Below are 60,948 nucleotides of genomic sequence, written 5' to 3'. Positions count from 1 at the left end.
GACTTATCGTATGGAGTTCCTTAATTTCATGGAATTCTTTCAATGATAGCTTCGGTTTCCAACAATAAAAATCAGTTGGTGCCATCCAAAGCTGTTTATCTAGCTCCTAGTGGGATCAAGTAGAGTTTCTTTCATTGTACGTGGCAGCTTAAGGCCTGTAGCTTACACACCATGGACCAGTAGAAACATTGCTTTTGAAATTAAAATTGTGTTATCTTGTTGAGATAACCAATGTTAGCCTGTTAAGGCTTGGAACTTTTGAGTTGGGTTATTGATACTTTGTATCCCTTCTCCTAACACCAAGACATATGAGTGGGGTATGAGGTTGCTGGTTGGATACTTTGGCTTGCAATTGGCAGGTGGTAAATGGTTTTTTTTTGGGCAGGAAAACCCATCCTGGCTCATAACCATGGGGCTACACATGCAACTGCACTTGGTGTAAGTGGCTACAGGTTCTGCTTGATAACCATGCTACTTTCATTTTTTTTTTGAAATATTTTCTTGAGCACAAAATCCAAAGGTATGTTTTATTGTGATGTCTACACTGGTTGATCTAGACTTCTCAGTGGACGCTTTGATTATGATAAAGCCCTTTTTACAGCTCATTCCTCTTGGGACTGGATCTGATTTTGCCAGAACATTTGGATGGTGGATTGTTGCAATTCTCATATAGCTCTGCTTGGTATGGGCTCTGAAAAATTGGCTGTTTTGCCTTGATTTATTGAATGATGGCATCCTGTTTGGTTTTGTTTTATCAGGAAAAATGATCACCACAAAGCCATTGAACGCGTTGCTAGATGTTCCTTCGCCTCACTGGTTTCTTTTATGGCTGTACAATTTCCTGGAACTCATGTTTCTGTTAACGGTACAACATTGGGTTGAATTTGGCTGTACTGCCAAATTGAGTTTATCAGTATTTCGAAGCAAACAAGTTAGGCTTGGTGTTTTGGGTAATGCAGTGATGTAGAGCAGGTTGCGGACAGTTACATGGCCAAGATGGATCAGAAAAGGCCCGGTCGACGACAGAAGTGATCCAGACCATCGAACCTTAAATCGGGCGTATCTTGCAATCCGGAATGAGTTATCTGACGTAAAATATATGATTTTGGGGTAGAACGAGCTACTGAAGCCAACCAACCCTGCTATGCCGGGTTATGTAGCCCGGAATTGCGAAAAACCCCTGGATCGATGGTCGTTTCCCCGTTTTAATTTCGTTTTTACTATAAATAGTAAGTTTTAGTTTGATTATAACTCTTCATCCGTCGGGCTTTAGGAGTTGCGCCCAACGTGAAAAGAGCTTAGAATAATTAGGAGAACGGTTTGGTGAAGCCAAATAGGACACTTTCTATTTTTGGCCAAAGACCTTGCGCGCTAGTAGACATCACGACCGTCTATAAATAGTAAGTTTACTATTTAGAGTAAGTCGTGGATTCTAAGAGTTTGAGTTGTAGTTTGATTCTGATTTCTTTCCTATTGCTTGGTACCCCTATTTAAAGGGTTGTGAACTCGTTTTTATGCATCAATTAATCAATTTCGAATTTATTAGAATTAATTTCTATTTTCTGTTTTCTTTTCTCGTGGATTCGAGAAGTCTCTGTGAGGAGTCCAGAGAAGCTCCGTGGATTCGGAGTAGTTATCCTCATCACGTTCATCCCTGCGTCAATTGGTATTAGAGCGAGGATTCCCCTCGCGCCGATGGCAAACAACGAAGGTATGAATCAAAATCCTGTGGACGGTAATCCAAAGATTCGTTATCTTTCGGAAAGAATGAAAGCTTTCCACTGGGAGAGTCAGTTGATCATGCAAGGGTTGCAGGCAACTCTTGACCGTCTTGCGGATGCGCTACTTCCGCCCTGAGCCCTAGGCGGTGCTCTACCACCCGTGGTGGCTCCACCACCCATGGTTGCTGTACGACACAACCCCAATTTTCATAGAGCACTACCAGTGGCAAACCGTACGGCTACACCAGATGATTCAAGTTCTAGCGACGAGGACCTTAATGAGGGTTTTGCCCGATGACCAATTCATGGAGGTGATCATCTAGATCGTGCTGAAAGAGACTATTGAGGTAAGGCTGAACTTCCTAGTTTTAACGGTTTATTACGTATAGAAGATTTTCTCGATTGGCTAGCCAAAGTAGAGAGATATTTTGATTACATGGACGTGCTAGATCATAAAAGGGTAAAATTGGTAGCGTTTAAATTAAAATCTGGTGCTTCTGCATGGTGGGAACAATTACAACTCTCACGAGCTCGCCAGAACAAGGTGCCCATCTCATCATGTCCACGGATGAGACGTCTTCTTCGATCTCGATTTCTCCCCAGTGATTATGAGCAGATATTATTCCAGCAATATTAAAATTGCAGGCAAGGAAATCGAACAGTCACAGATTACACTGAAGAATTTCAACGGCTGGCTACACGAAACGATCTGTCAAAATCTGAGTCACAGAAGGTGGCGCGATTTATAGGTGGGTTGCGACCTACAATTCAGGACCGAGTTCAGATGTACCCAGTCGGGACTGTAGATGAAGCAGTTCAATTGGCGGGTAGGGCAGAAACACAACTTGTAAGAGCTCCTGCTCGTCCATATCTTTCAACTCGACCCCCCACGACGGGTCCCACACAGGATCCAGTGTTGCCACGAGGAAAAGACCCAGTGCCTCAACTTCCTACAACCGCAAACCGTGATATGGGGAGCGGCTCATCCAGGCCTCAACTTGCAGCACCTACAATATCGAGTCCGAGTAGGATTCCAAATCCTTATGCTCGGCCAAGGTCGAACAATTGTTACCGCTGTGGCCAACCAGGCCACTTATCAAACACTTGTCCTCAACGTCCCGCAGCACTCTTGACTATAAACGAAGGGGGCACTGAAGATGAGGCCGTAGAGGAAGACCATCGCCTTGATGAACATGAACAAATCACTGAAGAAATAGCAGGTGGCGATGAAATGACGGGCGAGGATTGTGGTAAATTTCTAGTTGTGAGGCGATTGCTGTATGCCCCACGAAAGGAATTACATCCACAACGACACAATATATTTCGTACTCGGTGCACCGTCGATGGAAAGGTCTGTGATGTGATCATAGACAGTGGTAATAGCGAGAACATCGTCTCAAGAGTGATGGTGGACAAGTTACGACTACCAACGATGAAACATCCTTCCCCGTACTCAATTGGCTGGATAAAAAAGGTGAATGAGACCAAGGTAACTGAACAATGCACTATCTCGTTTTCAATTGGCAAAAATTATAAAGATCAAATACTTTGTGACGTGGTCGATATGGAAGCTTGTCATATGTTACTCGGTCGACCCTGGCAGTCGGACCGTGATGCGACCCATCGGGGACGAGATAATGTTTACGTATTCGTCAAGAATAGTCGAAAAATAATCCTTGCCTCTATAGTACCAGAGAACCACCCTGAAGCCTCTAAAGTGGAGGGGAGTTTCCTCTTGACCATTCGGGATTTTATAGAAGAATCCAAGGAAACCGGTGAGGTATACGCTGTAGTAGTGAAGGGCGAGGAAGAGGAACCCTCAAACATCCCTCCAAGTTTAAAACTGTTGCTAAACGAATTCAAAGAAGTCTGGCCTGAGGATTTACCTGATGGATTGCCCCCGATGAGGGACATCCAACATCACATAGACCTTGTCCCTGGGGCTAGCATGCCCAATCGCCCTCATTATCGGATGAGTCCGAAGGAGTGTGAGATACTTCAGGGGTAAGTGAAGGAATTGATCCGTAAGGGCTCTTGAGAGAGAGCATGAGCCATGTGCCGTACCAGCATTATTAACGCCAAAAAAAGATGGAAGCTAGCGCATGTGTGTCGACAGCCGAGCAATCAACAAAATTACCATCAAATATCGGTTCCTAATACCACGGTTGGACGACATGCTCGATATGTTAGAAGGGGCTAAGGTGTTCTCTAAACTAGATCTAAGGAGTGGGTACCATCAGATTCGTATCCGACCCGATAATGAGTGGAAAACGGCATTTAAGACCAAGGAAGGGTTGTATGAGTGGCTGGTCATGCCCTTTGGCCTATCGAATGCACCAAGTACTTTTATACGTTTGATGAATCAAGTTCTAAAACCGTTCATTGGCCAATTTATGGTAGTATATTTCGATGACATATTGATATATAGCCAGGATGAGGCGGAGCACAAGAAACATCTCAGGCAGGTGCTACATGCAGGTCCTACAACTTAACAAGTTGTACCTCAACTTGAAGAAGTGTAGTTTTTTAACTGACAGCCTATTGTTTCTAGGATTTGTTGTAACGTCCACAGGCATTCGTGTGGACGATGAAAAGGTGCGAGCTATTAGGGAATGGCCGATCCCGACAAACATTCATGAGGTGAGGAGTTTTCACGGGTTGGCGACTTTCTATATTCGATTTGTGCGAGATTTTAGCACCATAGTCGCGCCTATAACAGATTGCATGAAAAAAGGACCGTTCCAGTGGACCGATAAAGCTGATAAGAGCTTTCATGAGATCAAGCATCGTTTGTCTACAACACCAGTCTTGGTGCTTCCTAATTTCGACAAATTGTTTGAGGTTGAGTGTGACGCTTCATACGTCGAAATTGGAGGAGTATTATCACAGGAAGGCAGGCCGGTAGCCTTCTACAGTGAGAAGCTCAGCGAAGCCCGAAAGAAGTGGTCAACTTATGAGCTTGAGTTGTACGCAGTTGTTCAGGTGCTGCGACATTGGCGGCATTATCTGATTCAAAGAGAGTTTGTTTTGTACACTGACCATCAAGTATTAAAGTTTATTAATAGTCAGACTAACGTGAATCGTGTGCATGCTAGATGGGTTGTGTTTTTACAGGAATTCACGTTCGTTCTAAAGCACAAGTCAGGGCAGCAGAACAAGGTGGCTGATGCACTTAGCTGTCGTGCATCACTACTAGTAACAATGAGCAACGAGGTAGTCGGCTTCGACTGTCTCAAGGAGCTATATGCCGAGGATGAGGACTTCAAATATTCTTGGATGAAGTGTCAAGAAGGTCACCCCAGTGACCTTCATATACAGGACGATTTTCTCTTCAAAGGGAATCGATTGTGCATCCCCCAAAGTTCTCTAAGGGAGCAGATTATTCAGGAGCTACATGGAGGTGGCCTTGGTGGACACCTGAGGCGAGACAAGACGCGAGCTCTTGTGGAAGAGCGAAATTACTGGCCGCAGTCAGTACGCGATGTGAAAAAAGCCGTACAACATTGTCATGTTTGTCAGACCTCCAAGGGGCAATCTCAGAATACGGGCCTCTACACCCCGTTACCTGTGCCTAACGGTCCTTGGAAGGATTTATCAATGGACTTCGTGCTTGGTCTCCCACGAACACAACGCGGCATGGATTCGGTGTTCGTGGTGGTAGATCGTTTCTCAAAGATGGCGCACTTTATCCCATGCAAGAAGACCTTTGATGCAACATACATGGCGAATTTATTTTTCAAGGAGGTCGTTCGGCTACACGGGGTCCCCAAGACCATTACTTCCGATCGTGACACGAAGTTCATTAGCCACTTTTGGTGGACTTTATGGAATCGATTCGATACACGACTTCAATTCAGTAGTGCTTACCACCCACAGACTGATGGGCAGACCGAAGTTGTGAATCGCACGTTGGGAAACCTCCTTCGCTGTATTTCAGGAGAAAAACCGAAGCAGTGGGATTTGGCCTTGTCTCAAGCAGAGTTTGCATTCAACAATATGGTGAACCGCTTGACAAGGAGATCATCGCTCCAGATTATTTACGGATGAGTGCCTTGCCACACACACTTAACTTGGTCTCTCTGCCCAAGCACCCAGGCACGAGCATTGCAGCAGAACATATGGCAGACAAGATCATGGGCATCCATGCAGAAGTGCAGACCAAGCTACATGCCTCAAACGAGAAGTACAAGGAATAAGCGGACAAGCATCGGCGACAAAAAGTGTTCGAGGTAGGCGACCGTGTTATGGTCCATTTGCGCAAAGAGAGATTTCCGACTGGGACGTACAACAAGTTGAAAAATAAGAAGATTGGACTGGTACCAATTATCTGAAAGATCAATGACAACGCTTATGTTGTTGATCTCCCAGATGAAATGGCCATCTCACGGACTTTCAATGTCACGGACCTAACCGAGTATCATGAACCAGAGCATGACGAGAACTCGAGGACAAGTTCTTTTGAAGTGGAGGAGACTGATGTAGAGCAGGTCGCGGACAGTTACATGGCCAAGATGGATCAGAAAAGGCCCGGTCGACGACAGAAGTGATCAAGACCATCGAACCTTAAATCGGGCGTATCTTGCAATCCGGAATGAGTTATCTGACGTAAAATATATGATTTTGGGGTAGAACGTGCTATTGAAGCCAACCAACCTGCTATGTCAGGTTGCGCAGCCTGGAATTGCAAAAAACCCCTGGATCGATGGTTGTTTCCCCGTTTTAATTTCGTTTTTACTATAAATAGTAAGTTTTAGTTTGATTATAACTCTTCATCCGTCGGGCTTTAGGAGTTGCGCCCAACGTGAAAAGAGCTTAGAATAATTAGGAGAACGGTTTGGTGAAGCCAAATAGGATACTTACTATTTTTGGCCGAAGACCTTGCGCACTAGTAGACATCACGACCGTCTATAAATAGTAAGTTTACTATTTATAGTAAGTCGCGGATTCTAAGAGTTTGAGTTGTAGTTTGATTCTGATTTCTTTCCCATTGCTTGGTACCCCTATTTAAAGGGTTGTGAACTCGTTTTTATGCATCAATTAATCAATTTCGAATTTATTATAATTAATTTCTAATTTCTGCTTTCTTTCCTCGTGGATTCGAGAAGTCTCTGTGAGGAGTCCAGAGAAGCTCCGTGGATTCGGAGTAGTTATCCTCATCACGTTCATCCCTGCGTCATGCAGAAACCGGCTGGACTTTCATGGGGCATCTATTTTCCTGCCTTTTCGCTCTCAATCAAAAGCGAGATACGCAAGAGAAAGTCCCAAACATATCTTGCCTGGAAGTTGGCATTTTACCTCTTGTGTCTCCCTTGTGAAATGGGGACTTACAAATGTAGCCTAACGGTTACTTTGTCTGCATTATAATAACCCATATAACATGGTGCTGTTAAGCAGGGATGAAAACCCGGATAGATATTGGCGCTATTAGTGGAGAGAGTGGAGAACCTCATTACTTCATAAATGTTGCTGATATTCACTTGTAAGGTCCTCTTCAGTAAGAGATTTTTCAAGTTGACATCACCAAATACCAAATGCTGATTTGGAGCGTCTCACTATTATGATCTGCGGAAATTTGCAGGAGTGCGAAGGCAGGTTTTTATGCTTCTAGGTACAAAAGATTTGGAAACTTATGTTATGTCATTGGTGCTTTGAGAGCCTTTATGTCACACAGAAACCGGGACCTTAGGATCAAGGTCGGTAATGTTTTTGTTTCCTGAAAATAACAGTTTGATCTCCACATGTCGACCTTTTTTTTTTTCCTAGGAAGAAGGAGAAGAAGAGACTTGTCCTATACTAATAAGTATTATGTTAGTTTGTTAGTATTTATAATGGTCCCATTAATGTGCTATACTCTAGGTTAACGAGGGAGATTGGGAAATATTTCCTCAAGTAACAGCCCTTTGCATAGGAAATGCCAAATTCTTCGGGGGTGGCATGAAGATTACTCCAAGTGCTGACCCTTGCAATGGAAACTTTGAGGTAGATAAATTTTCCACTATTAAGCCTGTTCTATGCTCTCTCTTTCCCCCCTCTTCTTTCCTTTCCTTTTTCTTTTTGCATGCAGGCCAAACTGCCTGTCTGCGTGCAGCCCAACCTGGCATGTGTGTAGGATGTCTGAGCATGAACTCAAGTGGGCCTCATTGTATATATGAGCTGGTTCATAATCACACTGATCAGTGGACTGTACATGTATGAGAATGATGGATGGTTTAAAAGATTACCTGACTGTCCACAATCAAAGTACATGCATGCCCTACCTGACGAATTGACGATTTACTTTTCAGCAAGATCAAGTGATCAAGTGATGTATGGCTTGGATGTCCCACATGTTTGCCAGGCTGGCAATTGTGACAGCGGTAGCAGGTATATGTGAGCTTAACAGATCTCCTTTTTTGTGACAATGATACTGATTATGTAATGGCATAATGAAATGCTTTTGCTTTAGATTTCAATCTTGCATTATACTGCATGTTTCAGGTCGTGATTCTTCAGGACTTTTAAGTGGTATGACTTTGTTCTTAAGCTGCACAAGCTGTACAAAGGTACACACCTTTCAGAAAAGAATGTACGTTCGAGGAGGTATTTTCTCTTGCTTTAGACGTTGTTCTATAGCATATTCTGTTTGTAATTATCATTTTCCTTGCTACATAGTGGATGGTGGAACAAGATTCATGTAGCCAACCCCAATTAATTGGGATAAGGCTTAGATGATGATGATGATGATGATTTTCCTTGTTACATATGCAGTTCTAATCACATTCTTCTTTTTCTTTTGAGTAATAGCTAAGTTTCAGAAAAATAGTTAAAAGATATAGAGAAAAGGCACAATTTGACATCCCTTGATATAGAGGGATGGCATAAGGTTAGTCCAAAGTAATGAACATCGTCAATCCTTACCTCCAATAATTCCTACTATGGCAGGTATTAAAAAACAGTAATGTAACTGCTGTTGTGGAAAAATGGCCTGTAACGGCCCGTTACGCGGCCAAAAAGGTTTTTGTTTTTTTTTTTTAAAAAAAGAAAGATAGAAAGAAAAAAAAAAAAAAGTCTTTAACAGCCGTTACGGCCCACATTCAAATAGTAATGGCGGTAGCCATTATGGCCGCCATTACCATTATTGAATACCTTTATGAGCCCTTAAAAGTGGCAACTACTATTTTACTATGATGTGTATTATCCCCAGTTTTTATCCTCTCCTCCAGAACCTGCTATTGCCAAGTATCCAATGCCTAGTAATGAGACCATTTCTCATACATATAGTACTGATATTTGGTATAAAATAGATATGAAATAAATGGTAAACGTAAATGGATAAATAAATAAATAGTGGCTTCCATCGTTTTCATTGCTACTTCTCTAATGGTCCTCTCTATACATTGGAGCCCCTTCCCTCATTGCTACTTCTCTAATGGTCCTCTCTATACATTGGAGCCCCTTCCCTCATTTAATCAACATTATTGATAACTTGTACAGTTCACACTCTTTGGCTCTACCCACAAATTATTTATTTTGATTCTACATCTACACGATTGCAAGGTGTCTAGGTTGGAGAGAGGATGTTATGTGATAATTTTCTGAGGATTGCAAGGTTATACACGGAGATGAATATCCCCTTTGTTCAGGCCAATCCCTCCCCTCGAAGAAATGACTTTTGCATGGCTGGTGGGTTGGAGCTCACAGTTGAGAACCTTCAGAAGAGCTCACAGTTAGGCCCGTACAAAATGGATGTTGGCCTTGCTGGCTCTGCTGTGGGCTATCTGGTTGGAAAGAAACAATCATTGCTTCCAAAACCGGAGTTCTACAACACTTAAACGGTTCTCAATCAGGTCTTGATGTATATTTTAGAGTGGGTGACCGGAGCTCCTTTTTTTGGGTTTCCTTTCTAGGGGGTTTGGCTTGTATATTTGTCCTTTTGTTTCGGTTGTTTCTTCTTTATCTTGTTTGTTGTTATGTTTTTTTTTTTTTGTGTCTATTTGGCCCTAATAAAATTTGCTTCATCTTTCAAAAATAAAAAATAAAAATTTCCCAATAAACATATAATATCCAGAGGTAGCTCTCCTGTTTGTTACTAAAGGTTACAATCTCAAGCTCTCTCTCTTTTACTTCTTCCCTCTCACTCTAATCTCTGTATAAGACTACGCTTTCAAGTTTCAAGGCTTAAAAGTTTCTCTGTTGCATTTACTTTTCATTTTCCATCCAAGATCAAGATTCAAGAATACCACCAAGTTCGAACTTCGAATTTGAAGTTGAAAGTTTAAGTGTTCAACCATCCAAGTTCAAGATTCAAGAATACCATCAAGATCATTTCATTTCTTCTTCCTTTTTCTTTGTAGTTTTATTTCTCATTCATTCATTCAATTCTTTAGTTGTCATTCATTCTTTCAAAGTTGAAAGTTCAAGTGTTCAACCATAGAAGTTCAAGATTCAAGAATACCATCAAGATCATTTCATTTCTTCTTCCTATTTCTTTTATAGTTTTATTTCTCATTCATTCATTCAATTCATTTAGTAATATTCATTTATTCTTGTTCTTTTTCTTTTAGTTGTCATTCATTCATTCATTGGTTCACTCTCTCTCTCTCTCTCTCTCTCTCTCATTCTTAGACTTAGATTCTTTTTCTTGGACTTATTGTATTAGTAGTCTATGTTTGTATGTTTATTTTTATATTTTGTAAGTTGTGCTTCTTCTTCTTCTTCTTCTTTTTTTTTTCTTTTTCTCTCTCTCTCTCTCTCTCTCTCTCTCTCTCTCTCTCTGTTTTTTTTTTTTTTTTTGTAAATTGTATTTGTACATTAAGTTGTAAGTTGTAACTTATAATTTGGAAGTTGTTTCTAGTTATCCATTTATCAATACAAATTTTATGTTTGAAATTTTTAATAATTAATTCTCTTTTAATGTAGCTTGTTGATTGTTTTATTAAAATTTATGTAAATATAATATGTAATTAAATATATTACTTAATGAAACAGTCAAACTATAATGAAATAAGTAAAATAAGTTATCCAATCACTTGTACTAACTAGTCAAGTTTTCTCCATTTTTTTAGAAAAATTTTCAAAAATTTCCTCTTTTTTTTTTTTCCCTTCATTTTTTCATTTTTCAAAAAGGAAAAAGAAAAAGTGCGATCGCATATGCGATTTGTCAACATTACTTAGAATTGAATCATGCCTTTGAATTCATATATCTGATTTCACACTTATACTCTATGGGATGCCGTTGCTGTTACAGTGTACGATCGATCGAGGTGGAAGAAGTTGTGAGCAGCGGTAGCATTTATGTTCAGTCAGACGGCGAGCATTTAGGGTTTCTTCCTAGAAGGTTTTGTATTTTACCAGGTGTAATTGAGATGCTGAACTAATTTCAGTGATGATGCTGTTTGCCTATACATGCTCTTCCATTGTTTTAAATGTGTAAAGACTAATAGCAGGTACAGGATTTGTTCACCCTTCAAAGTAGTCCAATAATATCTCTTTAGATGAGATTGCAGTTTTGTTTTTCTTTTTTTTCAGGGAAAAAAAAGATGAAAAATATTAGAGGTTGAGATTAAAAGAAAAGGGGTGACCAAGCATCCTGTGATTGGGCACATAGTAGATGCCTGGCCCTTCAGCCCACCAAGTGCTATTCATTCTGTTCATCTATGTTGTCCCATTGAGTATGTGATACATGGAAAATAATCTACCTCATCACAGATCCCAGTCTACTAAGTGGAGTTAGAAAAACATTTACTGATTCGCATAGGTACAGATGGTGAAGATGTCTGACCAGTGGGACTAGCTACCGCATCGCGGAACCTTAGATAAATGGCCTGGATCATCATGTATGGCATAACAAAGGCAACCCTCTCCATATTCACCATCTTGAAATATCTATTTGTTTCACCATGTTGTTGAAGAAGGCTTAACCTTGACTCTCCACTCGGTGAATTTTCTGATTTGATCTGGCCTCTTAGTAGAATGACCCAACCACTTGGACGAGCAGATCTTGTCTCTTCACTAGAATGACCCACTTCTTGGATGGGCCACCACAGAAAACCTGAAGATAGGTGATTGGCGTGCAGTATATATGTTCATTGTAAGTTCTGTGGAAAAGAAGCAGAAGAGAGTAGGCTTAGTTCAGACCATCCAATCAATATAGGTTTTGAGCGGTGGCCCATCCAAGAGGTCGCTGTTCTAATACAACCGTTGGATCAATGAGCACATTCACTGAGGAGGTTCAGCGAAGGCTAACATCCTCCACCAGCATGGATAAGATTAACAGAACCCTCTGAAATATTCACAACGGTTTAGTCTAACCAGCGTGTGCAAATGTGTGTAGCCATTTTGTACTTCGAAGGTTGTATTTATACTGAGTTCCTTAATGGCTTATGAATCCTAAGTAGCAGAACACTCAAAACATCTTTATAGATCCTACAAGTTATCTTGACTAATTGGGGTTTGTGGCCTGCACTTGAAGCTGGTCTTGTATGATACTATTCCTGAAGATAGACCCGCCAACAACCCATTTGATAGGTGAAGAAACACCATCTTAAAGATAGTGACATGTAACACACCTTATTGTATTTGTAACTTACCTTCTTCTACGGGGTCCTTATCCTTGCCTAGGTGGTTGACTCCCAAGAGTTTTACATGAGGTCTGTGGTTCGAGTACCCATACGTGGTGAAATCCCACTACAGCGTGTGTGAGTGGGTGTGTAAAAAAAAAAATAAAATAAAAATAAAAATAATAATAATAATCTATAAGATAGAGTAGATTATAAGATAATCTATAAGATAAGCTATAAGATTAAACTATAAGATTGAGTAGATAATCTATAAGATAGAGTAGATTATAAGAGAGAGTAGATAAACTATAAGATTATAATCTACAAGTACGCATTCTTTGGTATTGTGTACCCCTCCAATAATTCCTCCTCCGACACTGCATGCGGCAGCACGAAGTGGGCCGGTGGGTGCCGCCGCAGTCCTTCCATGATCACTGCCTTCAGATATGACATCCGCTGCAAATCCTCCTCTTTGATGTCTTCTCGTCCATCCTTGACAACCCAATCGATCTCTTCCACTAGATTGGCCTGCACATCCTAATGCTTCAACAGGTTCGCCATGATCCACTGAAGTGATGTGGACGTTATGTCCGTCCCTGCATTAAGGAACTTCGAGCAAAGGGTCACCATCTCGCCTTCAGTAAGCTTTCTCCCTCCCTCTTCTGTGAGTTCGAGTTCAATGAGGGAATCAACGTAAGAAAAGGGAAGGCTTCCCTCTTCATATGGCTTGTTTCGATCTTTCCGCTCTCTTATGAGAGGGACGAAAAGCTCTTCTTGTCTTCTGCGTATCCCCAAGACATTGTTCCACTGCTTTCGAAAGATAATCTTTCCCAGCATTGGCAAGAAAGTGAAGACAGAATGTGTAGAAGTGCTCAAGAGTAAGCGCTGCACAGCTTTGATCTCTTTCACATCCCTTTCATGGAGCTTTTGGCCAAAACGCATAAGCAAGAGCAAGCTAAACATGTTGTACTGAAAGCTCTCCAAGACATGGACGGGCTTGCTCGACTCGGCCTGGCATCTAAGCCGTTCGATCAACAAGTTGAGGACCCACTTGCGGCCTGGAGCATAGGATTTAATGCGCGAGGGGTTGAGGATTTCAGACATGAGGTTCCGTCGTAAGAGACGCCAGAGCGGGCCGTAGGCGGATGAGGTTATGTTGTGTTGATTGCAGGTCATGATGCGAGGGACTTCGACCGCCGGAGGTCGATCGGAGAAAGTGGATCCTTTCTGGATGAGAGCTTGATGGGCTAAGGAGTGCGATCTTATGAATATAAGTGTCTGCTGACCCACTTGTAGGGGGCGTGGACATGAGGGAGGATGGGCTCCAGATCAAGAGGAGAGTTTCTCAGCCATAGGATGTTGCCCAATATGGGGATTTTGGGTGGGCCAGGTGGGAGTTTTTTTCTGTTCTTGATGATGGTATTTGGGAGGTTGAACAGGAATCCAACAGCTAGGAGGAGGGAGATGGAGAGGAAGACGAGGGACCAAAGCTCCATGGAGAAGGTGAGGAAGCACTCTACTGTTATTGCTATCTTGGTGTTTTAGATTGCTTTGGGTCTGTAAAATGAAGAACCTTGAAGGAGTTTGGAGCCCATGGATTGACAATCGAGGAAGTGGGTTTGGTGGGGTTGATGCTAGTTTCCAATCAGTGGGATCTTTGGGGGCATGGTATATCCATCTTGGGCCACGTCGGATCAACAGTATAGATCATCGATAAGTGGAGCCCACATATCGGTATGAGCAGAAGGTCTGATTGGGGAGGATGATTGGATCCTGCGGAATTATGCATGAATCCTCAGGAGTGGCTTAGGATCCTTATCCTCCGAAGAGGAAGAAAATTTGATTGGATATTCGGCCTCAGGATATGCTCAACATCCACAAGTTTCGAGTTCGTACGAGTAGGCCAAATGATTTAGTGATCTAGATCATTGGTCGCAGGTATTACTGTAGATGGACCGTTCCCCCAACAAGCTACAGATAGGACAAGAAAATTTTCCACTTTCAATTTGTGGCCAGCATATGGTAAGCTAAAAAATGAAATTTGACAGTTGTTGATGGCTAGGATCTTCAGATCTCGGAGATGTTTTTAGGAATGCTCTATCCGCTCTGATTCCCAAAGGATAAACGGTCTAGATCACTGAAACGTGAGACCTACTTATCCGTAATGAGAACCCGAGTATATATATGGTTCATACCACCACTGGTCGAGAATAGTCGCACTTACAGATGAAACACTTTTGAGCTTTTGATCGGGGGTACACGTGAGAGGGGTTTTTGTCTCTCATTAAAATTGAGAGGAGATGTAACGGTTAGGACCACCTTACAGAAAAATCAATGCCATAGGGCCCTAATTCCTGAAAGTTCCCTTGCCAGATAGAACATGGCCCAGCTGGTGGACTACTTGCCATATGTGAAACAACAGTTACATCTTTTAATTATTAAAATATCCAAACTTCATTAAAGTATCTTAATCTATCATTAGACAAAGTAAAAGAATAACTTTGATACTCTAGTAAAACGTGACAGATGATACACATGCGCTTGGCTAATAACAAAGAATTGCTTACATAAATGAAACTGTAAAATATATGAGTCCAAGGTTATATGTAGCATGAACAACAAATTACACTTGATCATTTAACGGCTAGATGATACACATTTATTAGAAGGTTAAAATAAAGAAGCTTCCCATGGTCTTATTTCATTAAACGAGTGTACCATTATACATAGAGCTGTACACGAATTGCGTTAGCTCGGTTAGCTCACTCCACTCAGCTCGAAAAAGCTCGATTCAACTCGGTTTGAAACTGAGTTCGAGCCGAGTTCGATCTTGCCTGAGCTCGACTCGACTCGGATCAAACCCCAACTCAAATCGAACTCAAATCAAACCAGTTGGGTGACTCGATTATTTTGATATTTATGTTGCTCACCAAGTGTTTAATGAAATGACTCAACGAAGTGTTGGCTGGTGGCGAGAAAGGTATGGATAAGAAACAAATACCCTTGTATCTATTTTGATGTTGTATACTGAGTGTTTGATGAAATACTTGTAAATTGTTGTTGTTGTTTTACATACAATGAGAAATTGAAGGTGCATTATATGTGTTCGAGAAAATGCCGCACATGCTCAATTTTGGCTCGAACTTAGCTCGAATTGGTTTGAGCTGCTTACTGAACTGAGCTGAGCTGGCCAATCAAGTTCAAGGACAGAGTCGGGCCAAGTTCAAGCTGGGGTCAGCTAGTAGCCAAGCGGAGTCGGGCTATGCCAAGCTCGAATCGGTTTGACTTTGTACAACTCTACCCACTAATCAAAGGTTAGTATCCTTTCAAACAATCTAATGTTTGGACAGTGACTTAGACAATCGTAGGTTCCTTAATTTAGTAAGTTTAATTTAAATTAATGTATCCCATGCATTCAATTTTTAAGTATATGCCTATCAAGCATCACGTTAGAGTATCAAATTACTTCTGATGAAGCCACCCTGATTTTATTCTAGGTGATTTTTACAAGTGTGGCCCACCTTTTGAACCAGTCAAATATCACTAGAGCTGGGCAAAAGAGACCCGATCCGGTGGATCCGACCTGATCAGACCCGATCCGACCCGATCAGAACCAAATCGACGGTCTGGATCGGTGCACATCGGGTAGCTCCATCCAGATCCGAAATCTTTCGGGTCGACTTCGGATTGCCCCTGATCCGATCCGACCCGACCCGAAAACCCGATCCAAACCTACCCGATCCGGAGTAACTCTTATTGATACTTTTACTTTTTCCTTTGGTATGCTCCGCTTGAGCTTTGAATATGCATCGATTTTGAGTTCAACGACTAAAATGATTTCCAAAAACGAATGGACGGCGTGGATAAACCACATGCATTCAAGGTGGGCCCCAACAGTACTTACTATGTACAATAAGAAAGTGTTTGCTAGTGTACCGCACACAGCTATGTACAACTAGCTGTAGGTACGTGTCCTGCCAAGACGACTCGTTGGAAAGTGGAAACGAATTCGTTACTCCCCTGCCACTAGCCAATGGCTGGCGGTCGATGCTCTGTGGGCCCCACCATGATGTATTTGTTTCATCAATGCCGTCCATTTATTTTTCTAGATCATTATATGGTATTACACAAAAAATGAGGTATATCCCAATCTCAAGTGGACCACATTATAGGAAACAGTGTTGAATGTACGTCAACCATTAAAAACTTTTTGGGGCCCATAAAAGTATTGGATCAAGCTGATCTTTGGTTTTTCCCTTCATCTGGGTCTTTATGACCTAATCAACAGATTGGATGTCAAATAAACAGTACAGTGGGCCTTAGTATGATTTAAATGATGGATATCCAATCACTATTTATTTCCTGTGGTGTGGTCCACCTGAGATTTATCTCCCTATGATAATTCATATAAAGCCCTAAAATCATCTTTAAAAATGGATGAACAGAAGGGATGAGATAATACATCATGGTGGGGCCCACAGATCACCGACCACTGGCCACGGGGCTGGTGTCAGGGGGAGTAGCCAATCCGTCCCGTCTTCAGTGCACTGGCGCTCCTCGAGCTGCGAGTTGTACGAACAGTTCAAAGGTGATTAAAATTATATGGCCCTACAGTGATGTATTTATTATATCTACACCGTTGATATATATTTAGAGATCATTTTAGAGCATTATCCAAAAAAATGGATCATATCCAAAGATCATCTGGACCACACCACAAATAGCAACAAATAATGATTTTCAGTGTGGTCGCACTACTTTTTTGTCACGCCCCGAAATTCGAGTACAGAGTGTGCACCCTCAGACCCGAGTTTCGGCCCATGACACGTACACTGAGTGTACTAATTTCATTCAATTATACAATTATTCATTTACCTACTAGCTCTACCGTAGATTTACATTCCATTCATACTCAATAACATCTTAAAAATAAGAAACGATCATTTATTCTAATAATTAACAATAAACATAACTAAGGACCCTCTCAATTGGGATCTTATGAAATGAAATAAGCATGTCCAACAACTTGAAAGAATTAATTTACAATCTAAGAAAATTAAATATAATTAAAGTAAAAATATCATGACTAGTCTGAGGCTGCAACTTCTTCTTTTGTCAAGTAGAGTCACGTGTCCCTTAAATTCTTTCTGGCTTGACTACATATTCCTATTTTTGAGTCACCGGCCCACCCTCATTCATATCTATATGGTTTTTCCATCAATAAAAAATATAAGCTGGCCAGGCTTAATGATATAACCCAGCATGGTTCATAATCATATCAATTAAAATAATACAAAAATATATGTACAATGATGTAAAATGGAGTATGAATGTATCAGATGGGGTGATCGTCCATCTGCTTGGGTTGGAAGTTGTCAACCCGCATCCACCCATTGGGTAGGCTTCCACCTTTCGGTAGGCTTGGGCATAGCCCGCATCTGGTAACGCTCTACCAGGATAGACATTTCTTCCAGGGAGGGCTCCTAGGATCGACCATGCATTATGCAATGTAATGAATGAGGGATGATATGTAAATGCATATTTTTCATATTTGGCATAGTTGTCTCGATTAAAATATTCACATATAAATTTATCGTACAATTATCATATCAAAATATTCAAACCAGTAAATCAATCAAACAATCACAATGATTGATTTTAATTTTAATGAATTATGAGACAAGTTGGGTTACTCACCTGAGTCTGATAGTGTAGAATCCATAGGGTAATTATGTTGGTTTGAATTCAGAAATTCTATCAGTTATATCAACAACATTATTATTCATATGTTTTTATTACATGGTGGGGCCCACCTCTGATTAACATCCTAGGTGGTCAGATCCAAAATAATCAAATAATTAAAATTTCTATTCTATTTTTTTTCCTTTTTAAGATTATAAAATTGAATGATAATTACTTGATCGGAGTGGTCCATCGGATAGTCAGATCATTCAGATTCTTGAGGTATTATCATGTTTTGCCTTTACACATTAGATGGATGGTGTGGATCTAACCACACATACACCGATGGCCCATCTCGACCTTTTACTCCAAGTGATACCAACACTTGCGCAAAAATCTAAGATTACTCTATTAAACACTTTTAGATTTGACTAATGTGGCCTATCTGATTGTTAGATTGATCTAAAAATTATGGCCCTTGTATATTTTGGCCTTAGGGATCATATGATCCGTACAGATCTATCTTAGCACAATCAGATTTCATCCATTTAATTTATTCCTAAAATATTACTAATTAGACCAAAATCATAAAAATATCACTTTATTAAAATTGACTCTACACACCTATACAATGATGGTGTGGATGATCCACGCCATCCATTGCATAGATTAAGAAGAAATTAACAATATAATAAAAAGTTAAAAAGATCTAACGATTAGAACTTATTTTTTTTAATGCAAAAACTTTTTTTTTTAATGCAAAAACCTTCCATGAGCACATCCTCTCTTATCCTGAATTTGAATTTTTTTATGATATTTAATAAAAAATTTATTATTACCATTTCAAGAATCGATCCCTAAACCTCTCTCTCAACTAAGAATTTCGCTACCAACTCAACTATTGACTTGTTTTTATTTTTTATTTAAAAATAAAATCTTTAAATATTTAATTTAGTTTTTTAATAATGTACTAAAATTTAGGGTTGTTACATTCTACCCCCCTTAAAATAAAATCTCGTCCTCGAGATTTAGAAACTAACATTTCAATTTTTATTTTTATTTTTTTTTCTTTTTGTTTTTAGTGGCATTGGTCACACTTATATTATGGATGGTTTTATACACTGGATTGGTCTTTTAGTTTTTGTAATAGTGAATTTATAAATATGTAAAATTTTGTCAAAAACTATGGTTTATAGAAGATTTAAAAATTCAGACAGTGAGGGTTGTCTAGAAATAAACATTTTTTTTCCAGTTAAAAATAAAATTTAGTTTTTTAAAAAATTTTAAAATTTTATTTTCTTAATTATTTTCTTTTGAACTCGATTTATTAATCTACGATGTAGCCTTTGAATCACCTTAATTGGACTCGTACTTAATTAGTTATGAGTTTCTCAAATTAGGTGATTTTCATTATTTAACAAAATATAAAGAGCAAATTTTTTTCCTTTTTAATATTATGGGCTCTTAGGTTGGGTTTCTAAGTTTCAAATGCCATAACAATCAATGATCTTATGTATTGCATCACTCAAATAACCAACGAAATATTTTAAATTTGGACTCATAGACACAATGTTATTTACAGAATTTTAACATTCGAATCAAAAGTCAAAATAACTTGAAATTTGAAAAAAAATGTCATTAACTATATGATAAAAAAGAAAAAAAAATCATATTAAAAGTATTACTTTTACTAGGGTTTTTATCGCTGCTAAAGGTGAAAAATCCTGCTGTCCAACAGTCGTTTCTATTGTTTACAGCCTAGTGCTTAAATGTTTATAATTTCTTTACAATTCGAATCATCATAAAATTTTATGGAGTTGTCTAGGGGTATTTATATGACTAAAAAAAATAATATTCAGGAATTATTTTGAACGATAATTTTATCTGGTTTGATCAGGGATACTAAACTGGTCTAAATTTTTACTCTATAATGTTAAAATTTGTTAGAAAATTAGAAATAATTTAACCATACCTTGAAATTTAGGGAAGACATTGTCCTATACTTAAAAAAAAATTCTAGTGAGTTTGATATTTATTTATTTATTTATTTTTTTTAAAAAAATATTTTTTTTTCCACCAAATATGGACTTATGATCCTATAAGAAGGAATTTTTAAAATTTAGTAGAGATTATGATTTTTTTTTTTAATACTTAATATATATTTTTTCCTTTAAATGAAGTACTTCAAATAAAAAAATATTGATTAAACCAAAGGTAATTATCAAAATGAAAAATTCTATTAATTCAAATCTATAGAAAGTCAGTATGGACAAATTGATTTTCGGTTTGATGACTGTTGTTTATATTACATTTTATTATACTATAAAATTTCAGATTAGGTTAAAAATTTATATGGAGATCTTATTATAAGTTTATTGTCTTTGTAAAATCTTATCTAAAAATTCTAACTGTAAAATTTTTTAGAATTCCTGCAGTCAGTCCTGTCCAGAATTTGATAATTTATGACCAGCCCGTACTAATTCACTGGATCAGTATATTTACTATAAGATTCAAATTTTATTATTATTTTTATCTTAATATAGACTTGTCTATCTTCGATCAGGCTTTTGAATCGCCTCAATCGGAGTAGTGCTTTTATAGTTATGAATTTTATAAGTTCGGTAATTCTTGCTACCCATTGCTGTCCAGCAGAATTTTGTGAATTAAAATATCTTTAAAATTCATTTTCATTATATTAATCCATCTTAATCTAAATTATATTCAAATAAAAGTATAGAGAATCTAAATTCTTATTTCTACGTTTAGCAAAAATTAATAGGAACTTAGTTTTTTTTTTTTTTTTAGCAGATTTAATTTCTTCTTAATGGATGTTGTCATAATCACTATTTAAATACTTAGGAACATCAAATTATATTCAAATTATATTTTATTTTTATTTTAATTAATTAATTATTTATTTATTTTGGGATTCCATGACAAGTATACAGTCCTTTTATAAAATTTTAGCTTAGTCAGCAATTCACATGAATTTCTAAAATTCCCGCAGTATGACCTATCCAAAATTTCACGAATTTTTGACAGGTCTACACTAAGTCCCTAAATGAATATAATGACCATTTGATTTCAATTTTCTAATTATTTTTATTTTAATTTAGACTTGTCTATCATCGATTAGGATTTTAAATCACATCGATCGGAGTTATACTTTTATAGTTATGAATTTTACAAGTTGTGGATGATTCATACTGTCCAACGCAACTTGTCGACTAAATATCTTTAAAATTTATATTTGATTCAGAATAACTCATTTCAATGTAAAACACATTCAATTTGAGTGCATGGAACCTGGATTTTTTTTTTTTTATAATAAAATTTAATCCAAACTTTACAACCTACAATTAAGTTTTTTTTTTTTTTTTTTTAATCACCACCATTAGAATTATATTTTTTTTTTATAGTTACGATTTTTACAATCAGAGTGACTACTGTTGTCCATTTCTGTATAGCAGGATTTTGAAAATTTTAATGTTTTTAATAAAATTTTATGGTTCAAATAATATTAAATTAGAGTATAGGGAAACATCCTAACGTTGTTTTATACATTCATTTTTTTTTAAAAAATAATACATCAATGAATATGTAACATTTATTTATTTATTATTATTTTTTTCTACGTTTTTTTTTTCCTAATACACAATAGTCAAATAGGGAATCCTAAGTGTACACTTTCTAATTAAAGAGAATCTACCAATTATGTATGTATGTGGGATCATAACTTACAGGTCACACTAAATTTAGAATGATCGAGCATCGCTCTGATACCATTCTGTCACGCTCCGAAATTCGAGTACAGAGTGTGCACCCTCAGACCCAAGTTTCGGCCCATGACACGTACACTGAGTGTACTAATTTCATTCAATTATACAATTATTCATTTACCTACTAGCTCTACCATAGATTTACATTCCATTTATACTCAATAACATCTCAAAAATAAGAAACGATCATTTATTCCAATAATTAATAATAAATATAACTAAGGACCCTCTCAATTGAGATATTATGAAATGAAATAAACATGTCCAACAACTTGAAAGAATTAATTTATAATCTAAGAAAATTAAATATAATTAAAGTAAAAATATCATGACTAGTCTAAAGCTGCAACTTCTTCTTTTGTCAAGTAGGGTCACGTGTCCCTTAAATTCTTTCTGGCTTGACTACATATTCCTATTTTTGAGTCACCGGCCTACCCTCATTCATATCTGTACGGTTTTTCCATCAATAAAAAATATAAGCTGGCCAGGCTTAATGATATAACCCAACATGGTTCATAATCATATCAATTAAAATAATATAAAAATATATGTACAATGATGTAAAATGGAGTATGAATGTATCAGATGGGGTGATTGTCCATTTGCTTGGGTTGGAAGTTGTCAACCCGCATCCACCCATTGGGTAGGCTTCCACCTTTCGATAGGCTTGGACATAGCCCGCATCTGGTAATGCTCTACCAGGATAGACATTTCTTCCAGGGAGGGCCCCTAGGATCGACCATGCATTATGCAATGTAATGAATAAGGGATGATATGTAAATGCATATTTTTCATATTTGGCATAGTTGTCTCGATTAAAATATTCACATATAAATTTATCGTACAATTATCATATCAAAATATTCAAACCAGTAAATCAATCAAACAATCACAATGATTTATTTTAATTTTAATGAATTATGAGACAAGTTGGGTTACTCACCTGAGTCTGGTAGTGTAGAATCCACAGGGTAATTATGTTGGTTTGAATTCAGAAATCCTATCAGTTATATCAACAACATTATTATTCATATGTTTTTATTACATGGTGGGGCCCACCTCTGATTAACATCCTAGGTGGCCAGATCCAAAATAATCAAATAATTAAAATTTCTATTCTATTTTTTTCTCCTTTTTAAGATTATAAAATTGAATGATAATTACTTGATCGGAGTGGTCCATCGGATGGTCAGATCATTTAGATTCTTGAGGTATTATCATGTTTTGCCTCTACACATTAGATGGATGGTGTAGATCTAACCACACATACACCGATGGCCCATCTCGACCTTCTACGCCAAGTGATACCAACACTTGTATAAAAATCTAAGATTCCTTTATTAAACACTTTTAGATTTGACTAATGTGGCCTATCTGATTGTTAGATTGATCTAAAAATTATGGCCCTTGTATATTTTGGCCTTAGGGATCATATGATCCGTACAGATCTATCTTAGTACAATCAGATTCCATCCATTTAATTTATTCCTAAAATATTACTAATTAGACCAAAATCATAAAAATATCACTTTATTAAAATTGACTCTACACACCTATACAATGATAGTGTAGATGATCCACGCCATCCATTGTATAGATCAAGAAGAAATTAACAACATAATAAAAAGTTAAAAAGATCTAACGATTAGAACTTACCTGATCGAGCCTTCTTAGAATTTCCTCTTCTTTTTTACTTTGGGCTTCATATCTTTTTTTTTTTTTAGCACATCCTCTCTTATCCTGAATTTGAATTTTTTTATGATATTTAATAAAAAATTTATTATTACCACTTCAAGAATCGATCCCTAAACCTCTTTCTCAACTAAGAATTTCACTATCAACTCAACTATTGACTTGTTTTTATTTTTTATTTAAAAATAAAATCTTTAAATATTTAATTTAGTTTTTTAATAATGTACTAAAATTTAGGGTTGTTACATTTTTCCAGTGTGGTCCACTTGATAGTCGGATCTATCTTATTTTTTGTCTCAAGCCTTAACACTAGCTCACCAAATGGATGAACGGTTTGGATATAACACATATTCCATGATCAGATCTACATAACTCCGTAACATAAAGTCATCTTTTTGTGGGCAACAAGTTGCCGCAGCTGCCGTGCAAAGCACGTTTGTCGCTGCAAAACCTCGAGCTCCGAGATGTACGAATGGCTCAAATGATATCAATCTCATATGGGCCCATAATGATGTATTTATTTTATTCATACCGTTTATCTATTTTTCATGATCATTTTAAATTATTTGAAAAAAAAAAAAACATATCTAAACCTAAAATGGACCGTACCGAAAATAGCAATGGGATAATGATTTTCACCATTTTTAACCATTCGAATCGCACCCAACCTGATCCGACTCGGTTTCTCTGAACGAGTCGGACTCGGTTCGGGTCAGACCAACCGTGTGTCGGGTCGGATTGAGTCCTATGTTCTGGACTCGGTCCCGGATCGAATCGGATTCGGGTCAGCCTAGTTAAATTTCGAACAGGATCAGGTTAGCCCTAATCCGATCCGACTCGGTCCGATGCCCACCTCTAAATATCACTGAGTAGGGTGATGGGTTGTATGTTAAGCTAACCTGCAGCTGGATGTATCGTAAGTGTCGTGATTTTGGTGTCCTATAAGTCCCTTGAACGAGAAATGTTTACGTCCAACCTAAAATAAGCCTCTACTACAAGTGCTGCTTGTGGACCCCACCTGGTTATGTTTATGACATCCAATAAAGTATCCCCACCCTGAAATTTGGATTTTCTAAAAATCAGGCTGATCCAACCAACAGGTGAGCAGCAGTTGAATTTGGAGATTTCTCTTAATCTATTGTATACGTCTGGTTTTTTTTATAATCTCATCATCAAGGCTGAGATCACATGATTCACGTGTTGGATGGTATATTCAAAATGCAGTAGGCCCACCAAAGAAAACAATAGACGGCCATAAAAAATCCTCTAAATTTAGTATGATGGTTGGGTTAGCCTGATTGTTTTTGGGCATCCAAAATTTTATGGTGGGTGATCTACTGACAATCAGGTGGGCCCCACGTGCAGCACTAAGGAAAATAAGCTTTCTCTATGGAAATCGGATTGGGTACTGAGTAACTCAGTACCCTCTTATCCATCGAGTAAACTCAGTTGGGCCCACCTTGAATGTATGTGGTCTATCAACACCATTGATCCATTTTTCCATCTAATTTAAGGGGTTGAGCCCAAAATTGAAGCATATAGAAAGATCAAGTGGATCATACCACTGGAAACAGTGGGGATAATGATTTCCAAAGTTAAAACTTTTCTAGGCCCTAAAGTGATGTTTATTTGTCATCCAACCTGTTCATAAGATCATATAGAAATGGATGAAGGGAAAAAAACAAATATATAAGCTTGATCGGAAACTTCTGTGGCCTCAAGAAATTTTCGACGGCAGACATTTAATTCAACTGTTTGATGTGGTGTGTCTATTTGAACATTAGATATGCTTCATTTTTGGGCACAAGCCCTAAAATTATCTGTTAAAATGGATGGATGGAGCAGATAAAATACATAAATCATGGTGGAACTCACATAGTTTATTCAGTACACAATCCCCTTCCTATTATAAGACCAACATGACATAAGATCCGACGGCTACACTATCACGTTAATAAAAAATAAAATAAAATCCTTGGGTTGTATTTTAGCAAACTTTTGTGTGGAAATGGACAAGAACTCAGCTTATGTCCGTCGTTTATTCCAGGAGGATGGGAAAACTTTTATACTCTGTATATAGTTGATACGCATACACTAATAAATTCTATGCATACTGTACAATTAATTCAAATTAGATGGTTCAAATCATGACCCTAATTTAGATGGCCCATGAACAGAAAATTACACTTCTTCGATTTACAAAGTAGTTGATTAGTGGACATTTAATGGCCATTGGAGAGGAAAAATAATCAATGGTCCATGTTAAACCAACAAATTCCTCTTGATCGGCTGTTAGGATCGTTAAAATTTCAAACAGTGACTTTTCTATGCTGATCTATATAAGAACAGAACAATTTGAACGGTTTGATAGCGCTCTTTGAGAGTATTAAATAACTGTTGCTATTTTGCTTTAAAAAAGTAGTGGTTTTTATGAAAACCCGCCTGCTTAATGCTATTTTTGAATACATGCCTGTTTTTAAAATACTTACAGGTAGTCCCCTATCTTTTTAAAAAAGACAGTGAAAAAACTATTTTTCTACCTTTGACAGACTTGGGAAATGTAAAAGCTGCATTAAGGCCTTCAAAATCCATTTTGCTCCTTTCATTTTTATGATTGTAACCCCCCTTGTTGGGGGCAAGAGTGCAAAGGAGTTTACGGACCGACGTATGTACAGATACAAGTGATTGGGCACACGGTAGATGCCTGGCCCTTCAGCCCACCAAGTGCTATTCATTCTGTTCATCCATGTTGTCTCATTGAGTATGTGATACATGGAAAATAATCTCCCTCATCAGATATCTCAGTCTACTAAGTCAAGTTAGAAAAACATTTACTGATTCGAATTTGTACAGACGGTGAAGATGTCTGATCAGTGGTACTAGCTACCACATGGCAGAATCTTTTGATGTAGGACGGTCGCGGACAATTACATGGCCAGGATGGATTAGAAAAGGTCCGGTTGACGACAGAAGTGATCCGGACCATTGGACCTTAAATCAGGCGTATCTCGCAATCTGGAATAAGTTATCGGACGTAAAATATATGATTTTGGGGTAGAACGCGCTACTTTAGCCAACCAACCCCGCTAAGCCGCGTTCCTCTATTTTAATTCCATTTTTATTATAAATAGTAAGTTTTGGTTTGATTATAATTCTTCATCCGTTGGGCTTAAGGAGTTGCGCCCAATGCAAAAAGAGCTTAGAAAAATTAGGAGAACAGCTTGGTAAAGCCAAATAGGACACTTACTATTTTTGGCCAAAAACCTTGTGCTAGTAAGTTAGTTTTTTTCTTTTTCTTTCTGTTTGCTTGTTAAGTACACCCACTGTCTGTTCACACTTCACCGTTAGCCACCCCCACTAGGGAATCGAATTCTAGGAGTTTTAGTAGTTTGATTCTGATTTCTCTCCCATTGCTTGGTATCCCCATTTAAAGGGTTGTGAACTCATTTTTTATTCATTCATTAATCAATTTCGAATTTATTAAAATTTATTTTTATTTTCTTTGCTTTTTTTTCCTCGTGAATTCGAGAAGTCCATATGAGCGGAATAGTTATCCTCTTGAGGAAGACGGTGCTCGACCTCACGTCCTTCCCTGGATCACCTTTTAGATAAATGGCATGGATCATCATGTATGGCATAACAAGGGCAAGCCTCTCCACATTCACCATCTTGAAATATCTATTTGTTTCACCATGTTGTTGAAGAATGCTTGCTGACCTTGACTCTCCGCTCGGTGAATTTGCTGATTTGATCGGGTCTCTTAGTAGAATGACCCAACCACTTGGACGAGCAGATCTTGTCGCTTCACTAGAATGACCCACTTCTTGGATGGGACACCACAGAAAACCTGAAGATAGGTGACTGGCATGCAGTGTCCACTAAGTATATATGTTAATTGTAAGTTGTATGGAAAAGAAGCAGAAGAGAGTAGGCTTAGTTCAGACCATCCAATCAATCTAGGTTTTGAGCGGTGGCCCATCCAAGAGGTCGATATTCTAATACAACGGTTGGATCAATGAGCACATTCACTGAGGAGGTTCAACGAAGGCTAACGTCCTCCACCAGCATGGAGAAGATTAACAGAACCCTCTGAAATAATCACAACAGTTTAATGTAACCAGTGTGTACAAATGTGTGTAGCCATTTTGTACTTCAAAGGTTGCATTTATACTGAGTTCTTTGATGGCTTATGAATCCTAAGTAGCAGAACACTCAAAACATCTTTGTAGAAGTTCTTTCATCCTACAAGTTATCTTGACTAATTCGGGTTTGTGGCCTCCACATGAATCTGGTCTTGTATGATACTATTCCTGAAAATAGACCTGCCAACAAGCCATTTGATAGGTGAAGAAACAGCATCTTAAAGATAGTGACATTGTAACATACCTACTTATGTTTCTTCTTAAAGATAGTGACATTGTAACATACCTACTTATTGTATTTGTAACTTACCTTCTTCTATGGGGTCCTTATCCTTGCCTAGGTGGTATACTCCTGACGCAAGGATGAACGTAATGAGGATAACTACTCTGAATCCATGGAGCTTCTCTAGACTCCTCACAGAGACTTCTCGAATCCACGAGGAAAGAAAGCAGAAAATATAAATAAATTCTAAGAAATTCGAAATTGATTAATTGATTAATAAAAATGAGTTCACAACCCTTTAAATAGGGGTACCAAGCAATGGGAAAGAAATTAGAATCAAACTACAACTCAAACTCCTATAATCCGCGACTTACTATAAATAGTAAACTTACTATTTATAGATGGTCGTGATGTCTACTAGTGCGCAAGGTTTTCGGCCAAAAATAGTAAGTGTCCTATTTGGCTTCACCAAACCGTTCTCCTAATTATTCTAAGCTCTTTTCACGTTGGGCGCAACTCCTAAAGCCTGACGGATGAAGAGTTATAATCAAACTAAAACTTACTATTTATAGTAAAAACGAAATTAAAACAGGGAAACGACCATCGATCCAAGGGTTTTTCGCAATTTCGGGCTGCGTAACGTAACATAGCTGGGTTGGTTGGCTTCAGTAGCTCGTTCTACCCCAAAATCATATATTTTACGTCAGATAACTCATTCCGGATTGTAAGATACGCCCGATTTAAGGTTCGATGGTCTGGATCACTTCTGTCGTCGACCGGGCCTTTTCTGATCCATCTTGGCCATGTTACTGTCCGCGACCCACTCTACATCAGTCTCCTCCACTTCAAAAGAACTCGTCCTCGAGTTCTCGTCATGCTCTAGTTCATAATACTCGGTTAGGTTCGCGACATTGAAAGTCCATGAGATTGTCATGTCATCTGGGAGATCAACAACATAAGCGTTGTCCTTGATCTTTCGGATGATTGGTACCGGTCCAATCTTCTTATTTTTCAACTTGTTGTATGTCCCGGTCAGAAATCTCTCTTTACGCATATGGACCATAATGCAGTCGCCCACCTCGAACACTTTTTGTCGCCGATGCTTGTCGGCTTGTTCCTTGTACTTCTCGTTCGAGGCATGTAGCTTGGTCTGCACTTCTGCATGGATTCCCATGATCTTGTCTGCCATATGTTCTGCTGCAATGCTTTTGCCTGGGTACTTGGGCAGAGGGACCAAGTCAAGTGTGTGGCAAGGCACTCATCCATAGATAATCTAGAATGGTGATCTCCCTGTCGAGCGGTTCACCATATTGTTGAATGCAAACTCTGCTTGAGATAAGGCCAAATCCCACTGCTTCGGTTTTTCTCCTGAAATACAGCGATGGAGATTTCCTAACGTGCGATTCACAACTTCGGTCTGTTCATCAGTCTGTGGGTGGTAAGCACTGCTGAATTGAAGTCGTGTATCGAATCGATTCCATAAAGTCCGCCAAAAGTGGCTAATGAACTTCGTGTCACGATCGAAAGTAATGGTCTTGGGGACCCCGTGTAGCTGTACGACCTCCCTGAAAAATAGATTCGCCACATGTGTTACATCGAGGGTCTTCTTGCATGGGATAAAGTGCGTCATCTTGGAGAAACGATCTACCACCACGAACACCGAATCCATGCTGCGTTGTGTTCGTGGGAGACCAAATACGAAGTCCATTGATAAATCCTCCCAAGGACCGTTGGGCACAGGTAACGGGGTGTAGAGGCCCGTATTCTGAGATTGCCCCTTGGAGGTCTGACAAACATGGCAACGTTATACGGCTTTTCCCACATTGCGTACTAATTGCGGCCAGTAATACCGCTCTTGTATAAGAGCTCGCGTCTTGTCTCGCCCCAGGTGTCCACCGAGGCCACCTCCATGTAGCTCTTGAATAATCTGCTCCCTCAGAGAACTTTGGGAGATGCACAATCGATTCCCTTTGAAGAGAAAATCGTCCTGTATATGAAGGTCATTGGGGTAACCTTCTTGGCACTTCATCCAAGAATCTTTGAAGTCCTCATCCTCAGCATACAGCTCCTTAAGACAGTCGAAGCCGATTACCTCGTTGCTCATCGTAACAAGTAGTGATCCACGACGGCTAAGTGCATCAGCCACCTTGTTCTATTGCCCTGACTTGTGCTTCAGAACGAAAGTGAATTCCTGTAAAAATGTAACCCATCTAGCATACACACGATTCACGTTAGTCTGACTATTAATAAACTTTAATGCTTGATGGTCAGTGTACAAAACAAACTCTCTTTGAATCAAATAATGCCGCCAATGTTGCAGCGCCTGAACAACTGCGTACAACTCAAGCTCATAAGTCGACCACTTCTTTCGGGCTTCGCTGAGCTTCTCGCTGTAGAAGGCTACCGGCCTGCCTTCCTGTGATAACACTCCTCCAATTCCGACGTATGAAGCGTCACACTTAACCTCAAACAATTTGTTGAAATTAGGAAGCACTAAAACCGGTGTTGTAGACAAACGATGTTTGATCTCATGAAAGCTCTTGTTAGCTTTATCAGTCCACTGAAATGGTCCTTTTTTCATGCAATCTGTTATAGGCACGACTATGGTACTAAAATCTCTCACAAATCGATGATAGAAAGTCGTCAACCCGTGAAAACTCCTCACCTCATGAATGTTTGTCGGGATTGGTTATTCCCTAATAGCTCGCACCTTTTCATTGTCCACACGAATGCCTGTGGACGTTACAACAAATCCTATAAATAACAGGCTATCAGTTAAAAAACTGCACTTCTTCAAGTTGAGGTATAACTTGTTAATTTGTAGGACCTGCAGCACCTGCTTGAGATGTTTCCTGTGCTCCGCCTCATCCTTGCTATATATCAATTTGTCATCAAAATATATTACCATAAATCGGCCAGTGAACGGTTTTAGAACTTGATTCATCAAACGCATAAAAGTACTTGGTGCTTTTGATAGGCCGAAGGGCATGACTAGCTACTCATACAACCCTTCCTTGGTCTTGAATGTCATTTTTCATTCATCACCGGGTCAAATACGAATCTGATGGTACCCGCTCCTTAGATCTAGTTTAGAGAACACCTTGGCCCCTTCTAACATATCGAGCATGTTGTCCAACCGTGGTATTGGGAATCGATATTTGATGGTAATTTTGTTGATTGCCCGGCTGTTGACACACATACGCCAACTTCCATCTTTTTTTGGTGTTAATAATGCTGGTACAGCACATGGGTTCATACTCTCTCTCAAGAGACCCTTGCGGATCAATTCCTCCACTTGCCCCTGAAGTATCTCACACTCATTCAAACTCATCCGATAATGAGGGCGGTTGAGCAGGTTAGCCCTAGGGATGAGGTCTATGTGATGTTGGATGTCCCATATGGGGGGCAATCCATCAGGTAAATCCTCAGGCCAGACTTCTTTGAATTCGTTTAACAACAGTCTTAAACTTGGAGGGATGTTTGAGGGTTCCTCTTCCTCACCCTTCACCATTACAGCGTATACCTCGCCGGTTTCCTTGGATTCCTCTATAAAATCCCGAATGGTCAAGAGGGAACTCCCCTCCACTTTAGAGGCTTCAGGGTGGTTCTCTAGTGCCATAGGGGTAAGGATTATTTTTCGACTATCCTTGACGAATATGTAAACATTATCTCGTCTCCGATGGGTCGCATCACGGTCCGACTGCCAGGGTCGACCAAGTAACATATGACAAGCTTCCATATCGACCACGTCACAAAGTATTTGATCTTTATAATTTTTGCCAATTGAAAACGAGATACTGCATTGTTCAGTTACCTTAGTCTCATTCACCTTTTTTATCCAGCCAATTGAGTACGGGGAAGGATATTTCATCGTTGGTAGCCGCAACTTGTCCACCATCACTCTTGAGACGATGTTCTCGCTACTACCACTATTTATGATCACATCACAGACTTTTCCATTGATGGTGCACCGAGTACGAAATATATTGTGTCGTTGTGGATGTAATTCCTTTCTTGGGGCATACAACAATTGCCTCACAACTAGAAATTCGCCACGATCCTCGCCCGTCATTTCATCGCCACCTGCTATTTCTTCAGTGATTTGTTCATGTTCATCAAAGCAATGGTCTTCTTCTGCGGCCTCATCTTCAGTGGCCCCTTCGTTTATAGTCAAGTGTGCTGTGGGGCGTTGAGGACAAGTGTTTGATAAGTGGCCTGGTTGGCCACAGCGGTAACAATATTCGACCTTGGCCGAGCATAAGGATTTGGAATCCTACTCGGACTCGCTGTTGTGGGTGCTGCACGTTGAGGTCTGGATGAGCCGCTCCCCGTATCACGGTTTGCGGTTGTAGGAGGTTGAGGTACTGAGTTTTTTCCTCGTGGCAGCACTGGATCCTGCGTGGGACCCGTTATGGGGGGTCGAGTTGAAGGATATGGACGAGCAGGAGCTCTTGCAAGTTGTGTTTCTACCCTACCCGCCAATTGAACTGCTTCGTCCACAGTCCCGACTGGGTACATTTGAACTCGGTCCTGAATTGTCGGTCGCAACCCACCTATAAATCTTGCCACCTTCTGTGACTTAGATTTTGACAGATCATTTCGTATAGCCAGCCGTTGGAATTCCTCAGTGTAATCTGTGACTGTTCGATTTCCTTATCTGCAATTTTAATATTACTGGAATAATATCTGCTCATAATCACTGAGGAGAAATCGAGATCGAAAAAGACATTTCATCCGTGGCCATGATGAGATGGGCGCCTTATTCTGGCGGGCTCGTGAGAGTTGTAATTGTTCCCACCATGCAGAAGCACCAGATTTTAATTTAAACGCTACCAATTTTACCCTTTTATGATTTGGCACGTCCATGTAATCAAAATATCTCTCTACTTCGGTTAGCCAATCGAGAAAATCTTCTATACGTAATAAACCGTTAAAACTAAGAAGTTCAGCCTTACCTCGATAGTCTCTTTCAGCACGATCTAGATGATCACCTCCATGGATTGGTCGTCTGGCAAAACCCTCATTAAAGTCCTCGTTGCTAGAACTTGAATCATCTGGTGTAGCCCTACGGTTTGCCACTAGTAGTGCTATATGAAAATCGGGGTTGTGTCGTACAGCAACCATGGGTGGTGAAGCCACCATGGGTGGAGGAGCAACCAAAGGTTGTGGAGCATCGCCTAGGGCTCGAGGCGGGAGTAGCGCATCCGCAAGACGGTCGAGAGTTGCCTGCAGCCCTTGCATGGTCAACTAACTCTCCCGGTGGAAAGCTTCCATTCTTTCCGAAAGATAATGAATCCCTGGATCACCGTCCACAGGATTTTGATTCATACCTTCATTGTTTGTCATCGGCCCGAGGGGAATCCTTACTTTGATACCAATTGACGCAGGGATGGACGTGATGAGGATAATTACTCCGAATCCACGGAGCTTCTCTGGACTCCTCACAATGACTTCTCGAATCCACGAGGAAAGAAAGCAGAAAATAGAAATAAATTCTAAGAAATTCGAAATTGATTAATTGATTAATAAAAACGAGTTCACAACCCTTTAAATAGGGGTACCAAGTAATGGGAAAGAAATTAGAATCAAACTACAACTCAAATTCCTAGAATCCGCGACTTACTATAAATAGTAAACTTACTATTTATAGATGGTCATGATGTCTACTAGTGCACAAGGTTTTCGGCTAAAAATAGTAAGTGTCCTATTTGGCTTCACCAAACCGTTCTCCTAATTATTCTAAGCTCTTTTCACGTTGGGCACAACTCCTAAAGCCCGACGGATGAAGAGTTATAATCAAACTAAAACTTACTATTTATAGTAAAAACGAAATTAAAACAGGAAAACGACCGTTGACCCAAGGGTTTTTCTCAATTCCGGGCTACGCAACCCAACATAGCGGGTTGGTTGGCTTCAGTAGCTCGTTCTACCCCAAAATCATATATTTTACGTCAGATAACTCATTTTGGATTGCAAGATACGCCCGATTTAAGGTTCGATGGTCTGGATCACTTCTGTCGTCGACCGGGCCTTTTCTGATCCATCTTGGCCATGTAACTATCCGCGACCCGCTCTACATCAACTCCCAAGAGTTTAAACACAAGGTGTGTGGTTTGAGTACCCATAGGTGGTGAAATACCACTATGGCGTGTGTGAGTGGGTGTGAAAATAAAAATAAAAATACTTACCTTCCTCTATGATCATTTGCCAATATAGCTATAAGCTTGATAAAATTCTGTTATTGCATGAACACTAGAGAGGATTTGAGCCTGTTAGGATATAGAGTAGAATTGTATATGGATAAACATCTAATTATTAAATAAGATAATCTATAAGAAAGAGTAGATTAGAGGTAGATTATAAGATAATCTATAAGATCGAGTAGATTAGCAGTAGATTATCTGACCCTGGTTGGCGGTAGACGGTGCATTTCAACATTGAGATATCTGAGATTGAAAACAAGAACTCAGCTCTGTTTTACATTTGTTTTATTTATTTATTGATATCTCTGAGATTGAAAACAAGAACTCAGCTCTGTTTTACATTTGTTTTATTTATTTATTGATATCTCTGAGTTTGAAAACAAGAACACAACTCTGTTTCACATCTGTTTTTTGAACAAGGACTTGGCTATTTTATTTCTTCCTTGGACTGATGCAAGCCTTCAAAGGATTCTTCATAACAACAGTGAACTGCCACTTCTCGGCCAAATCAACTTCTTCTCCTCCCACAGCCGTCCATTCAAACTCCTTCACCAGATTAGCCACAAAATACTCCACATGCAGCATTGCAAGCCCTAGTCCAGGACATATCCTCCGGCCTGCCCCAAACGGCATCATCTTGATCTCCTTACTCCCTGTTATGTCCACCACTGCCTCTCCCTCTCCCTCTCCCAAGAACCTCTCTGGCCGGAACTCCATTGGCTCCTCCCACACATTCCCATCCCACCCCATCTCTGCCACCATGAAATTCACAGTCGCATTCTTTGGTATTGTGTACCCCTCCAATAATACCTCCTCCGACACTGCATGCGGCAGCACGAAGTGGGCCGGTGGGTGCCGCCGCAGTCCTTCCATGATCACTGCCTTCAGATATGACATCTGCTGCAAATCCTCCTCTTCGATGTCTTCTCGTCCATCCCCAACAACCAGCTCGATCTCTTCCACCAGCTTGGCCTGCACATCCTGATGCTTCACCAGGTTCGCCATGATCCACTGCAGCAATGTGGACGTCGTGTCCGTCCCTGCACTAAGGAACTCAGAGCAAAGGGTCACCATCTCGCCTTCGGTAAGCTTTCTCCCTCCCTCTTCGAGGAGTTCAAGTTCAATGAGGGAATCAACATAAGAAAAGGGAAGGCTTCCCTCTTCATGTGGCTTGTTTCGATTTTTCCGCCCTCTTATGAGAGGGATGAAAAGCTCTTCCTGTCTTCTGCGTATTGCCAACGCATCTTTCCACTGCTTTCGGAAGATAATCTTTCCCAGCATTGGCAAGAAAGTGGAGATGGAATGGGCAGTAGCACTCATCAGCAAGCGCTGCTGCAATGCTTTGGTCTCTTTCACATCACTTTCATGGAGCTTTTGGCCGAAACACATAAGCAAGAGCAAGTTAAACATACTGTACTGAAAGCTCTCCAAGACATTGACAGACTTGCCCGACTCGGCCTGGCATCTAAGCCGTTCAATCAACAAGTTGAGAACCCACTTGCGGCCTGGAGCGTAGGATTTAACGCGCGTGGGGTTGAGGATTTCAGACACGAGGTTCCGTCGTAGGAGACGCCAGAGCGGGCCGTAGGCGGATGAGCTGATGTTGTGTTGGTTGCTGGTAATGATGCGACGGACTTCGACTACCGGAGGTCGATCGGAGAAAGTGGATCCTTTCTGGATGAGAGCTTGATGGGCTAAGGAGTGTGATCTTATGAAGATAAAGGTCTGCTGGCACAGTTGGAGGGTGACGATAGGGCCGTACTTGGCATGGACATTAGTGAGGATGGGCTCCAGATCAAGGGGAGATTTTCTCAGCCATAGGATGTTGCCCAATATGGGAATTGTGGGTGGGCCAGGTGGGAGTTTTTTTCCGCTCTTGATGATGGTTTTTGGGAGGTTGAACAGGAATCCAACAGCTAGAAGGAGGGAGATGGAGAGGAAGATGAGAGACCAAAGCTCCATGGAGAAGGTGAGGAAGCACTCTACTGTCATTGCCATCTTGGTGTTTTAGATTGCTTTGGGTCCGTCTGCATTATATACGTAAAATGAAGAACCTTGAAGGAGTTTGGAGCGTTGATTTTGAACAAGTGAGGCCCATGGATTGACAATCGAGGAAGTGGGTCTGGTGGATACTGATGGAGGATTTACCAAAAGTTTTACTTATTAAATGGTCTTCATCCTTCTTTAATTTAGGGCCGGTGGATAATGATGACATTTGATGGAGAAGTACACACGATGGGTTGATGCTAGTTTCCAATCTGTTGGATCTTTTGGGGCATGGTATATACATCTTGGGGCACGTCCGATCAACGGTATGGATCATTGATAAGTGGGGTCCACTTATCGGTACTGAGCTAAAGGTCTGATTGGGGAAGATGCTTGGATCCTGCGGAATTGTACATGAATCATCGGGAGTGACCTATCCTCGGAAGAGGAAGAAAATTTGACTGTATCTATTTTGATGTTGCTTACATTGTATTTGATGAAACACCTATAAATGGTTGTTGTTGTTTTACTTACCGTGAGAAATTAAGATGCATTACATGTGTTTGAGAAAATGCCGCTCATGTTTGATTTTGGCTCAAACTTGGTTCGAATTGGCTTGAGCTGCTGACTATACTAAGCCAAGTTGGCCAGCCAGCCAACTTGACTCTGTACAACTCTACCTACTAATCAAAGGTTAGTATCCTTTCAAACAATCTGATGTTTGGACAGTGACTTAAACAACCGTAGATTCCTTAATTTAGTTTGGACAGTGACTTAAACAACCGTAGGTTCCTTAATTTAGTTTGGACAGTGACTTGAACAACCCGTAGGTTCCTTAATTTAGTGAGTTGAATTTAAATTAATGTATCCCATGCATTCAATTTTTAAGTATTTGCATGTCAAGAATCACGCCAGAGTATCAAATTACTCCTGATGAAGCCACCTTGATTTTGTGTTAAGTGATTTTTATAATCTCAACATCAAGGTGGGGACCGCATGATTCACGTGTCGGATGGTACATTCAAAATGCACTAGGCCCACCAAAGAAAACAATATACAGCCATAAAAAATCCTCTAAATTTAGCATGATGGTTGGGGTAGCCTGATTTTTTTGGGCATCCAAAATTTCATGGTGGGTGATCAGCTGACAATCAGGTGGGCCCCACGTGCAGCACTAAGGAAAATAAGCTTATTCAATGACCAACATGACATAAGATCCAACCTGTTCATAAGATCGTATGGGAATGGATGAAGGGAAAATAAAAATATAAGCTTGATCCAAAACTTCTGTGGCCCCCAAGAAATTTTCAACGGTAAACATTTAATTCAACTGTTTGATGTGGTGTGGTCTATTTGAACATTAGACATGCTTCATTTTTGGATGCAAGGGCTAAAATTATCTGTTAAAATGGATGGACGGAGCGGATAAAATACATAAATCATCGTGGAACTCACAGAGTTCACTCGGTAGTCAGGTAGGCTAAGCATAAGAGTTACTCGCTACACAATGGGTATCAAATCCCCTTGGTTGTTTGGCAGCATAAAGCAACTGGGGATTGCCAGTGGGGGTTCCCAATCCCCTCTTTGAGGGGGTTTGTAGTTCAAGGTGAGAGCTCGAATTACACCTAAAATCATTTCAATACTTGAGGTATAAATGTATGTCATTATACACTATCATTCTACTAGGCATATGACCCACTAACGATGATCAACACCATCCAAACATTGTTCATGTAGATCAGCACCGTCCAAATATAGTCCAGCACCGTCCAAACATTGTCCATATTAATCAATGATTAAAAATTATTGGTTAGTCACTCAGACATGATGTGGTGTGGTCTATTTGAACATTAGACATGCTTCATTTTTGGATGCAAGGGCTAAAATTATCTGTTAAAATGGATGTGGTCTATTTGAACATTAGACATGCTTCATTTTTGGATGCAAGGGCTAAAATTATCTGTTAAAATGGATGGACGGAGCGGATAAAATACATAAATCATCGTGGAACTCACAGAGTTCACTCGGTAGTCAGGTAGGCTAAGCATAAGAGTTACTCGCTACACAATCCCCTTCTCCTGTATTTTAGCAAACTTTTACGTGGAGAGGTCCAACTCAGCTAATGTCTGATGTTTGCTTATAGTCTGTATATAGTTGATATGCATGCACTCAGAAATTCTATACATACTGTAAAATTAATTCAAATTAAATGGTTCAAATCATGACCCTAATTTAGATGGCTCTTGAATAGGAAATTACACTTCTTTGATTTACTAATTAGTAGTTGATTAGTGGACATTTAACGGGCATTGGAGAGGAAAAATAATCAATGGTCCATGTTAAACTAACAAATTCCTACTGATCAGCTGTTAGGATCATTAAAAATTCAAACACTGACTTTTGTATGCTGATCTATATGAGAACAAAACAATTTGAACCGTTTAAGTTGAGTTTATATATGATAGGTGTACGATTTCTAAGTGCCAGCGTTTCAACAATAGCTCTCTGAGAGTATTAAATAACCGTGCTATTTTGGTTTTAAAAAAGTAGTGGTTTTTATGAAAATCCGCCTGCTGTAATGCTATTCCTGAATATATGCCTGTTTTTAAAATACTTGTAGGTAGTAGCCTATCTTTTTAAAAAAGATAATGAAAAAACTATCTATTTACCTTTGACAGACGTTGGGAAATGGAAAAGCTACGTTAAGGCCTTCAAAATCCATTTTGCCCCTTACGCCTTGTATGACCGTACCCCCATCAACGGGGGCGAGAGTGCAAAGGAGTTCATGGGACTCACCTATATAGATGCAAGTGATCGGTACCGTCTATCTGTTTCATAAGCCCATTTTAGGCGCTTAGCCCAAAGAATGATGCAAATCTGATGGTAGGTATGGCCTAGGAAGGTTTCAACGGTGGTAGTCATCCGGAGTTGGTTTGCTTGCTGCGGTCTACATGTTGTTGGGATGTCTCAGTTTTTTTTTTTTTTTTTGTAATGGCCTAAATATGAGCTGCCAAATCGGACGGTCGAGTTAGATCACACACATATATAATGGTGGGGCCCACCCAAGGTTTCAAAGGCTAGGGGCCAATTGAAGTTCGTTTGATCACTACAGGCTACCTGTGGCTCTAATCTCATTGATATTTTGTGTGATGGTTTAATATGACCTACCAAAGCCAATGGTCAGGTTAGATCATGCACATACATAATGGTCGGGCCCACATAAGGTTTCCAAGGCGAGGGGCCAAGAAGAGTTTGTTTGATTACTGTGGGCCAATCGTGGCTCTAATCTCACTGATTTTTTGTGTGATGGCCTAATATTCCATTCCAAAGTTGATGGTCGGGTTAGATCACACGCATACATAATGGTTCCCACCCAAGGTTTCAAAGGTATGGGGCCAACTAAAGTTCGTTTGATTGCAGTAGGCCATGTGTCGCTCTAATCTTTTTAATTTTTTATGTGATGACCAAATGTGACCTACCAAAGCTGATGGACGAGTTAGATCACACACATACATAACGTTGGGGCCCACCCAATAGTAGATCACAAATATGCATAAAACACTTTCAATTGAAAATGAGAATAGAGATATCTAATAATAGCTTATGTTTGTGAATATAGAAATCGCTAAAAATTCTTACAACTTATATTACATCTGATTGCATTATGTATAACAATAGAAAAAAATTCGACAGTCATTCCACTTGTACATCACGATTATTAGATTGCCTTTGTTTGTGAGAGAACTGCTCGTGCATCATGATCATCAGATTGTCTTTGCCTGTCAGAGAAATTAATAGAAAATATAATATATTAGAGCGAACTCTACTAATAACATACACTTCCAATCAAACCTAAATGAGCAGGCTACACATCCAAGCCTGGATGAACAATCTTAACTGAAGAGATTTGAATGAGCATTATATATATATATATATATATATATATATAACTACATTTAACGAAACCTGAAATTAAGAGCCACACAATCAAATCAAATTTGAATGAACATACAACATTCAATGAAATCTAAAATGAACAACCAAACAATCCAATCAAACCTAAATGAACGTACATATACAAACCTAAATGATCATTCTACAAAACTAAATGAATACCTTACACATCCAAACGTCAATGAACAACCCTGAATGTATAGCCTATACATCCAATTAAACTTGAATGCATGGTGTATAGCTCTAATCAAACTTGAATGATGGTTGATTCATACACATTCAATCAAACCATCAAATGAACAACCTACACAACCAATCAATCCAGTAAGAACAATGTACAAATATATACTTGAACCAACAATCTACATAACTAGGGGTGTACATCGAGTCGAACCGAGTTGAGCTGGCCTCAGCTTGACTTGGCTCAGCTCAGCTCAAACTCAGCTCGGCTCAGTCCTCAAGCCTGACTGGCCAGCTCAGCTCGGACCAGCTCAGCCCAAGTTCGGCACGCCAAAAAAGGATGAATAACCCCATTCAAGTGATGAGTAATTAAAAGTCTCCAAAGCATAACGAGACGATGTACAAAGCTCACATTGATGCCGATATAGATATGTGACTTTTCTCTCTCCCATGTTTAACTACAAAAGAATGAGGTGATAAAATAACCCCCCTCTTGCACGAGTTTAAGTTTTACAAACACTTTGAAGAGATGAGAGGAAACAAGCGGTGAAGATTTAGGAAGCAGAAAGGATACCATAGGAAGGAGAAAGGATACCACAAAACCTTAGGATCTAGCCTCCCGAAACAAACCAGAATTATAGATAATAAAGCAATGAAATAAATCAAAGCATATAACACACACCACACAAGAGATTTTATGTGGAAAACTTTTAAAGAGGTAAAAATCACGGGACCTCGTCTAGATCAACAATCCACTATGAAGTAGAACGTTACAACCGTCTTCACTCACGCAGGAGTGGATAAATAATGAGAGAATAAAAGAAAAACGGAGAGATCTCACCGATTACGAGGACGTAGAAGCGTTGAGATATAGATTGCATAGTAGATAACCGCCACGAGCATAACCTCCCTTCTACAAACTTCCTCTTTCTCTTTCTTTTTCTCTCTCACACCTTTGATAGCCCTCTTGTATTTTTCATATCAATAGAAAAACCCTAAGAACCCCTATTTATAGTTTTAGGAAACTCCTTTCCGCATCCCAGTTATGAAAGGACTCAGATTTTCGCAATCCGCAAAATCGCGGAACGAATTTGTGTAACCACGACTGGTCGTGTTGAGTCCACGACCGGTCGAGCACACTCACGACCGGTCAAACACCTCCCACGACCGGTCGAACGACCCGGAGAAAATTAACTCAAAGTTGCTGGACTATGATTCGTGCAACCCACGACTAGTTGAGCACGACCCAAGACCGGTCGAGCGAGGCTCACGACCGGTCGTGCCTGGGGCAAAAAACTCCATCAAATCTCTCCCTTTTTGACCCAGGAGGGGTTAACCTTGTGCACACTCTGTACTCAAATTTCGGGGCGTAACAAAAGCCTTGGTCATCATGTCTAACTCATTATCATCTGTGTGGACCTTATTAAGCTATAACACCTTCTGTTCCAAAGTATCCTTGATCCAGTGATGCCGAATCTTTATGTGTTTCGACTTGGAGTGTTGACTTGGATTCTTGCTCAAGTGTATAGCACTTTGACTATCGCAATAGACCATGTGCTGCTCCTGCTTTAGGCTAAGTTTTTATAAGAACCTCTTCATCCAAAGCATCTCTTTATATGCCTCATTGACTGCAATGTACTCGCCCTCCATCGTCGACAATGCTACGACCTTCTATAGCTTGCTCTACTAAGAGATCGCTCCCCCTGCAAAGGTAAACATGAACCCCGATGTAGACTTCATGGAGTCTATGTCACCTGCCATATTTGTATCTATGTAGCCCTCTAACACAGGTTTTCCATCACCATAGCATAGGCTCAACCTGGATGAGCCTCTTAGATACCGCAGTATCCATTTCACCACTAACCAATGCTCTTTGTCAGGATTGGCAAGATACCGGCTGACAACACCAACCGCATATGCTATGTGTGGGCGTGTACATACATCAAACTTCCTACAGCTGATGCGTAGGGTATCTTCTGCATCTCTTCCACCTCTACCTTCGTCTTGGGACACTGCCTGTCGCTCAATCTGAAGTGACCATCCAGTGGAGTACTGACCGGCTTCACTGCATTCATATTGAACCGCTCTAGGACTTTCTCAATATACCGCTCTTGTGACAGCCAAAGCTTCCTACTGCTTCTGTCACGGGTTATCTCCATTCCTAGGATCTGTTTAGCTAGCCCAAGTCTTTCATCGCAAACGACTTGCCCAACTCCTATTTCAACCTGTTGATCCTTTTTATGTATTTTTCCATGATGAGCATGTCATCAACATATAACGGTAGAACTAAGAAATCACCATCTGAGAACTTGTACGTGAACACACAGTGGTTCGACTCCGTTCTGTCATACCCATGCTGTAACATAAATGAATCGAGCTTCTTGTACCATTGCCGTAAAGCTTGTTTCAACCCATATAAGCTCTTCTTCAACCTACACACCATATGCTCCTTGCCCTTGACTTCGAACCCCTCTGGTTGATACATGTAGATCTCTTCTTCCAAGTCACCATGGAGAAAGACGGTTTTAACATTTAACTGCTCTATCTCCAGATCCATGTTAACCGTCAACCCAAGTAACACACGTATGGATGTCATCTTCACCACTGGTGAGAATATCTCCTCGAAGTCTATACCTTTAATCTGACTGAACCCTTTCATCACTAGTCTGTCCTTGAACCTCGTTCATGAATTCTTCTGCTCAATCTTCTTTCTGAACACCCACTTGTTGCTCAAAGCTTTCTTGCCCTTAGGCAGTTTCCCCATATCATAAGTATGGTTCCTATGCGAGGATTTCATCTCCTCTTGCATAGCTTTCAACCACTCCCCCTTATGTTCGTCGGCTAGGGCCTCAGAATAATCTTCTGGCTCTCCTCTATCAGTGAACATAATGTACTCATGCGGTGAGTACCTCTTGAACGGTTGTCTGTCCCTAGATGACCTCCTCACCTGTGGCTCAACAGGTGGATCAAGTGGAGGCTGCTCCCCCCGTCCATCTTCTTTAGGAACTCCCTCGTCCTCTGCACCTTACTATACTCCTCCGTCATCAGGCACCATGGGAGGAATAACCAGATTCATGTCCTCTAGCTCACCTGAACTAGGTTGGTTCTTTTCTGGCTTACCAATGTCTTCTATACACTGATCTTCAAAGAAAACATCATCTCTGCTCCTGCCGAGCTTATTCTCGATCGGATCCCACAATCTGTAACTGAGCTTTTTATTACCGTACCCCAAGAACACATACTGCCTGATCTTCATATCGAGCTTGGACCTCTCGTCTTTTGGTACGTGAACGAATGTCCTGCATCCCAACTCCTTGAGATGACTGTACGATGGATCATGTCCAGTCCACACCTTCTCGGGTACTTCTTCATTCAACAGGGTTGATGGAGACATGTTTATCAGATACACTGCCGTATACATTGCTTCTCCCCAGAACGTCTTAGGCAATTTCGCGTAGGATAACATACATCTAATTCTCTCAACAATGGTGCGATTCATTCGCTCAGCTACACCATTATGCTGGGGGGTCTTGGGAACTGTCTGTTCATGCCGTATACCCAGGGACTTACAATACTCATGAAAGTCGCCAATGTATTCACCACCATTGTCAGTGCGGATGCACTTCAATGATCTACCTGTCTCTCTCTCAACCATAGCATGAAACAATTTAAACACACCAAAGACCTCGTCCTTGGATTTCAAAGCATAAACCCAAACCCTCCTAGATGCATCATCTATAAAAGTAACAAAATACAATGCCCCACCCAAGGTTTTTGTCCTCATAGGACCACAAACATCAGAATAAACCAAATCTAATGCATGCACTTTATTAACATGAGAAGCAGATTTAATAAATGAAACTCTATGTTGTTTCCCTGATAAACAATCAAGACAGGTTTTGAGAGGTGTACTTATCACGTCTGAAAGTAGCCACTTCCTCACTAGTAGCTGAAGCCCCTTTTCACTTATGTGGCCTAGACGCCTGTGTCACATGTCAATAGCTGAATCTTTCGCTGCGTTCAACTCACCCTTGCACACACCGACTGTTGCCTTGTAAAGGGTGCAACACTTATTTCCTCTAGCTATGATCAACAAACCCTTGGTGAGCTTCCAGCGCCCACCAGCAAACCGACTTTCATAGTCATCATCATCTAGCATTCCCGTTGACATCAAGTTGAGGTGAATGTCTGGGATATGCCTCACATCCCTGAGAACCAATGTGCAGCCCACATTAGTCTTCATACAATTATCACCGACCCCTAAGATCTTCGATACGCATAAATTTTTCATCTTCACGGTCCCATAGTCCCCTGACTTGTAGCTTGTGAAGAAGTCCATGCGTGGAGTCGCGTGAAAAGAAGCTCCCGAGTCTATCACCCAGTCAGTGTCCTGACTCATAGCCGTGAGACATACATCGTGATCTGCTAAAAGAATAACTATAATGTCGCCATTTGAAGCGACCGCAGTGGAGTCTGATTCATCTTCCTTCTCCTTTCCTTTTTCTTTCTTATCGTTCTTCTTACCATAACATTTATACTTGTAGTGACCCTTCTTGTCACAATTCCAGCAATCAACATCCTTTCTAGTACTCGACTTGCCTCTTAATTTATCTCGGACCTTCCCACCCTTTCTGTTCTTTTGTCTCCCTCGTTCTTGTGTCACAAGGGCCTCTTGCTGAGTAGACCCTTGAGACTTCCTCCTTGTCTCCTCATTGAAGAGACAACCAGTTACCTGTTTTATGGATACCTTTCCGTCTAGTACGGAGTTACTTAGAGACACCACCAATGTCTCCCAATTATCAGGCAATGAGCTAAGAAATAGCAAAGACTGCAGTTCATCATCTAAGACCATCTTCATGGCGGAGAGCTGGTTCACTATATTGCTGACATCATTCTCGGCCACAGAACCACTATCTTTGAAATTGAGATTCACAAGTCGTTGTGTCAAGAAAATCTTATTGCTCGCTGTCTTCCTCTCATACAGCCCTTCCAGTTTCAGCCATAGGCTAACGGCTGAGGTCTCTGTAGACACATGGTGGAATACGGAATCGTCCAACCATTGTCTAATAAACTCCACCGCCTTCCGGTCCATCTTTTTCCAATCATCATTAGACATATCCTTGGATTTTGCTGATATGCCTAAAATTGGAGAATATAAGTCCTTGCAATAAAGCAAGTCCTCCATCTTAGCCTTCTATATGGTCTAGTTAGAACCATTGAGGCTGATCATCCTTGATGAGCCACCTTGCACAATTTAAAACCGATCTTACTCCGTTCAATGAACTTAGCTCTGATACCACTTTGTTGGGGGCCTTGAACAAACCTTAGGATCTAGCCCTCCAGAACAAACCAGAGTTATAGAATAATAAAGCAATGAAATAAATCAAAGCATCAATCACACATCACACAAGAGATTTTTACGTGAAAAATTCTCAAAGAGGTAAAAACTACGGGACCTCGTCCAAATAAACAATCCACTATGAAGTAGAACGTTACAACCTTCTTCACTCACATAGGAGTGGATAAACAATGAGAGAATAAAAAAATGGAGAGATCTCACCGATTACGAGGACGTAGAAGCGCTGAGATATAAATTGCACAGTAGATAACCTCCACGAGCATAACCTCCCTTCTACAAGCTTCCTCTCTCTCTTTCTCTCTTTCTCTCACACCTTTGATAGCCCTCTTGTGTTTTTCATATATCTAGAAAAACCCTAGGAACCCCTATTTATAGTTTTAGGAAACTCCTTTCCGCATCCCAGTTACGAAAGGACTTGCGAAACGAAATCCGCGCAAAATCGCGAAACGAATCTGCGTAACTATGACTGGTCGTGCCGAGTCCATGACCGGTCGAGCACACCCACGACCGGTCGAGCACCTCCCACGACTAGTTGAGTGCCCTGGAGAAAATTAACTCAAAGTCGCTAGACTTTGAGTCGTACAAACACTTTAAAGAGATGAGAGGAAACAAGCGGTGAAGATTTAGGAAGTAGAAAAGATACCACTATGTTCTGAAAAACACCGAAAATAACACCCAACACTTTTTGCAAGCCATCCACTTTACAACATGGCCGTTTGGGGAAGCATAACAGCACGTCCAAGAGTGCACTTAAATTGGGTTTTTTCCTATCGAACACCTTCTAAGCAATATAAAAATTAAGAAAAACCAAGAAAAAATCGGTATTTATTTCTTGTACATACCTTCCTTACCACTAGCCACACTTCGTTGAGCCATTTTACTAAACATTTTATTAAACACTTGGTGAGCAACATCAATGGCAAAGTAATCGAGTCACTGAACTGGTTTGATCTGAGTTCGATTTGAGCTGGATTCAAGATGGATTCGATCCGAGTCGACTCGGTTCGAACTCAGCTTCGAACTGAGTCGAATCGAGCTTTTTCGAGTCGAGTCAAGTGAGCTAACCGAGCTCGCTCGGTTCGTGTACACCCGTATACATAACCAAACAATCCCAAAAGAATAGCCTACAAAGATCCAAACCTGAATGAACATCCTATGCACCCAATCAATTCCGAAAGATTAGCCTGCAAATTCTAACTTGATTGGATAGATTCCACATCCAATGGAACCTGAATGAACAACCCACTCATTCACTCATTTAATCAGACCCGAATTAACTTCCTACACATTCAATTAAATCATCTAATGAACAACCCACTCATTCACTCATTTAATCAGACCCGAATTAACTTCCTACACATTCAATTAAATCATCTAATGAACAACCTACATTTTCAATGAAATCTGAATGAATAACGTACACATGAAAACTTGAGTTAACATCCTTGACTGATCATGTTCCAGATAGAAGTCTCATGTTCCAGCTAATTTCATAGAGTACGCAATTTGTTAAGTCGCACACATATCATGAGCTAAGCCTGGATAAATTGTCTTAGTTAAGTTTTCAAATAGGGACTTCATCATGCAAGGTGTGGATGGGCAGTAGGCAGCACTTCCTCCTGAGAATTGGGGGTCTCAGAGAAGCAGCCCATCTGGGAAGTAGGCTCAGTCCCAGTGCCGCTCCCGTTGTTGTCAGTCACCTTTGCCGGAGGATACGGCGTTTTGTGCATTACCTGTCCCTTCGCTTCTCTAAGAAACGCTGAAGAGAGTGCCTCCTTGCAATCGGAAGTTCTACAGCTTTGTAAGTGGATTATTTTGACTGGGAAGAACTTGAGCCTGTGGAGATGCTGCTGCTGAAGTGCTCTGAAGGGATGGAGATCTTGTGAGAACTGGTGATGCAGCAGGAGAACTGACCACAGCATTCTTCATGGAGTATCCAGCGGGAGAACAAAAACTGACCTTTTCAGGGGGAACTGCATCATAAACACTGACGGATCCAGAATAGAAAATGGTAAGCTGAGCAGGAGGTGCGGGAGTGTTCGGTGATGGCGACATCGTCATGGAGTCAGACCTCAGGAAGAGGGGATTTGTGTTTGTGAATCAGCTACTGCTGCTGCTGCTTTTCTCTGATGTTGGGAAAATGGAGAAATGGTGTTTCCAGCGCCAGACCCTTCAAATGATGAAGGCTGAGAACGAAAGGTTAGATGTCTCTGTCTCCTTCTCTTTAATCTGAATGAATAACGTACACATGAAAACTTGAGTTAACATCCTTGACTGATCAGTCAAACCATTCAATCAAACTTAAATTAGTGAGTAAATATATCAAATCTGACTTGAATGAATAGGCAGTTGGTTCTACAGGCACATTATGATCATCAAATTACTTTGGCCTATTATAGAAATCAAACATAAAACGCAACTTATCAGATTGTACTCCTACTAAAAAGGCAATATAACAGAATTCAATGAAACCTAAATGACCAAAGTACACATCTATTTGTTCTGTTTTTCCTTTTTTATTTTTTTGAGCAATTTGGCCTTAATAAATTTGCTTCATCTTTCAAAAAATAAAAATAGAAAAAAAATCCCCAATAAACATACAATATCCAGAGGTATCTCTCTCTCTCCTATTTGTTACTAAAGGTTACAATCTCTCTCTCTCTCTCTCTCTCTCTCTCTCTCTCTCACAGTTGTAACTTATAATTTGTAAGTTGTCTTAAGTTGTCCATTTATCAATACAAATTTGATGTTTGAAATTTTTAATAATTAATTCTCTTTTAATGTAGCTTGTTATTTGTTTTATTAAAATTCATGTAAATATAATATGTAATTAAATATATTACTTAATGAAACAGTCAAACTATAATGAAATCAGTAAAATAAGTTATCCAATCACTTGTACTAACTAGTCAAGTTTTCCCTTTTTTAGAAAAATTTTCAAAATTTTCCTCTTTTTTTTTTCTCTTCATTTTTTCATTTTTCAAAAAAGAAAAAGGAAAAGTGCAATCGCATATCCGTTTTGACAACATTACTTAGAATTGATTCACGCCATTGAATTCATGTATCTGATTTCACACTTACACTCTATGGGATGCCGTTGCTGTTACAGTGTACGTTCGATCGAGGTGGAAGAAGTTGTGCGCAGTGGTAGCATTTATGTTCAGTCAGACGGCGAGGATTTAGGGTTTCTTCCTAGAAGGTTTTGTATTTTACCTGGTGCAATTGAGATGCTGAACTAATTTCAGTGATGATGCTGTTTGCCTATACATGCTCTTCCATTGTTTTAAATGTCTAAAGACTAATAGCAGGTACAGGATTTGTACACCCTTCAAAGTATTCCAATAATATCTCTTTAGATGAGATTGCAGTTTTGTTTTTTATTTCTGGGAAAAAAAAAAGATGAAAAATATGAGAGGTTGAGATTAAAAGAAAAGGGGTGACCAAGCATCCTGTGATTGGGCACATAGTAGATGCCTGGCCCTTCAGCCCACCAAGTGCTATTCATTCTGTTCATCTATGTTGTCCCATTGAGTATGTGATACATGGAAAATAATCTCCCTCATCAGAGATCTCAGTCTACTAAGTGGAGTTAGAAAAACACTTACTGATTCGCATTGGTACAGATGGTGAAGATGTCTGACCAGTGGGACTAGCTACCGCATGGCAGAACCTTTTAGATAAATGGCCTGGATCATCATGTATGGCATAACAAGGGCAAGCCTCTGCATATTCACCATCTTGAAATATCTATTTGTTTCACCATGTTGTTGAAGAAGGCTTGCTGACCTTGACTCTCCACTCGGTGAATTTGCTGATTTGATCTGGCCTCTTAGTAGAATGACCCAACCACTTGGACGAGCAGATCTTGTCTCTTCACTAGAACGACCCACTTCTTGGATGGGCCACCACAGAAAACCTGAAGATAGGTGACTGGCGTGCAGTGTCCACTAAGTATATACGTTCATTGTAAGTTCTATGGAAAAGAAGCAGAAGAGAGTAGGCTTAGTTCAGACCATCCAATCAATCTAGGTTTTGAGCGGTGGCCCATCCAAGAGGTCGCTGTTCTAATACAACCGTTGGATCAATGAGCACATTCACGGAGGAGGTTCAGCGAAGGCTAACATCCTCCACCAACATGGAGAAGATTAACAGAACCCTCTGAAATAGTCACAACAGTTTAATCTAACCAGCGTGTGCAAATGTATGTAGCCATTTTGTACTTCAAAGGCTGTATTTATACTGAGTTCCTTAATGGCTTATGAATCCTAAGTAGCAGAACACACTCAAAACATCTTTATAGAAGTTCTTTGATCCTACAAGTTATCTTGACTAATTGGGGTTTGTGGCCTGCACATGAAGCTGGTCTTGTATGATGCTATTCCTGAAGATAGACCTGCCAACAACCCATTTAATTGGTGAAGAAACACTAACATACCTTCTTATTGTATTTGTAACTTACCTTCTTCTACGGGGTCCTTATCCTTGCCTAGGTGGTAGGCTACCAAGAGTTTCAACACGAGGTCTGTGGTTCGAGTACCCATAGGTGGTGAAATCCCACTACGATGTGTGTGAGTGGGTGTGTGTGGGGTGCGTGTGTAAAAAATAAAATAAAAAATAAAAAATAAAAAAATAAAAAAAAATAAAAAAAATAAAAAAACTTACCTTCCTCCATGATCATTTGCCAATATAGCCATAAGCTTGATAAAATTCTGTTACAACATGAACACTAGAGAGGATTTGAGCCTGTTAGGATATAGAGTAGAATTGTATATGGATAAACATCTAATTACTAAATAGGATAATCTATAAGATAGAGTAGATTAGAAGTAGATTATAAGACAATCTATAAGATTGAGTAGGTTCGCAGTAGATTATCTGAGCCTGTTTGGCGGTTGACGGTGCATTTCAACATTGAGATCTCTGAGATCGAAAGCAAGAAATCAGCTCTGTTTTACATTTGGTTTTTTGTTGAATCTCTGAGTTTGAAAACAAGAACTCACCTCTGTTTTACATTTGTTTTTTTTTTTTTTTTTTTTATTTTTATTTTTATTTTTTTTATTTTAATTATTGAGATCTCTGAGTTTGAAAACAAGAACAAAGCTCTGTTTTACATTTGTTTTTTGAACGAGGACTTGGCTATTTTATTTCTTCCTTGGAGTGATGCAAGCCTTCAAAGGATTCTTCATAACAACAGTGAACTGCCGCTTCTCGGCCAAATCAACTTCTTCTCCTCCCACAGCCGCCCATTCAAACTCCCTCACCAGATTAGCCACAAAATATTCCACATGAAGCATTGCAAGCCCTAGTCCAGGACATATCCTCCGGCCTGCCCCGAACGGCATCATCTTGATCTCCCTACTCCCTGTTATGTCCACCACTCCCTCTCCCTCTCCTAAGAACCTCTCCGGCCGGAACTCCATCGGGTCCTTCCACACATTCCCATCCCACCCCATCTCCGCCACCATGAAATTCACAATTGCATTCTTTGGTATCGTGTACCCCTCCAATGATGTCTCCTCCGACACTGCATGTGGCAGCACGAAGTGGATCGGTGGGTGCCGCCGCAGTCCTTCCATGATCACTGCCTTCAGATATGGCATCCGCTGCAAATCCTCCTCTTCGATGTCTTCTCGTCCATCCCCGACAACCCGCTCGATCTCTTCCACCAGCTTGGCCTGCAAATCCTGATGCTTCACCAGGTTCGCCATGATCCACTGCAGCAATGTGGCCGTCGTGTCTGTCCCTGCACTAAGGAACTCAGAGCAAATGGTCACCATCTCGCCTTCGGTAAGCTTTCTCCCTCCCTCTTCGGGGAGTTCAAGTTCAATGAGGGAATCAACATAAGAAAAGGGAAGGCTTCCCTCTTCATGAGGCTTCTTTTGATTTTTCCGCCCTCTTATGAGAGGGATGAAAAGCTCTTCCTGTCTTCTGCGTATCGCCAACACATCGTTCCACTGCTTTCGGAAGATAATCTTTCCCAGCATTGGCAAGAATGTGAAGATGGAAAGGGCAGAAGAACTCGAGAGCAAGCACAGCTGCAATGCTTTGATCTCTTTTACATCACTTTCATGGAGCTTTTGGCCGAAACACATAAGCAAGAGCAAGCTAAAGATGCTGTACTGAAAGCTCTCCAAGACATGGACGGACTTGCCAGACTCGGCCTGACATCTAAGCCGTTCAATCAACAAGCTGAGGACCCACTTGCGGCCTGGAGCGTAGGATTTAACGCGCGAGGGGTTGAGGATTTCAGATATGAGGTTTCGTCGTAGGAGACGCCAGAGCGGGCCGTAGGAGGATGAGCTGATGTTGTGTTGGTTGGAGGTAATGATGCGACGGACTTCGACCACCGGAGGTCGATCAGAGAAAGTGGATCCTTTCTGGATGAGAGCTTGATGGGCTAAGGAGTGTGATCTTATGAAGATACGGGTCTGCTGGCCCACTTGGAGGGTGATGATAGGGCCGTACTTGGCATGGACATGAGCGAGGATGGGTTCCAGATCTAGGGGAGAGTTTCTCAGCCATAGGATGTTGCCCAATATGGGAATTGTGGGTGGGCCAGGTGGGAGTTTTCTGTTCTTGATGATGGTTTTTGGGAGGTTGAACAGTAATCTAACGGCTACAAGGAGGGAGATGGAGAGGAAGATGAGGGACCAAAGCTCCATGGATAAGGTGAGGAAGCACTCTTCTATTATTGCTATTTTGGTGTTTACTTTTGCTTCGGGTCTGTCTGTATTATATACGTAAAATGAATATTGTTTGAACCTTGAATGACTTTGGAGCGTTGATTTTGGACAGGTGGGGGCCATGGATTGCCAATCGAGGAAATGGGTCTGGTGGGACCTGCCCCTGATGGAGGATTTTCCAACAGTTTTACTCGTTAGATGGTTTTCATCCTTCTTTTGGGGCCGGTGGATACTGATGACATTTGATTGAAAAAGTACACATGATGGGTTGATGCTAGTTTCCAATCTGTGGGATCTTTGGGGGCATGGTATATCCATCTTGGGCCACGTAGGATCAATGGTATGGATCATCGATAAGTGGGGCCCACTTGTCGGTACTGAGCTGAAGGTCTGATTGGAGAAGATGATTGGATAGCTCAAGTGGTAGAGTGAAAGATACCTCGTTTCAACACTAAGGTCTTGCATGGATTCCGTAGCGGGGGTAGGTGGCTAACAGTGAAGTTTTCACCGACAGTCGGTGTACTAACAAGCTTACCAAGAAAAAAAAAACAAAAAATAAAATTAAAAAAAATGATTGAATCCTTCGGAATTATAAGGAGTGGCCTAGGATCCTTATCCTCCGAAGTGGAAGAAAATTTGATTGGATACTCGGCCTCAGGATATGCTCAACATACACAACTTTCGAGTTTGTACAAGTGGGCCCAAGATTTAGTGATCTAGACCATTGGTCGCAGGTATTACTGTAGATGGACTGTTCCCCCAAGCTACACAGGACAATTTTTTCCCCTTTCGATCTGTCGGCAGCAAATAGTAAGTTAAAAAAGGGAGTTCGACAGTTGTTGATGGTTCAGTTCTTCCGATCTCGGAGATGTTTTTGGGAATGCTCCATCCGCTCTGATGCCCAAAGGATAAACGGTCTAGATCACTGAAAAGTGGGCGTCACTTATCCATAATGAGAACCCGAGTATATATGGTTCATACGACCACTGGTCGAGAATAATAGTATTTACGGATGATACCTTTTGTGCTTTTGATCGGGAGAAATTTACGACTGTGTACCCCACCTTTTATCCAGCGGTTTTTTGGAGGCAATACAAACTTACGTTACGTGCTTAGACCTCCTTGTACGGACAGTACGGAAACACCCCTCCTTTTCACGGAAACGGCTTTTCCTCTCCCTTTCTTCTTTTTGTCTTCCCTCTCCCTTTCCACCGCGGCTTATATATATATACTTTTCTTCTGAAAATGGTGGGTCCAGCGAAGAAAGCACACAGGACAGGTGTGTGTGTGTGTGTGTGTGTGTGTGTGTGTGTGTGTGTGTGTGTATAATTTAATTATTATTACACAGACACACCTCACACACTCACGCATGCACACACCCCCCACACACTCACGCTAGTGGAATTTCACCACCTATGGTACTCAAACCCTTGACCGAGAGTTGAAACTCCTGAGAGTTTACCACCCGTGTAAGAGTAAGGACCCCAACATAAGTATATTTTAAACTCAATTGGGCCCACATTGAATGTGTGTAGTATATCCATGCCGTCCATCCGTTTTTCCATCTATTTTAAGGGGTTGAGCCCCAAATTGAAGCTTATCAAAAGATCAAGTGGATCATACCACGAGAAATAGCAAGCATAATAATTTTCTAGTTTGCCCCGCTGATTTCATATTTCCCCCGCTCAATTTCATGTTTGCCCCGCTGATTTTCTAGTTTGCCCCGCTGAATTCCTAGTTTGCCCCACTGAATTTCATGTTTGCCCCACTCAATTTTCAGTTTGCCCTGCTCAATTCCATGTTTGCCCTGCTGAATTTCATGTTTCCCCTGCTGAAAATCAAGTTTGCCCCGATCAATTTCTTGTTTTCCCTGCTGAATTTCATGTTTTCCCCGCTGAATTTCATGTTTTCCCCGCTGAATTTAATGTTTTCCCCGCTGAATTTCATGTTTGTCCCGCTCAATGTCTAGGTTCTCTTCTACATATGGGGTTTTGGTGTATACATATTCCGATGAAAACGGAGGGGTATTACATAATCCAATGAACATGATGTATTACAAATAAAATATTATTGTGGAGCATAACAAGCGTAATCGGATTGCGTACTGAGTTAGTCAGTACGCTCCCATTATACTAAGTAAGCTCAGTTGGGCCCACATTGAATGTATGTAGTATATCCACGCTGTCCATCCATTTTTCCATCTATTTTAAGGGGTTTAGCCCCAAATTGAAGCATATCAAAAGATCAAGTGGATCATACCACGGGATACAGTGGGCATAATGATTTCCACCGTTGAAACCATAGTTAACCCAACAGTGATGTTTGTTTGTTATCAAACCTATTCATAAGATCATACAGACATGGATTAATAGAAAACACAATTATAAGCTTGATCCAAAACTTCTGTGGCCCATAAGAAATGATCAACATTAAAAGTTCAATTCAAAATTCCATTTGAACATTAGATATGTTTAGATTTTTCGGCTCAAGCCATGAAATTATTTGTTAAGTTTGTCCCACTGAATTTCATGTTTGCCCCGCTCATTTTCATGTTTGCCTAGCTGATTTCCTAGTTTGCCCCACTCATTTTCTAGTTTTTCCCGCTCAATTTCGTGTTTGCCCCACTGATTTTCTAGTTTGCCCTCCTCAATTTCATGTTTCCCCCGCTGAAATTCAAGTTTGCCCCGCTCAATTTCATGTTTTCATAGCGGGGTATCCGCGTGCTTCTTTGTATAGGGCAACTCTCTTATATTGAAACACAGAAACAACTTGATGAAGAAAATGTGACCATTTCATGAAGAAAATGTGACCAACCCATTTTCATGAAGAAAATGTGACCAAGTAACCAACCAACAAAACTAGTTGCAAATAACATATTCTTGTTGATACTACCAATATAAATGTTCACTAATCTGGCTAACGTTAAACTTGGTAAAATGTCTAGCTTGTCCTATTCAATATCCAGTTTGCCCCGCTCAATTTGCAGTTTGCTCCGATCAAATTATAGTTTATCTCGCTTATGTTGATAGTTTGTCTCGCACAATTTTCGGTATTTCCCTGCTCAATTTCTATTTCTATTTCATATGAAGCTTGTTCAAATTAATGAAATGCTACATTGTTTTCAATTATGTCTGATTTTGTACAATATGTTTATCTTGTGAATTAGGTTATAGAACAAGGAATAATGGGGATTGAACAGGTCCACCTGAGACTTACATCCTTATCATTTTTTTACAAAGCCCTAAAATGATCTGTAAAATGGATGAACAGAATGGATGAAACACATACATCATGTTGGAGCCATATAACTTTGATCTCCTTTGAACTGTTCGTACGACTTGCAGCTCGAGGAGTGTTAGTGCTCGTCTTGGCACGACACGTACCTACAGCTAGACGCATAGCCAGCTACATAGCTGTTTACATAGTTGTGTGTGGTACACTAGCAAATCCTCTTTCATTTGTACACAGTAAACTCTGTTGGGGCCCACCTTGAATGCATGTAGTTTATCCACGGATCGGGTTTTCGGGTCGGGTCGGGTCGGATCATGGCTAATCTGAACTCGATCCGGAAAAATTTCAGATCCAGATGGGGCTACCCAATCCGCACCAATCCAGATCGTCGGTTCGATTCTGATCGGGTTAGATTGGGTCTGATTGGGTCAGATCCACCGGATTGGGTCTGTTTTGCCCACTCTAATGACTATAAATTTACAATAATAAGGTAAGTAAACATAACTATAATGTGAGTAAATACAATAATAAAATATATAAACATAACCATACTGTGAGATAAGATAACTATATTGTGAGTAAATATAACCATAACCAATCAACATTTTATTCATCTAACATTCCAATCAGTATTCATAATTTTCTCCTGCACACACAAGTAGTTTTTCATGCATCATTTATAACATATGACCAAAGAAGATTATGTTTAGAGGTTGAATAATGACCTACCTATAACAACAAAATGTTCATACTTCCCATGCAAAATGTATAATTTCTCCAAAAATTTTAAATATTCAATAATCACAAACATATAACCAATGACATGCTTAAAAAAAGGTCAGCATCAACGGTGCACCTGTACATGTGATAAATGATTTAAACGAGTAGTCATGAATAACGATTTAAATAAGTAGCCATGCATGTTCACCTGTTGTGGATGAGACCTTTACAGTGACTACATTTGATCGTTTGCGGTGATATCAAGCTAGTCTCATCCTAACTACGAATCCGTAACTTTCACAATTTTCGCGATTGATTGGGGAAACATTGATATTTAGGTGGTAACACATTGTCATTGATTAGGGTTAACTTCTAGAGCTTCATATGCAATCTTCTTTAATAACTTTATAGTAACACTATAAGAAAGTGGGTCTTTGCCAATGTGTAGGGGCAACCCTTTACCGGCAGCAACTAAACTCCAGTGTTGGCAAAGGGTCCATATAAATCTCTCCCTGACTCACACCCGAATCTCAACGAACTTGTCATCTCTTCGTATCCACGCCGTATATAGATACAGCCGTCCCCCCTCCAGAAGGCGGTGGATAGCGTCGTTGACTCCATTTCCAACCAAAGAACCCATCCTCCAGATCGTGACTCTCTCTCTCTCTCTCTCTCTCTCTCTCTCTCTCTCTCTCTCTCTCGTGCTTCTTGCGCTCCTTTTAAAAGCTATCTACACCCTCTCTCAGGTTTCTCTCTCGATCTCAATCTCGATCTGGCACTCATTCTTTCTCTTGAGATCGAGCATCTTTAATATTGCAACCCTAATTAGGGTGGTTTTACAATGGTGAATGCGTAATTAGGAATTTACAAAGTTGAAACCCTAATACTAAGTAGCCTATCGATAATTGGAATAGCTATACATTCGGATCATGCCAAGTTTAGTTTTGTTTTTGGTAATGGATGCTCTAGATGATCATCTCATTTTTGGGCTCGAGATGCTCCGGATGCACAAGGTAACTTGGTTAACAGACCTTATTTCTAATTTATGATTACATATGGACATGGTCTTCTAATGACTTAACTTTGTGATATGTATAATAGATTTGAAGGATAATATCTTAAGAGTACGGGAAGGAGAGATTTTAGTGCCATTTTTGCAAGGTTTACAACTTCAAGAAGGGTGTTTTGTGTAGATGCTGTTGATATTTATCATGAAATCTCCCTCATGTATTTCATGCATGCTAATTGTTTGATGAAATGGCTCAATAAGGAATGTTTTGTATTGATGTAGTTGATATTTATAATACAATATCCCTCTTGTATTTCATGCATGCTAACTATTTAATGAAATGGCTCAACAAAGAAGATTTTATGTGGATGTGTAGCTAATATTTATAAAACAATCTCCCTCATGTATTTCATGCATGCTAACTATTTGGAGTATGAGGGAATGACAGAGAGAGACTTCTCTCTTACTCTCTAAAACATAGTAGAGCCTAAAGGTTTCGAAACCTTCACGTTACAATAAAATGATAATTTTTCAAGTAAAAATTGGCTCCATCATGTGTTGCTTTGTTTTCACCTGCCACTAGTTGCTAGACTATGTAGAGAATTCGAACAGTCCCTCAGTTTTTTCTACTGTATGATTTGACATAAGGTGATTTTAGCTTTCAGGTAGTATGTGAAGTATTTTGTTGTTTTGATCTTGCTACCTCAGTTTGTCATCAGAGCAAGTTTTGATTTTTTGTGCACTTTTCAATTTTCAGATAATCAATTTCTTCTCAAGATCTGTTTTTGTATAAATAGGTTACCTTTAAAAAAATAATAAATAAATAAATAATTCTAGGTCAAATCTATTTTCAATGGCTTGCCTTTCTGCCAAATTATTTATTTGCAATAGTCACTTTATTAGTTAATGAACTCTTTAGAATCTAAATAGGGTGCAACACTCAAAATTGTATTCATTGTCCTAGACTAGATTGGGTTGTTAGGCCCTAAGTGACCAATAACCACTAATTAATCCATGTCTATGTTGTTCAGGTTATATACTACTTTATGTAAATCATTCATTAAAATGAATCTGCACAAGCTTTAAAATTCGCATGATGTGACTAAACATTGTGTAGGGGATTAATTAATTTATAGTTCCATACAATAAAAGTAATGTTTAGATCATGTCCAACAAACTAGTATCTTTAATTCAGAGTCTATGCAATCATGGACTAATGTGATTAATTAACTTAGAACTATATATATATGTCAGGATTATATTTCAAAATTGAATACTCAATGACGAGTGAAAGCAATTAACTACATGGACCATTATAATATGATAATTAAGTAACCTTAACAAGCCATAAAGGAATTCATGGGTATTATGAATTGTGAGCCTAATCTCATGCTGTCCAATTTGACCTAAGTAGTGTATTAGTATCCTTGAATGAGAAAGTAGCATAAATGACCATGTATTGCCAAGTTGAATGCTAGTGAATTTTATGGGTCGAATCTCATGTACACATGCATGGCAGAATGATAAGTCAATCAAGACCGCGCGTCCATCTAGGGAGCTCAATGATTAATAGTTTTTTCTTTTAATTTTCGCACACATCCCTCACACCCGCACACACCACAATAGGTACTCGAACCCATGACTTTAGTGTTGAAACTCTTGTGAGTCTACCACTAAGCCATGGGTAGGGATTCAATTAATAGTTAATTAGTCAAAATATCATACCTAATAGACAATCCAAGTCTTTACTTTTATTCAACATTAAGTACTCAAACCAAACTATTAGCATTTCTTTTGGCTGATGCTTGATTGGCCACTGATCATCTGGCTACAATTAATGTACCTATTTGTTTTCTTGTAGTATTTATCATCTACAATATACCCCATTAGATGTAGTTTCCTGACCGTTTTTGTTTAAAAAAAATTGAAATTGATTGATATATTAGTGAAAATGTTTCTTGAGAGGGAAAAACTCAAGCATAAAAAACATACCAAAATTACTAGAAAACATACAACCTAATAATTGAATATTAAGTAAATCTAAAATAATTTGCAATGCTTGTCATTTAACAGTACCATCCATGAAGAAAGATTTCATTTAAGCTCAATATAATGTAATTCATATAAGTATGAAGCTATTGAGTTTATAATAAAGTTTCGAGCAACATTGTACTTGTGGAGAGATGGTGAGCCGAACATATCATGCATATGTATTTCATCAAGGGGGGCCCTTCCTCTATATGAGGTGGCCAAAAAACAAATTTCTTTATGGATTGAATGCTTGAGGCGAGGCCCACTTGACTGATCTGGACCATGAATGCTAGGAACAAGTCAAGTGGGCTTGGCTTTTCTGAAATTGGGCCCTGTTCAGTTTTGAGGGTTGATTTGCGGTGGTGATCAATGATCATCACCATTCTTAGGTAATATGTGATGGTGTCCCACATGGGGATTGAATTGATGATGAACAAACTGAAATACAAGCCCATCTTCAGCCCACAAGACAACTAGTCGAGAAAATAGTAATGCATTCCTTCTTCTAGATTCTCTACTCATATGCTACCAGTGAAAGTAGAAACTTAGAAATAGTACTTGAATCCACCATTATCGACATTCGAAGACCGTCGGCAAAGAAGATGAAGACGATGGTTGCACGCTTTGGTCTTCTGCTCTATCTTATCAACCATTTGATGGAGTATTAGATCCTTATAGTCGGGTAATCAGAGGGGAGACCGATGCCTAATTTCATAGGCACGGATTAGCCTTCGAGAAACCCTATCCATGGTTGGATTCTCCATTGCTAATAATGGTTTCACATCTCTCTCAATCTAAAGAGAGAGGAGTCCATGCCTTGCAAATACTCTACTTATGTGGGCCCACCTTATGCTAATTTGAATGATCTAAACCGTCCATTCCACTACTTACATAAACAATGTCATATGTGACTCATAATTCTTAAAAGATTTGTCAGGCTTGGAAGACTCGTTCAGTAGTGAGTTGAGCTGGGACTCACCCGAGTCAGGGTTAAATTGACCTGACTTGCCTGAGTTGGGGCGACTCTTGATATCGAATCAGATGAGGTAGTACCGAATCCAAATGGGAAAAGTCATATAGGAGTCGTCCTAGTCCTAAAACCATTTCAGAGAACTGATCTTACATTACATGACATGCCAAGGCAGTGCACTCATCATGTGAGCCGCACACGTGCTTTGAATTGGGACCGTTGGATTTTTTACCAACATTATTTTTGGTCCACGGCATGTTTAAAGTGATCTACCTGATAAATGGCACGGATCTCTGATGTATGTGTGGTCTGTCTGTTCGAATCTCTGACATGGGTTCTGACGTGTGTATACCTTGATCTAAGGGGCCCTCATTAAATCACGACCCTTGATTATTTTGCAGTGTTATTTCTCTTTCATGATTCGATTGACCCTGGCTTAAGTTTGGCCAAGAACACGTACCAGTCTCGTACCATATTTGAACCTCACTTGGTGGGTCCCACCTGTTATGGGCCACATCCCATAATTCATATCTGATTTTTGGGCTCTTGATGTCGGGTAGATTTTATACTAACATCACAGTGGGGCCCACCGAGCCACTCTCACCGCGGCTGTGACAGAAGGTAATGAAATTATAATTATATTGATTAGTAAGGTTGTTTTTTTAAAACCGTTTGAAATAGGTATCGAAATGTAAATTTCATATTAATCAGGTAGGTTTTATTTTTATTTTTATTTTTATTTTAAAGTAAATTTCCCATTTTAATAAGAAATATGGATCTTTAGTTTTTTTGTTTTTTTTTTCGACCATCCATTTTCTACCTCCAAAAGTCCTGCCATTGATTGG

The 60,948-nt window shown here is 39.9% G+C and overlaps 3 protein-coding genes and 2 pseudogenes across 3 annotated transcripts; 1 reads left to right on the top strand and 4 right to left on the bottom strand.

Moving 5' to 3' along the window:
* The first annotated feature begins 438 nt into the window (after positions 1–438).
* On the top strand, positions 439–11,198 carry LOC131249125 (sphingoid long-chain bases kinase 2, mitochondrial-like; annotated as a pseudogene).
* Positions 11,199–12,580: 1,382 nt separating this feature from the next.
* On the bottom strand, positions 12,581–13,844 carry LOC131249740 (cytochrome P450 89A2-like; annotated as a pseudogene).
* Positions 13,845–34,353: 20,509 nt separating this feature from the next.
* On the bottom strand, positions 34,354–36,012 carry LOC131249121 (cytochrome P450 89A2-like). Its single transcript, XM_058249690.1, has one exon. It carries the CDS (start codon positions 35,976–35,978, stop codon positions 34,413–34,415), a length of 1,566 nt encoding a protein of 521 aa, XP_058105673.1. The 5' UTR covers positions 35,979–36,012; the 3' UTR covers positions 34,354–34,412.
* A 10,903-nt stretch (positions 36,013–46,915) lies between these two features.
* LOC131249126 (protein TIFY 3B-like) lies at positions 46,916–47,686 on the bottom strand. Its single transcript, XM_058249696.1, is given in 2 exon segments — positions 46,916–47,249; positions 47,252–47,686. Coding segments are annotated over 2 exon segments (330 nt in total). The 5' UTR covers positions 47,521–47,686; the 3' UTR covers positions 46,916–47,188.
* Positions 47,687–50,571: 2,885 nt separating this feature from the next.
* On the bottom strand, positions 50,572–52,121 carry LOC131250144 (cytochrome P450 89A2-like). The gene has a single exon (XM_058250763.1). It carries the CDS (start codon positions 52,119–52,121, stop codon positions 50,601–50,603), a length of 1,521 nt encoding a protein of 506 aa, XP_058106746.1. The 3' UTR covers positions 50,572–50,600.
* Positions 52,122–60,948: the final 8,827 nt, after the last annotated feature.

The sequence above is a fragment of the Magnolia sinica genome, chromosome 6 (genome assembly GCF_029962835.1).
Source record: "Magnolia sinica isolate HGM2019 chromosome 6, MsV1, whole genome shotgun sequence".
Classification (NCBI taxonomy): domain Eukaryota; kingdom Viridiplantae; phylum Streptophyta; class Magnoliopsida; order Magnoliales; family Magnoliaceae; genus Magnolia; species Magnolia sinica.
This window is presented reverse-complemented; position numbering and strand designations above follow the sequence as displayed.

Coding starts and splice junctions, on each gene's coding strand:
- LOC131249121 (XM_058249690.1), bottom strand. CDS start 35,978: ATGGCAATGACAGTAGAGTGCTTCCTCACCTTCTCCATGGAGCTTTGG.
- LOC131250144 (XM_058250763.1), bottom strand. CDS start 52,121: ATGGAGCTTTGGTCCCTCATCTTCCTCTCCATCTCCCTCCTTGTAGCC.